At 40.3% G+C, this 72,089-nt stretch overlaps 1 protein-coding gene across 1 annotated transcript; it reads left to right on the forward strand.

The window, feature by feature from the left end:
* Nucleotides 1-7,089: 7,089 nt before the first annotated feature.
* LOC127088024 (uncharacterized) lies at nt 7,090-43,102 on the forward strand. The gene is made up of 5 exons (XM_051028940.1): nt 7,090-7,097; nt 8,827-8,894; nt 41,292-41,510; nt 41,631-42,835; nt 42,947-43,102. Exons 1-5 carry the CDS (start codon nt 7,090-7,092, stop codon nt 43,100-43,102), a joined length of 1,656 nt encoding a protein of 551 aa, XP_050884897.1.
* The last annotated feature ends 28,987 nt before the right edge of the window (nt 43,103-72,089 follow it).

Raw genomic sequence — 72,089 nt, forward strand, 5'->3', positions numbered from 1 at the left:
GATTCGCTACCGCGCTTTTATTATTTCCAAAGGAAAAGGGAAAAGTACGAACAAAACCCAAAGATAAGAAGTTTTCAAATCAAAACTAATAAAATTCCATATATTACAGGTAAGGGAGTTGGTTACACAAAGGGAAGGTGTTAGCATCCTTAGTGTCCTAGGTACTCCTAGGGATCCCTTTTTTATGTGTGCATATGTGTTTGGTATAAAAGATGTTTGAGAAAAAATAGAGTGTGGGGATGAGAAAAGAATTTATTGATTATATTTTTGTGTTTGACAAGATCTTCGAACTTGTGCCTACGTACCAACATAAAAATGAGGGATCAAAACCTCATAGTTTGTGGTAACAATTTCAAAGTTGGTGAATTGCTTTTAACAAAGTTTAAATGAAAAGGGCACAAAGGGCCAAAAATTTGAACGAAGTTGTTAGTTCTTTTTGCCTTTTGAAATTTTAAGTCAATATGATTAAGTTTCTTACAAATTTTATTTAAGAAAGAGTTTAAAAATTCATTGGTATAAGGTCCGAGTTTCTATTAAAAATAAGGTCTAAGTTTGAAATCACAAGCAAAGAATGTTTTTGAAAAGGGGGAGAGATTTTGAAATTTAAGAAGTGGGAGAATATGAAGAGGCTATCCTAAGCACAAAATTAAAAGTTAAGAGTTGAAAAGATCTGACCAATGGAATGTAATCCAACAGACAAGAGTGTCATATAGAAAACCCATTTTCCCTTTGAACTTTGAATCGATCAAAATTCAAGGAGCAATTAGCAATATCCAGACATTAAGAAGATCAAGGCATCAAACAAAGATAGCCATATCCAAGCAAGCAATTCCCATAGCTAGCAGTCTTCTTAGTCTTCTTATGTATCAGATGAAATATCCCTTGATCAACTAAGAATAGAGCATCAGACACAAGATCAAAATAACAATTACCACCATGACAAAGTAGCAGATGAATTCAAATAGAGTCCAAGGCTTGCATCAAATGAAGGATTAGTCCACAGTAGCTTGGTTTCAAAATGTTGGCATTGGCCAAGTCCTTTTTGCACAGGGAATGTTGCCTAATCCTAAGTCCAAAAGCTCAGATCAAGATCAACAGTCCACCAAATGTTTTTTAGGGTTTTTCTTGTTATTAGGTGTTTTAAGGTCCTAAGACCACAAACAAAATCAAAACATACAAACAATATATACAATCACAAGATGTGGCTCAAATGCGAAAAGTGAAAATGACATAAACGTAAACAAGTTAAATGGAATGTAAATGGCAGTGAATGATAAATGACTGAAATTTAAAATTGTATAAAGTAAATGACTTGAAAGTAAAGAAATATTAACAAGAGTTAGTCAAATGTTAGTGAATGGTTAGTCAAGTGATAGTGGTTTTTTCTTAATTGATTAAGTCATTCTTTGGAGAACACTCAACCATCCATTCACAAGTATGAATCCTTAAACCAAGACATCTTTCATGAGAAGGGCTCCAACTTGGATAATTCAACAAGTATGCCACTAGCTCTCATGAAAGGAAAAAAGGTCAAGTTTCCACACAATACCATGAAGAATGAGAGACTTATAATCTCACTTACTAGAATGCTATGCCATTAGGGTCAAATTTAGCGCTATGTTAAGCAATCGTAATTGGACTTATGTAGAAGTCACAACTATCTGAGGCCGAGCAATAAAAATTTAGGTGTTAATGCATGTTAGAGATTTGGTATAATGAACCAAACTCCTAAAACATACCATACACTAAAAGAAAAGATCAAGAGGGTTAGACCTATCTCAATCATACTTGTATTGGTTCATCTGACACAAGGTCATTGATGAACCAATTAGCCTTAAGACATTAGAGATTTCATTGGTCAAATGAAGTGATGGGAAAGAATAGGGATGAAGATGAAGAGAGAGGGGAAGATAGAAACACAAATTGGTCATGGGAGGAGTTTTATCAAATTAAAACCATTCATTCATTTTGGGAGATGAAATGTACATTTTATCAATCCACTAAATCCAATGGTTTTAATCCAACAAAAGTGAAATCAACCTTGACCAAGGCCCAAACAAATAGTCAAACATCACAAGACCATAAAAATGACTCAACATAATTTTTACACATTTAATCAATTAAAAATCAATTTAAAATGAATTAAAATACCATTTAATTTGGTCAAAACTTAAAATCTCTTCAAAATACTAAATAAATGGCCAAGAGATTTATCCTAGGTCAAACAAGGTCAAATGACCTTAGACAAAAAAATTCACAATTTTTGAAAAGTCAGAAGTATTTTGAAACAATTGAAAATATGAACAAAAACATTTAATTCATGAAAAATATCAAAATATATCCAAAAAATAATTTTAATTCGGAATATGAAAGAGAAAAATATTTAAAGATTTTTGGTGAAAGTCCCATATTTTTTGGATTAAAAATGAAATTATTATGAATTAAACAAAATAAAAGGATTAAACATAACATCAGAAATTAAAATAAAAATAGAAAAAACAAGGGCCATTAGATCTCCCTCATTAATTGAGGTGGAAGATCTGATGGCCTCACGCGCGTGTTACATGGTGGACCTTGGTCAATGTAATATACGCGTGGTAATCAGAAGCAATGGTCCATATTAGAACCTCTAAACATGATCAGATGGTCAGGAAATGTGACAACACACCACCGGAGCTAGGGCTCCGGTCATCTTCTCCGGCGACCTCCACCGGTCTGGTCCAACTTCATCTCAATGAAGAATTAAAAACAAGGACACTATTTCAAAGAGAAAATGCTCAGGATCACGAATCTGGCCTCAATTTTCTCCAATTCCAAGTATATAAAAAGATACAGGGGTTTGAATTTTGTGGATCATGAAATAAGTTGCTTCGATTTGACCTCAAAACAACTCAATCTTGTTGCCTACATTGGTAGGAATTCAGCCAACCAAAAATCAAAAAGAATAGTGAAGAATTGAGAGAGAATCGAAGAGATGAAAATTCTGGAAAATGACCTTCGAGTGAGCTTGAAACTTGCTTGAACTTGCTTCCAATTGACCTTGGCTTGACTTCAAAAGCTTATAGGAGTTGAACTGGATAAAGGAAAAGCTTGGACTCTTGGAGTTTCCAGCTCAAAACAGAAGGAGATTTGAAACTCGATTTTCAAAATAAAACCTTCAAGATTATCCTCTAATGGTGAGGGTTTCGATTGCAGGTTCATAGCTTGGGTTAGGTGTCCTTAATTCTGAGCCATGAGGGTCTTATTTATAGGCTATGCATTTGATTTTCACACACTTCCAAAATTGGCCAAAAATATCAATTCTCTTGCATGCTTTCATGGGCATCTGATAGGCCCATTAAATGATGCTATCAGGTCCAAAATTACTCATGTGTAATGCTGAAATCATGTCATTTGCCCATGCAATGGATATTGAAATGTGAATGTGAAATTCATCCAAATGAACCCTTGAAAAGAACCCATGCGCAAGTCCTCTAATTATTTTCCAAATGAGATGATCTTGGACTTTTTGGAAAGGTGATATCAAGGGGAACAACTTTCATGTTTAAAACTTTTCCATTTGAAGCTTGGATCATGATGAATTTTGAGGTGGAAGTTTGGAAAATCAAACATATTTGAAAATTTTCTAAGTACCAAGTCAAATGTTCACTTCTTCCACCTTGAATAAATTTTGCTATGGGCTTCAAATAGGAAAAGTTACTTCATCAAAGTTGTATCTCTTTCAAACCTCTTTAATTTGGTCACAAATTTGAGCATATTTGGATTTGGCATGGAGGAGTTATGCATTTTAGAAATTGAGGAAAATCACTTGTTCAATGGCATTTGCAAGTTGAATTTGAACTTCTTCCACGAATCAAAGTTGGAGAGGACATATTGAATTTGATCTTGAAACTTTAATGGATTTCATATCATAAAATTTGAGCAAGTTATGGTCCTTGGAAGTTGACCTCCTAACTAGGGTTCAGACAAAATGACCTATAATCTTTCACCATAAAAGATGACTTTCTAAGAAAACGTAGCTCTTAACTTCAACATGAAAGTTGTTTGGAATGTCATAAGGAGTAACTTTCATCTTGGAATCATTTTCATATGACAGAAATTGTAGGAGATAGGGTCTAGGGAACCCTAGTTTTGACCAATTGACTTTCTCTAGTCAACCACCATGAACCAACTTGGAAACTGGAAATTCTCTTGATATTTGGAACTCATGGAGGATCATATATGTGTAAGATGGTGTAATATGAAGTATACCTTGAAATATTTGATCAAATGATGAGGAAACTTACTGAGGAAGTCACACAAGATACCCCATGAATTAGGGCTTCCAAGGCAAACAAACTTCAAACTCTTGATGAATTATTGATCAAAATGATATGTGAAGATAATAGGGACCCATATATGATGTCTAGAGTCATTGTGAACCATCTCTTTATTAGTCTCCTTGCATTGAGGGTCTCAAACCCTAGATATGAGCTTGATGGAGCATGGTGAACACACACGCTACCTACAAAAGCAACAAACTATACAATGACATATTTTTGGCATTTTGGTTAGTAAATGAAATTCTGGTATCAGATATGAGATGTCGAAGGTAATGTCATGACACTAATATTTGAACAATATAAACAGGATAAAGGATAAAGAACAATAGTACAAGTGACACAAGCAAAATTTTAACCCAGTTCGGTGCAAACTCACCTACGTCTGGGGGCTATCAAGCCAGGAAGGAAATCCACTAAACAAAATTAGTTCAAGACTCTCAGTAAACAACTTCAAGTTACAGTATTTTCACCTAATCTCTACCCGTGTGACTTCTATCTAAGAACTCTTAGATAAGAGACCCTACTCACTCCCCCCCCCCAATCATAGCAGTGATGTAAAAATAAATATTACAAAGAAAGAAGACACTCTTCAAGAACACATACTTGATCTTGCTTAAAAGCTTCAACCAAGTAAACACACACTCATGCTTCAAAGCTTAGAGTGGACAAATTACAACACAAAAGTCAGTCCAATTCAATCATCAATAGGATGAATGAATGGCTCACAATACACAAGCACACACAAGACTAAAACCCTTATTCTCTCTCACTATTTCATTCGTTTTTCTTGTGTGTTAAAACCAGGTTTTCCATGCCCTTTAAATAGAAGCTTTTGAATGGGCTTGGACATCATAAAACCCTAAATCTATTTTCCTTTCGTATCTTCTTAACAGCTGATCATATCTTATTAGAAAATAAATCAATCTGGTTTTAATTACTGCTTGAATGACGCGTTCAATCTCCATATCAGTCACACATAGATTTGCATGAAAAGCGCAATCCCAACAAATTGCATATTTGCATACATCCCATGCATCATCCCATGCATGGAATTCCCACCTAAAATGGGACATCATACAAAAATCAAATATAAAATATCAGGATCCAAGGTCATTCATGTCTATCTTGGACATTTCTCATTTCCAAATGAAGTTATTACCCTGCATATGCTCGTGAAATTATTTCTCAGCAAATCCCTTTTCAACTTTATGATTAAAAAATAATATTCCCAACATTTTTCTTTACAATCATTGTTTCCCAAGCAGAGGTTACCCTAAAAAGTCTCTTATGAGCTTTTCCCCCTACAGAGCATTTCTAGTAAATCTCCCGCAAAAGGGGTCCTTTCTTAAAAAAAATCCTCCAACAGATGACCATTTGAGATACTGCTTCATTTATCCAAAGAATCTCATTTATTTGTTTGAGATACTGCTTTATTTATCTGAAGAATCGCATTTATTTGCTTGAGACACTGCTCTAATATCCTCGGAAAGTCTTAGATTTAAGTAAGGTATTTTTCCTTGCTGGAATATCTTAATTCTATCATATAAGATGTTGTTTTGACTCGATACAGAGAATCTCATTTTTAATGTTTGAGATGTTGATTCATCAATATGAAGAGTCTCATTTCAGATTTTTTAGAGATACTGCTCTAATATCCTCAGAGAGTCTTAGATTCAATTAAGGTATTTTTCCTTGCTGGAATATCTTAATTCTATCATATAAGATGTTGTTTCGACTCGATACAGAGAATCTCATTTTTACTGTTTGAGATGCTGCTTCATCAATATGAAGAGTCTCATTTCAATTTTTTTTAGAGATACTGCTCTAATATCCTCGGAGAGTCTTAGATTCAATTAAGGTATTTTTCCCTTGCTGGAATATCTTAATTCTAACATATAAGATACTGTTTCGACTCGATACAGAGAATCTCATTTTTACTGTTTGAGATATTGCTTCATCAATATGAAGAGTCTCATTTCAGATTTTTTTAGAGATACTGCTCTAATATCCTCGGAGAGTCTTAGATTCAATTGAGGTATCTTTCCCTTGCTGGAATATCTTAATTCTATCATATAAGATGTTGTTTCGACCCAATATAGAGAATCTCATTTTTACTGTTTGAGATGCTGCTTCATCAATATGAAGAGTCTCATTTCAGATTCTTTTTAGAGATACAGTTCTAATATCCTCGGAGAGTCTTAGATTCAATTAAGGTATTTTTCCCTTTGCTGGAATATCTTAATTTTATCATATAAGTTGCTGTTTTGACTCGATATAGAGAATCTCACTTTTACTATTTGAGATGCTGCTTCATAAAAATGAAGAGTCTCATGCCAGATTTTCTTTATACTATTCTAGCATCCTGGAAAGTCTTGAGATTTAGCTAGGGATGCCATACCATTACTAATATATCTCGACTATGATGTCCAAGATATTGTTCTGACGACTCCCAGAAAGTCTTGACTGTTCCATTTTACTGTAGGATAATGTCTTTTACCATTTCTCACTGCATTTTCTTCCAGTATTTTCTTCCTTGCATTTCCTAGGACAAAATTTGGGTCTTTTTGTATTTAATTATCTCCCACCGCGAATGCACGAAGACTGTTGTCATTCTTACTTTCCGGTTCAAGGTAATTAAATAGGGGCAGCTGTCATACCCCAATTTTGTCCGGCCCCTGGTGACATCAAGTCTTCAATGATATTTTCATCTGTTGAGATCCTTAAGAAGACATCTGCTGCATTTGTCTCTTACTGCTATTACTGAAGCATGGGATGGTATGTGCATTTTTGGTTAACAAGGCCCATTTTGGTTTATCCATGAGAACTCTTGGTTTTTAAGAATGTCCATTCACATAAACATGTCCATGATTAATATTGCAAAGTGTGGTTCAAATCTTTTTACATCACTGATCCAAAGTACATTTGATTATCAGTAAGTATTAAGAGACATGATTATATTAAGCTCATTTTCATATCCCAAATATATGTGCCAAGTTTCTAAACCATTCATAAATCCTTAAACTAAAATTTCATTTTTTTTAAGTATGCGTATGTTGGTTTAGATCAAGTTACCACATGTATGTGTATTTGTTGGTTTTTATGATCAAAATTTGAAATTGCAATATTTTTGTGGCATGTTTTATTTTAGACCTTTTGTCACATTTTATTTTGGCTAATATTAATGTGCTAAAGTTGACCAAGTTTGAAAATCCAATTAAATTACATTTTGGCCCAATCCATTTTTCAGTTTGAGATATAGTTTAGGATTTCTTTTGATTAACACAATTAATATGTTAAGGTAAGGTTTAAAATGTTAAAAATGATTAATTGCATAATTAGATGCATAGTCCTAGAAATTCCAAGTAATCCAAAATTCCAAATAGTCCAAGAAATTCATAATAATCCAAAAGTTACATAATTAATTCCAAATTCCAAATAATCCAAAATAGTTACATAATTATCCAAAAAGAAGTTTCAAATTAAAATTGTACAAGTTACATAATGAATCCCAAATATTAGTACAATAAGTCCCAAGTTCTGAGTTCATCTAAATAAAGTTGAAAAAAATTGAATAAGCTGTAAACCCAGCAGGTTGAACAACAAAACTTCAAAGACATTTCCAAAGCCAATGGTTTGAAATTCATAGCGCCCCAATTCTAGCCTCCAAAGCTAGCGCGGAAACTTCCTCTCAAATCAAACATCACTTCACTTTTGCAAACCTACAAAACCAATTCAGAAGATTAAGAAGAGCTTATCAAATAAGCACTTATAAAAAACTGAAAAACAATTGATAAAATAAACAGATTAATTTTTTGCACGATGAACCAAGGTGAACGCTCAAGAACACGTTCCAATATCCAATCCAAACAGCTCTAAATCCACAGAGGAAACATCACACAAAATCTGGTAAAAGGATAACTTAACAAGTTATCTCAGGACCTCAGCATTCATCATATATATAACCACAACAAATTAACAGTAACAGGGACACGTTTTTTGGAGAGAAATCAAAAGAGAAGTTATCAAAAATATTTTTTAACATCAAACCCTAACATTCAAACCAAGCAACAACAACATTCAAAACAAAATAAAGGAAGACGAAAAATAGAAGAAGATGAAGCGACTTATCTGAAGCACGGTGGGGAGCGTCGCCGGCGTTTGACTTCAAACAAGTAAATCTTCCATTCCCGTTCAATTTTTTTGCACCATCACCTTCGCCTCTCCTTGCCAAGCGAAACCCCTCTGTTAATTTCTTCAAAGCGCGACCGTAGAGGTTTAAATATCAGAGTTTAGGGTTAGGGTTTTGACGGATAATGATTGGTATTCAGGATAGGATGAACTAGGGTTTGTTGGCCGCGTGAGAGAGAGAGTTTAGGGTTAGGTTTTTATTTTTTTCTTTTGGTACTCATCCGGCCATTTGAGAGAGAATTTGAAAAAAGGGAGGTCGGATTTGGATAGAGGAGCAAAAAATAGGTAGGATTTGTGTTTGTTTTTTTTGGTTTAGGGTTGACGTCGCCGGAGAAGAAGGCGGCACCGCCGCGGTTGGCCGACCACCACCGTCTTCTCCGGCAGGTTTAACCGGGGTTGGTGACGGAAGTGGGAAGAGAGAGTTGCACAACAACTCTGCTCTTTAGATGAAGAGAGAGAACGAGAGGAGCAAAATGGCTCTCTCTCTCAAATGTTCAGTTTTATATGGTGGGCTGAGGGTGGCTGCATGGGCGCAATGTGGCCTCTCCATGAGGCACCATGTTTTGTTGACTTCTGAGTCAACCAGGGGATCCTGTGTGGATCCCCCCACCATATGATGGTGCACCCTCACAAGCCTCCCTTTGGATTTGTTGACCAGGTCATAGTCCACTGATCCAACGGCCCAGACACCTCCATAGGAGGTCAATGTTGACCAGGCCTTGCTGACTCGTTTTGGGCCAACCCAGGTTGGGCCCAAAGATCCTTTTTGCCAAACCTACCCCCTATTCTGTTCAGTAGCGCCCGAATTAATGGGCTTTTCATTTTAAGCCCATTTATTCTCTTTTTTTTTGTTTTTCTTTCATTTTCTGTCCTTAAACATTATATACATATTATTAATATTATTATTAATACCTAATTAATTATTTGTATTAATTATTATTATTTAATTACTTATATCATTTAATCAAATAATCCACTAATTATTTAATTAATTAATTATATTATTATTATTATTATTATTATCACTTATAATTGTTTCTCTTTCATTTTCTATCTTTAAAAATCATATATATATATATATATATATATATATATATATATATATATATATATATATATATATAGTTAATATTATTATTAATACCTAATTAATTATTTGTTTATATTATTATTGTTTAATTACTTATACCATTTAATCAAATAATCCATTAACTATTCAATCAATTAATTATATTTGTTACCATCACTTATGATTTAGATAATTGTTTATTTTTGTGGAGTGTATGTGCATGATTATTTTGTATTTACTTATTTATACCAAGTCTGAAATACATGCGGATGGCGTGTTATAATTGTGAGAAGGTTATGTCGTTTTCACCGATTTAAAATCAATCGAACCAATTTCAAAAATAAATCACATATTTCTCGATTCAAAGTCGAGCCCATTTTCAAAACACCTTTGTAAGTCGATTACTTGTAAAAGTATCGCCATCAACCTCACATGGCTTACTCTTGGGCCTTCTTACAATGAGACCTATTCGGTTTTAATTAATCTATTAGATGAACTATTCACTAAATAAATTCAATTCATTCACAAAATACAAATTTAAAACCTCGATCCAACATCGAGTATTCTTTGTTAAAAATTAAAATACTTGGTCACGATTAGATGTTATTTTACTTAGGGATAAAGGAGGAAATGGTTTTTAGTTTTCAACTCCTCTCCTCGATTATTTAAGCACGAGCTCTTGTACTCGATTAATCGAAAAATCGTCATTTCTCGTCCACATAAGCAGTAACAAATCAAATTCTTTAACAATAAGAAATAAAAAGGGAGACAACTTTGAGTCTTAAATTTTTCTCCTCGACTATTTGAGTACAAGTTCTCTTACTTGGTTAGTCAATTAGTTGTCGTCCCTCTACAAACCTCCAAATCCCAATTAAATCAAAGTACTTTCACAGTAAGCTAAATGAGAATGGAGTTGACTTTGAGTTTTCAACTTCACTCCTCAATTGGTCGAATACGAGTTCTCTTACTCGGTCATTCGAACAGTTGTCATTTTCCGCAAACATACAACTTAATTAAATCATTTTCTTAACAAACTATACGAAAAAGGAGATGGTTTTGAGTTTTCAATTCCTCTTCTCAAATGCTTGGATATGAGTTGTCTTACTCATTCATTCAAGTACTTGTCGTTCATCCTAAAATACGTCAAACGTACACAACCTTATTTTCATAAATATTCAGATGAAACAGAAAGCGGTCTAGAGTCTTCTATTCCTTTTCCAATTATTAGGATACGAGTTATCTTACTCGATTATCCGAGTATTCGTCATCCGTCCAAAACACCTTAACTATTATCAAATCTTTCCTATAATTAAGGATGAAAAGGAAAGTGGTTTAGAGTCTTCTATTCCCTTTCCCAACTGTTAGGATACGATTTGTCTTACTCGACTATCTGAGTAATCGTCATCCAACCAAAAAACATCTCAACCAATCAAAACATTCAAACATATTAATCCAACTTGTCACCCTCGTGTGACCAAAATACTCTTTAAAAAGAATGCTATTTAATCCTTTCTAATGCGCACAACAAACTAGTGCTTAAGCCTCCGCCGAGAGTAGACAAGCCAACGTTTAGCCTTTAGGATGCGATCTAAACAGTTGTTCATTAAAAAAACACCAACCAACCGTAGTTCCCCGAACTACGAATGCTCTGATTCCCTTATTGCACCATAAGGATACGTAGGCAGGAGATTGTTGTATCTTCGTGAGCACACTAATAAAAAACCTCCCTTTTCCCCTTTCTGAGGTTCCCATCACATTATATTTTCAATATATTTATAACCCAAAGATAACAAACAAACATAAATTAACACTCGAAACGCACATTAGAACTAAAAGGTTCCCGTTGAGTACAACGGACGTAAGGGGTGCTAATACCTTCCCCTTACGTAATCCACTCCCGAACCCGAATATGGTTGCGACGACCATTATTCCATTTCCTAAAGGTTTTATCGATATTTCCCTATCCCTTTATTGGGATAACTAAAGTTCTATGGCGACTTTGTTCGAACACAACATTTTTCCGCGACCATCGCGAGGAATCGTATTTTTCGAGATGCGACATCGGGCAATAGAATTTTGGTGTTAATGCATGTTAGAGACATAGTATTATGGACTATGCTCATGAAACATACCAAACATAAAAAGAATATGCAAAAGGTGTGGCCTAATCTCATCCATACTCATGTTAATTTTTCAATCAACTAGCTTTAGGACTTTGAGATATCATAGGCCAAATGAGATGAATGCATAAAGAAGGGGGATGAGATGAAGTGGGAGGGTAATAGATGAAAACTCAAATTGATCAAAGGAGGATTTTTACCAAATTAATATCATCCATTCATTTTGGGAGATGGAATATACATTCTATCAATCCCCTAATCCAATGATATTAACTTGACAAAGTCAAATCAACCTTGACTAAGGCCCAACAAGAAGAGTCAAACACAAACAAGTCATCACAATTGGTCAACAAAATTATTTGGCATTTATTCAAAATAAAAATACTTAAATAATGCATTTAAATTAAATATGTTCTGTCAAATTCCTAAAACCTCATCTAAACACCAAATAAATGGCCATGAGATTTATCATAGGTCAAACAAGGTCAAAGGGACCATGAGATTCATCTAAATGGACCATGAGATTCATCTAAATTTCAGAATTTTTAAAGACTTAAAAGTATTTTTAAAAAATTAAAAACAAATGCAAAGTCAATTAAATCATGAAAAATATTAATAATGATTCAAAAAATAATTTTAATTCAGAATATGAAAGAGGAAATCATTTGAAATTTTTTGGTGAAACTCATGTTTTTTGGATAAATATTAAAATCAATATGAATTAATGAAAATCAAAGGAATAAAAATTAAAATCAAAAAATCAAAAAAACATGGACCACTTGATCTGCCTCATTAATTAAGGTGGCAGATCAAGTGGTTGAGCGCGCGCGTTCCATGATGCGCCCGAGTCAAACACCCACACACTTGGTAATCAATATGTACGCTCATGATTGAAACATTTTGAATTCATCTAATGGCTCTGGACCGTTCCACATCATTGCCGGAGCAAAGCGTCGGTTGTTTTCTCAAGCGACCTTTGGCCGGGTTGGTCCATTCATCACCACATCACAAATGAAAAAAGAGGACATGATCTGAAAGAAAAAATGGCGTAGAGCACGAATCTGGCCTCAATTTTAACTAACTCCTCACATATGGAAAGATATGAGGAGTTTAATTTTTAGGTATGTCAACTGAGTTGCTTCGATTTAACCTCTATGCAACTCAATCTTCTTGCCTACATTGGTAGGACTTCAGACAACCAAAGAATCATAAGAATTGAGCAATATTGAGAGAGAATCGAAGAGATAAAATTTTCTGGAAAATACCTTCAATGTAGGTCTGGATTCAACTGTTCTTACCTTGGCTTGTGCTTGATCTCACTCAAAATGCTTGCAGAAGTAAAATGAAATGCACAAAAGGTCTTGGATACCTGGAGTTTTGAATCTCAAAACAGTGAGATTCAAACTAAATTTCAAGATAAAATTCTCAGGATTATCCTCTCAAATTGAAGGGTTAGGGGTCTAGGATCAAAGCCGGCGCGAATGTGTGTTCGATTCTGAGCATATGGAGCTCCATTTATAGCTAGATCAAGTGATAATTGCACCTTCCAAATCACTTTCTAAAATTGGCAATGGGTGATGCATGGGTGCATGGTGTCGCATTACGTGAAAAACCGGCGGGAAAACGAAACAACAGAGCCGCCACCGTGCGTTATTTATCCCAAAAGAGGGAAAGGAAACGCTCGAAGTAAACCTGGAAAAGACATGGTCTCGCGACCAAAGAGAATGGGATCGGGAGTCAGTTATGCGAAGGGAAGGTATTAGCACCCCTACGCATCCGTCGTACTCGACGGGATCCACGCACAAAAGGAAGGAAAATGGTTGCTAAAACACTGCTCACAAACAAACACACTGGCTGAAAGAGACACAAGAAAACAAACGAAACTAACTCGGCAGGATGTCGCATCCTGGGCCTACGTAGTCTATCAGGCATAGACATCAGAGTCGACGTAGTTCGGACAGGGGAAAACGTGTTCGCTAGGATGTCGCATCCTATGCATACATATCTTCTCGGACTAGAGAAGAATCAGAGCACTCGTAGCTCGGCTAACGCACGCCAAACAAAACCACACAGGAAATCGACTGCCAATCGCTGGACTTACGTCAAACTCCACACAAAACAGGCAAACATGGAAACCGAATGCCAATCGCTGGACTTACATCAGACTCCGAACCAAACACACCCACACTGGAAACCAAATGCCAATCGCTGGACTTACATCGGACTCCAAGCGCACAACAATAGGATACGGAATGCCAATCGCTGGGCTTACATCCATCTCCTAACACACACAAGACAAAAGCAAAAAGGGCGCCCGGAGAGATCAGCTCATCTCCTGCCTACGTACCTCATCTGGTATGAGGATCAGGGCGACGTAGTTCCCCTACGCAGGGAAAAAGGACTAGCCTAACCAGAGACTGGGAAATGACATACTAGAAGGGAGACTAACTCGAGCCTAATAGTTATCATGCAAATTCACCATGGTCCTAGGTCAAGGTTTCTAGCTAACTTGCACAGGGAGCAAGCTAAACCTAAGCAGCACAAGCAAAGCAATCAATCACACAAATAGCACACACTATATACAAACAAAGTAGGCTCACACAAGGGTTAGGCTGTGAAACACAAGCCAACTGGCATCGGGTGATGTTAGCTCTTAACCCTAACATTGAGAGTTAGGGTGAAGCAGATGAAATGGGAAGTGAGGGTAAGACCTCACAGCACTTATCCCTGGCCTGGGAGAGCTTGACTCAAATAGAAGGTGTGGGAGTTCAGAAAGCAGGAACTCTTCTATCCACATGACTGACTCAACAAGGATCTTGGGTTAATATCCACAATGCATCAACATGTAATGTGAGCAAAGGGATGACACACTGAATAGCAGGAGATGGACTACACATCTCTTTTATCTGCCAATTGCCTTATCAAAGGTCTTTTCCTGCTTGGCACAAAAATAAACAAACACAAGCATTGCCTCTTAAGGAGGACTTCAGACAGGTGCCTGCCCAAGTAACAGGACAGGTCTTCCAGACTACATGAAGTCAGTGAAATTATACCTCAGTGCTTATGCAACCAAGCAAAGCAAAAGCAAGTTCACAAAGGAACTATAGCAACTAAGGTACCTGAAAACAATCCAACACAATCAGTATACAATCCAAAAGCCAAACAGTTAATGATCAACAGTCAACAGACAACTCAGACAAACAAGCAAAGCAATGCATCAAGCACCAATGTGCAAGCCATAAACTCAATTCAAATGAGCTAAAAGCAACCTACAAAACAAGTCATGGTTAGTCAAGATAAACCAAATAGTCAACTCAAGCAATGTGAATCAATTCCTCAAGGCCATATGCTTCTTAACCTGCAAACCAAGCTCAAACATGAGAAGCAAACCACTAGGACAAGGCCTAGGGTCAAAGAGGGAGAAATAATTCAAAACAGAACATGAAAATTGACATGAATCAAATTAAACCAATCATTAACACAATCCAAATGGTCCCATATCCATATCATACACCAATTTCATTTCATAAAGCAAACATGGCAAGGCATGCAATTTGAAAGCTCATAGAAGCAAACAGAATGAACCAATCCACATCAACTCCAAAATGGCTCAATAAATCTCAAGCAAAATCATGGCTAAACATCACACCCAACATGATCTACACACCAAAAGTCAAGGCATTTGGACAAGTGTAAGTATGGCAAACAAATTCCATAAGGCAAGGTATGCACAAACAAGCTCAAACAAGGTACAAATTGATGCATCAAGTTCACACAAGCCTAAAACATAATCCATACATGATAAATGTCTCAAACCAAAGCCATGGCAAACTTCAAAGTGTCTAGAATACAGGTGCAAAATTTCAGGTTCATATGATAAACATCCATCATTTCACAAATCATCTAAGTTCATGACTATCCAAAAGTCCAAACATGACCAATCAGCAAAGAAAATCTCAAACAAATTGGAAATGCATTCAAAAATTCTACAAAAATTCATGATCAAACCTAACATCCAGAAGTAGCATCATGCGAAAAATCTCATCCATTGGCATTTAAATGGCATGGCAAATAAAATCCACAATTCAAGCAATCAAAGGTGTGACACACATTGTCACACCTACATTAATCATATCATATCTCAACATCCAGAAATGCTAAAAATACAAACTCTATACCAAAATGTCCATTAGGATGCCTATTTTAAGCACACAAAATTTCAAGAGTGTTGGATAAAATCTCATCATTTCACAATCAAAATGGCAAGGCATGTCAAGAAAACACATGTATACACAATCCCTAGCCAAACTAAATATCCATGCGTGCACAATTTCTGGAAAAATTATCAAAAAATACTAGACATCATGAAGATCATCATGCAAAAACTCCCAGCTCAATTGGATTAATATTCATGGACTTATGATTTTTTGAATGAAGGAAAAAATTAAAAATCACATGAGATGGCATACATGAACATGGAAGCATAAAGTGAAAAAATGCCAAAGGCCAAATGTGAAATTGCTGGAGCCAAGAATCGATCTGAGGGAACATTTAAATTTAGCGCTACTTAAGTGAAACGCTGCGTTTCACTTAAGTCTACATGGAACTGTGAAACGCGCTGCACCAATCATTCTGCCACGTTGTGTACAAGTGGACCAATACATGGCTAAAAACAAGAAAACACATGCAGCACGCGTAAAAGAAGATCAAACTCAATTCTGGAGATGAAAACCCTAGACCTTCATCGTGTTCTTCATCATTTTTCCAGGTTATGAACATTTGTTCCAGAAATCAACAATGAATACATCATCATACTCGTCTTTCCAAGAACATCACTAATCTAAGCTCATTTTAACCTAATTCTCACTATCATGCACGGATCGATCAGAATAAGTTTCACTCATCAATCTTAAAATCACAATAACTTTCTTATTTCTCCATGAAATTCAATGCTACAAAGCTCAGTATACTCTACAATCAAAGATCTACCAAAAGCATATGATAATTGCATGAATTGTGAGATTCGATTCCTGACCTGAATTGAAGTGCAGAAGTGGATTCGTGACATTCAAGCCTTGCAAGGTAGAAACAGATGTTCTTCAACTCTTGGATGAATGAATGGATGAAGATTTGAGTGTTGAACATGCACGATCTAGCTGGAATTTTCAATTGCCATTGATGAACACATGCTTCAAGAGTCCTCAATTTGCACGACAGCTCATGGATCTTGCTTCCAAAGTCTTCAGTTACACTTGTGGATGATGAATCAATGAAGAACAATGCAAGGTTTGTGCAAAGTTTTGCAGAAAAATTGAGAGAGAAAGTTTGTGAGATTTTGCAATTGGATCTAGATCTGAACCAAATGAAATGTTAAGCACGAATTCTGTTTTGATTATCCTTATATATGATGGATTAATGAAGTTACTAATCACAATTAACCAAATGCAATAGTAATTAGGGAAATGAAGGTGTAATGGCCAATTTGCAATTCACCTTGCATGCATGAAAATGAGTGCTACAGTACACGAGTTTGTGCTTAATTCACCTCAAAAATCCATTTGGAACCAAATGCCAATGATACCATGTGTGGAAAATGCTTAATTTTTGAATTGGACTTTTCCCTCCAAAATTCAAATGAAATTCAAGTGAAAATGCCAATATTTTTGTGATGAGAATTTATGAAATGTAATGCATGATTTGGATAGAGCATATCAAAACAAGAATGTTGCAAAAAATCCCACTTCATTTGGCCTTGTGGTGTGAAAGTTATCCCCTTTTGAACTTCAAATTTTCTTGGCAAAGATTGATCCATAACTTTTCAACCACACATGAGAAATTCATGTTCTTGGACTTTTTGAAAATGGGAGAACAAGATATTCAACTTTCATGTTGGAAAAAATTTCATTTGAAGCTTTCTTGATGATGTAAACTTGAGGAGAAAACCTTTCCATTTTTGGCAATTTGAAATTACAGGTCACTTACTATTTTTGGAAACTTTTCATCTGACCTCAAATTCTTCATTGTTGATGTTTGAAATGTCAAATGAGACTTGTATGGACATGAATGAGGCCTCTCTAACCATCTCTCACCTTCAAATCCATGATTGAATGCACAATTGACTTTGGTTGACTTTCTAGGGTTTCAGATGAATTGTGCCTTGACTGTTGAGCTTTGATCATCCAATCTTTGGTCAAACCACTTCAAAATGATCCCTAGGTCATATTAACTCAATGAACCAACCCTAGGGCTTTGCCTCAATAGGAATTGCACTTGCTTGCTTGCACAACTGGATCTCCTGACCAGTCTTGACTGATGACTTGCACTTGGGCAATGGACAATGCAATGCTATGCAGTGGACAATGTAATGTTAATGACTTAACCATGAAAATGAATGTACAAAATGGGAGGTGCAAATTTGAGGTGCTACAGCTGCCCCTATTCAATCAACTGGGAACCTGAATGGATGAGAGCAATGACTGTCAGATTTTCAGGGTAAACAAGGATTGAATACCAAGAACCGTAGAAATTTGCACAATACGGGGATCCAACAGTAACTTCAACTGGGGAACTGCTATTTATTACTGGGGGATTTTGATTTTTTCTCAAAGGTACTACCACATTCAGACATCGAAGGACAATGCATGGGAAGAGAACTCACAACTAGATGCCAACGGACAACTAGGAAAAACTCGACGTTTATCGAAACCAACGGAGAGGTAACAGACATCAACGGATGACTGCGGGGAAAATACATCTAGATGTCAACGGGCAACTAGGAAAAACTCGACGTTTACCAAAACCAACGGAGAGGTAACTCTACTGGGGACGACCAGGAAAAACTCGACGTTTACCAAAACCAACGGAGAGGTAACTCTACTGGGGATGACCAGGAAAAACTCGACGTTTACCAAAACCAACGGAGAGGTAACTCTACTGGGGACGACCAGGAAAAACTCGACGTTTACCAAAACCAACGGAGAGGTAACAAGACATCAACGGATGAATGGGAAGACTCGACCAGACGTCAACGGACAAAAGGGAGAAGCTCGACGTTTATCGAAACCAACGGAGAGGTAACCAGACATCAACGGATGAATGGGAAGACTCGACCAGACGTCAACAGACGAACGGGAGAAGCTCGACGTTTATCGACACCAACGGAGAAAGGTGACCAGACAGGACGTTTACCGACGATTCTACTGGGGAACTCTGACTGGGGATAGACCAGACATTAATGAATGACTGGGGAATAGGATATACAATCAGACGTCAACGGATGAATGAGAAAAACTCGACGTTTATCGAAACCAACGGAGAGTTAACTCTGAGGGGAAGGGTACAACTATACGTCGACGGACGCATAAGAAAAACTCGACGTTTATCGAAACCAACGGAGAGGTAACTCTTATGCGGATAAAAAATATAACTCAACCAAACGTCAACGGACGATTGGGAAAAACTCGACGTTTATCGACACCAACGGAGAGGAGGACTGCTCTGCTTGGGGAAAGGTGAACACAACCAATCATCAACGGACGATTGGGAAAAACTCATCGTTTATCAAAACCAACGGAGAGGTAACCCTGTGGGGATCAACAGCCATTAACAAATGATCTGTGGGGAACAAGCAACTATACGTCAACGGACGCATAGGAAAAACTCGACGTTTATCGAAACCAACGGAGAGGTGACTCTTATGGGGATAATTAAACTAGACGTCCACAGACGAATAGAAAAAACTCAACATTTATCGACACCAACGGAGAAAGGTGACCTCTGGGGAGGGTATCACGAACATCGAAAGATGATGTTTACCGACATCAAAAGGAGACCAGACATCTACGAATGACTGGGGTAGGACTCGATGTTTACCGACACCGAAAGATGGTGTTTACCGACACCAAAGAAATAACACACGCGGGTGCTGACATGACACTGACCGGTATCACAAGATGACATCTACATATGTCGAGACAAGGTTAAACGCTTGCTGGGGATCTCACTGGGGAGAATCAGGCTTTTCTTTCACACACGGGTGAGGAAATAAACCTTTCTGGGGGGTACCAATCCCGAACGCCGTCAGGAGCAACTGTAGCAAACGTGCTGTACAAATGTTGAACAAAGATCCGCCTCTGCCGGGGATATGGTCTGATTGGTTAACACATGAATGAATATGTTTGAATTTTTATATGGCGTAATGCTCCATATTGAATGGAAATGCTACGCGTTTTGAGGATGCAATGATCTACATGCCAAATGCAAAATGATGAAAACTCCGCCGGGGAGCCAAAAGATCGGATACTCCAACTCTGTGGGGAGACTCTGCTTGAGGAATACTCTGCGGGGAGAGCACCGACTTCTCACTCGTGCTGGAGAAAGTACTGTTGCTGGGGAAAGGATAGACTCCGCTGGGGACATCCTTCATAGGACCCAATCCACTCGGGGAAATAAACAATGCGACTTTGCTGAGGACTAACAAAACAACTCACTGGGGAATAAACCGGGCGACTTGGGGAGCAAACCAGGCGACTTCACTGGGGAAACTCATTCAATCCACAGGTGGGATAACTGCTGGAGATAATCTTCACCGGACCTGATCCACTCGGGGACTCGCTGGGGAAAACCATCAACACGAACCTCTGCTCGGGAGGTCTGCTAGGGAAAGCAACTCTGTTGGAGATAACACACCACTCTGCTGAGAAAGAGCATAGCTCTGGTGGGAAAGTGATACCAGGCCCTGCTGGGGACAGACATCCACAACCCTGCTGGGGAAAAACGCTCACGACCACGCTAGGGATAACAGTACTTCAAGCCCGACTGCTGGGGAATAGCATCATTCCAACTGACACCTCCGCTGGGGATACAACATCCTTCCAACTCAGTGGGGATCTCAACTGGGGAAATATTCGCTGGGGAACAAACCCACTTCCAGGCCTGTTGGGGATAGGCAATTCCTAGATCTGCTGGGGATAGGAGGCACTATCCAAAGGCGTCTCTACAGGGGAGAATAGCTCTGAAAGCTCTCATACTTGCTTGGGAACTATCTGCTGCGGAATCGTCTTCAAAGATGACGACCTGCAAAACATCACAACAAAACATGCCCCTAGGGGTTCGCATGGACAAGATACGCTCAAGTGTCCTCAACATTCAAAATGATTTTCAAATGTTTTATCTTTCAGCACGTTATTGTTTAGCCTTCATGTTTTTATATGCAATGTTTATCAAAGATTCAGACGTTTTTGCAAACAAAATAGTAAAATAAAAACAAGAGAGCTATTTATCTGAATAACGACTTTTATTTATTGAAAATGTGCCTGAAAAGGCGAATACATTGGGAAGCAATTCCTAGAAAGAGGTAATTGCGCACAACAGGAAAAAAATCTATCCTAATGGCAATGTGAACACGGAATCCACTATTTCCCAATTTTGTTATAACTCACAGATCATCAGTTGTTCTCCCAAATCCCTTGCTTTCTGAGAAGAATGACTGGACCGATCACATCTTTCGAGATGGCAGACAATAAAGCGCGATGAAGTACAGATAACTCAGACTGTAGTCTTCGCTTTAATCCCTCTTTTGGCTGGATCGCCCTTTCGGGTTTTCAATCCACCGGGATACCCATTTTTGCCTAAGCCGCCCTTGCAGGTTTTCAACTTATCGGGTGTACAAATTCTTTTCATTTTTATCCCTAATTTTTGTCCGAACCTTTTCTTTCTGTTTTTTTGGTTCGCCGGGATGCCCTTTTTTTGCCTGGACTCTTTTATTCTTTTTGTCCAGCGGGTCAATTTATGCGAAGTATTTTTTGACTACATCTGAGCTAACAGGGGACGGAAAATCTTCACCATCCATAGTTGTAAGCATCAAGGCTCCACCGGAGAAAACCTTCTTAACAACATATGGACCTTCATAATTAGGAGTCCACTTGCCCCTATCATCTGTACCGGGTGGAAGGATCCTCTTCAAAACTAAATCACCAGCTTGATAGCTCCGAGGACGCACTTTCTGATCAAAGGCTCGCTTCATCCTTCTCTGATACAACTGCCCATGGCACACAGCTGCAAGCCGTCTCTCTTCGATAAGGCTCAACTCGTTAAACCTTGTTCGAATCCACTCGGCTTCGTCCAGCTTGACATCTAACAAGACCCTCAGAAAAGGGATCTCCACTTCAACAGGTAGGACCGCTTCCATACCATACACAAGGGAGTACGGGGTTGCCCCGGTCGACGTACGTACTGAGGTACGGTACCCATGCAAAGCGAAAGGCAGCATCTCATGCCAATCCTTGTACGTCACGACCATATTCTGCACAATCTTCTTGATATTCTTGTTTGCCGCCTCTACAGCACCATTCATCTTTGGTCTGTAAGGAGAAGAATTGTGATGTTCAATCTTGAAATCTTTACAAAGCTCCTTCATCATCTTGTTATTGAGATTCGAACCATTATCAGTGATGATTCTCTCAGGAACCCCATAACGACAGATGATTTCTTTCTTGATGAACCGGGCAACCACTTGCTTAGTAACGTTTGCATAGGAAGCTGCTTCCACCCATTTGGTGAAGTAATCAATCGCAACCAGGATGAAGCGATGTCCATTCGAAGCAGTAGGCTCAATCTTCCCAATCATATCAATGCCCCACATGGCAAACGGCCAAGGCGAGTTCATGACATTCAGAGGGCTTGGTGGTACATGCACCTTATCAGCATAGATCTGGCATTTATGGCACTTCCGAGCGTACTTGAAACAATCGGATTCCATAGTCATCCAGTAGTAACCGGCTCTCAACAATTTCTTAGACATTGCATGACCACCAGCATGGGTACCAAACGAACCTTCATGCACTTCCTGCATCAACATGTCTGCTTCGTGTCTATCCACGCATCTGAGCAGAACCATGTCGAAGTTCCTCTTGTACAGCACATCATCCTGATTCAAATAAAAGCTTCCAGCTAGCCTTCTCAGGGTTTTCTTGTCATTCTTTGACGCACCTTCAGGATACTCCTGACTCTTGAGGAAGTTCTTGATATCATAATACCACGGCTTCTCATTAACAACAGACTCGGCTGCAAACACATACGCAGGCCTCTCGAGTCGATTCACCGCAACATGTGGCACATGATTCCACCAATGAACTTTGATCATAGAAGACAAAGTAGCCAAGGCATCAGCCATCTGATTCTCATCCCGGGGGACATGATACAATTTCACCTTCTTGAAGAACGTCAGTATTCTTCTGGTGTAATCTCTATACGGAATCAAATGCGGCTGGTTAGTATTCCAATCTCCATTGACCTGATTGATCACTAGAGCAGAATCTCCATAGATATCAAGCGTTTTAATCCTCAGATCAATGGCTTCTTCTATCCCCATGATACAAGCCTCATACTCAGCTTCATTGTTGGTGACATCAAACGTCAACCTGGCAGAAAAAGGTATATGAGCACCTTTCGGATTGATAAGCACTGCACCAACACCGTTACCATTCACATTCACAGCCCCATCAAACATCAATGTCCACTTGTCATCAGGATCCGGTCCTTCCTCGACAAGAGGCTCTTCATAATCTTTCATCTTAAGATACATGATGTCTTCATCAGGGAATTCAAACATCATAGGCTGATAGTCATCAATCGGTTGCTCGGCAAGATAGTCTGACAGGATACTACCTTTGATGGCCTTCTACGACGTGTACTGGATATCATACTCTGTTAGAATCATCTGCCAACGGGCAACACGTCCGGTGAGAGTCGGCTTCTCAAAGAAGTATTTCACTGGATCCATCTTAGAAATCAACAAGGTAGTATGATTCAACATATACTGCCTCAGTCGGCGAGCATCCCAGGCCAAAGCACAGCAAGTTTTCTCAAGCTGTGAATATTTGATTTCACAGTCGGTAAACTTTTTGCTAAGGTAGTATATGGCATGCTCTTTTCGACCAGACTCGTCATGCTGTCCCAATACACACCCCATCGAGTTCTCGGTCACTGACAGGTACATTATCAGCGGTCTCCCAGGAACTGGAGGGACCAGGATTGGAGGTTTCTGTAAATACTCTTTTATTTTGTCAAAAGCTTTCTGACAGTCATCATTCCACCTGATTGCTTGATTCTTTCTTAGCAATTTAAATATCGGTTCACACGTGGCAGTTAGGTGAGATACAAACCTTGCAATGTAGTTCAATCTCCCTAAAAACCCACGAACCTGCTTTTCTATTTTCGGTTCAGGCATCTCTTGAATAGCTTTGAGTTTTGCTGGATCAACCTCAATCCCTTTCTCACTGACAATGAAGCCTAACAGCTTCCCAGATCTCACTCCAAACGTACACTTGTTTGGATTCAGCCTCAGCTTGAACTTTCTCAGCCGGTCAAACAACTTCTGCAAATTAACCAGGTGCTCCTCTTCTGTCTGCGACTTCGCAATCATATCATCCACGTACACTTCAATCTCTTTGTGCATCATGTCATGAAAGAGAGTCGTCATAGCCCTCTGATAGGTAGCACCGGCATTCTTCAGCCCAAATGGCATCACCTTATAGCAAAACGTGCCCCAAGGGGTAATGAATGTCGTTTTTTCCATGTCCTCTGGCGCCATCTTGATCTGATTATAACCAGAAAAACCGTCCATGAAAGAGAATACCGAAGATTGAGTCGTATTATCCACCAATACATCAATGTGAGGTAATGGGAAATCATCTTTCGGACTCGCTCTGTTCAAATCCCGGTAATCGACACACATTCTGACTTTGCCATCCTTCTTCGGCACAGGAACGATGTTGGCCACCCACGGTGGATAAGTTGTCACTGACAAGAAACCAGCATCAAACTGCTTCTAAACCTCTTCCTTGATCTTCACAGCCATATCAGGACTAGTTCTGCGAAGCTTCTGCTTGACCGAAGGACAATCTTCTCTGAGAGGTAGTCAATGCACCACAATATCAGTATCCAGCCCAGGCATATCTTGATAAGACCAGGCGAATATCTCCACATACTCTCTCAGCATCTCAATCAACCTGCTCTTGACCTCTCTGTCTTCAAAGCGGCCCCGATCTTAATATCCCTTCTGGCGTCCTCAGTACCAAGATTAACAATTTCCAACTCCTCCTGATGAGGTTGGATGACCCTTTCCTCTTGCTTCAGCAATCTAACCAATTCTTTCGGGAGTTCACAGTCTTCCTCACTCTCCTCTTCAGCTTGGTAGATGGGATTATTGAAATCATACTGAGCCATAACAGAACTGTTCATAGTGGATGCCATAAGATCAATTCTGCATGTTTAATGCTTTATTTTAGAAAAAAGAGTTCAATAAAGTCACAAAAACAAAAACATTGCCATTTTTATTTTTTTTGAAAAATGAAAACAAAAATAGAAAGACAGGGATCACAAAATTGTTTGCAAAACGTCCTTTATTAATGATAATCATTGAAAACATGCTGAGGCCCTACAATGAACCACTACGTCTTGGGCAGAACGTAGGGTTTTGTGCAGAATGAAAAAACAAAAGAAAATTACTCTGTTTGAAGAGTAACTTGGACCACATCTTCGACTGTCCAATTGTTGATCATCTCCCCTGGCGCACACGGGCGAACCCAGTTGTCGAGATCACAATCACTGTCGCCATCTTCACTACCGACCGCAAAGACGTCACCGTGATTCATCAGCCTAGCGCTGGTAAAGGTACTCGGACCTGCTTGTACACCCTGCTCCGCTTGCAAAGGTTGATAGCCAATCCCGAACTTATCCTCTTTGATGGGCAAATCCACCATCTTGCCCCAGCCTTCAGCCTTGCCAGAGTCAACAACCTCCTTGGCCTGCTTGTACGAAGCAATCGAAGCACCTGGCTTTCTCTGATCAGCAAACGCCACCCTCTCGAGAGCAACAGTCTCGAATGCCTGGCATAAAGTTTCGTGGATCTCGCCATCCACCTCTACATATTTTAACGAGGACAGGTGACTCACCAAGATATCTTCTTCACCGCACACGGTCACAATCTGACCGTTCCAGACATACTTGAGCTTCTGGTGGAGAGTTGACGAAACTGCCCCTGCTGCATGAATCCACAGACGCCCCAACAAACAACTGTAAGCAGGCTGAATGTCCATAACATAGAAGATGATATCAAAAACCTCTGGACCTATCTTCACCGGCAAGGTAACTTCACCAAACACAGACCGTTTGGATCCGTCGAATGCACGAACAATCAGGTCACTAGGAGTAAGCACAACCCCTTCAACAGATATCTTCTTCAGAATTTGCTTAGGCAGCACATTCAGCGACGAGCCGGTGTCTACCAACACGTGAGACAAAACGGCACCCTTGCATTCCATGGTGATATGCAAGGCTTTGTTATGATTACGACCCTCAGGCGTCAAGTCTAGGTTTGTGAACCCTAAACCATGTCTGGTGCTCACGTTGGCAATTACACCCTCCAGTTGGTTGACAGAAATCTCTTGAGGTACGTAAGCCATGTTCAGCATCTTCAATAAGGCATTACAATGTGCCTCAGAGCACAGCAGCAAAGAGAGAATTGAAATCTTGGACGGAGTCTGATTAAGCTGATCTACAATCTTGTAGTCACTCTTCTTGATAATTTTCATAAACTCCTCCACGTCCTTTTCAAATGAACCCTCAGGCACCTCCTTCTGAGCCGGTTCTTCGTCAACCACAGCCTGTTTGCCCTTAGCCTTGGCAAGAGCCTCGGCATTGTTATCTCTTAGAGGTTGCGGAGCAAACAGACGTCCACTGCGAGTAAAACCTCCTGGTCCACCAACATTGTCCACAACTGGACTAACAACCACAGGAGTTCTAGATGGCATACCAATAGTTACTGGAGCTTGATTAACCGGCCTAACCTGATTCTCAGCCCTTCTGTTGCTGCGATAAGTGTTGTCATATCTCCACGGAACAACCCGGCTATCAACAACCCTTCTGACTGGCACAACAAACGTATTTGGACTACTGGCAGTTAAAGGTGCAGAGATGGTAATAGGGGTACCACTAACTGTAGGCGCACTAACAACCCTTTGTCCATGTCCTTCAGACGGTTTGAAGAAGATAGTGACCGTTGACACTGAACCGCGATCTCTAACAGCCCTACTGAATTGCAGACAACCCTCATCCATCAAACCCTGGATACCGCCCCTTAACCGTTCACAACCATTCTCAGATTCATCACAACCAATACAGCCCTCATCACAGCCCGGGTAGACACCCCTATTCAGCAAACGGCCCTTTACCACTGACAGAGAAGTCTGAACATCATCAACACTAACAACCAAGTCTTCAGCTTCTTCCCCTTCGATATTATTCACTCGTTGAGCACCATGCGGCGGCATAGGGTTATTTACAACATTCGGTACAGGAGCGAAATTGATAGTTTTGGCATCAATCAGGTCCTGGACTTTATGATGAAAAGCCCTGCAATTCTCTATGTGGTGTCCCGGAGCACCAGAGTGAAAGTCACAACGCATGTTGGCATCATACCCCGGTGGTATTTTTGTCAACGGCGCCATGGTCCTCAGTTCAACAAACCCTAATCTGAGCAACTCAGGTAGCAGCTCAGCATAGGTCATTGGCAGTGGGTCAAAACGTCGATCAGGCATCCTCTGCCTCGGCTGATACGGACGTTGTTGCTGTTGTTGTTGCGGCATTTGTTGTTGAACCCTCTGTTGTTGCGGTTGTTGACGTTGTTGAGGTGCAGGAATCGTCACTGCAGCAACCTGACGGTACTGATTTCTGTTCGGATTTCGGCGGTGTTGAATAGCATTAGTTTCACCCTCTCTCCGACGAGGTGCCCCAGCAAACGGTTTCTTGGACGACGAGGACCCAGCATCTTGAATCTTACCAGCCTTGATCAAGCTCTATGTCCTCTCTCCACAGATAACCACATCCGAAAAACTACCGAATGGGCAACTCCCCATCCGGTCCATGAACACACCCTGAAGAGTACCGATGAACATGTCAGTAAGCTCCCTCTCCAGCATAGGGGGTTGAACTCTAGCAGCCAGTTCACGCCACCTCTGGTCGTACTCCTTGAAGCTCTCTCCGGATTTTTAACACAGACTCTACAACTGAGTCCGGCTCGGCGCCATGTCCATATTGTGCTTATATTGCCTCAAGAAGGCCTCACCCAGATCCCTCCAACAGTGGATAGAATCTCTCTTCAGTTCCATGTACCAATCCAAGGAAGCCCCAGATAAGCTGTCCTGGAAAAAATACATCCATATCTTTTCGTCATCAGTGTAAGCAGATATTTTCCGATAATAAGCCTGCACATGGGTGCGAGGGCAAGAAGTACCATTATACTTGTTAAAAGAAGGTGCTTTGATTTATAGGGGATCCTTAACCCTTCCACCAGCCCCATGTTGGTCACATCGAAGCCCAAGGAATTCTGACATTCCATGGCTCTTATCTTCTCAGCAAGGGCATCAACTTTACGATCCCTATCCTCAACTCTTCCAGCAACTTCATCATCTTCACTCAGCAGCGTGAACATGTCCTCTTGTCTATCAACAATCGGAGCAGGATGACGAACTGGAGCTCGGGTAGCTCTGGCATTGGCAGTCTTTGCAGCAAGAGGTTGTCCGTTGATTCTAATCCCCCTTAACTCATCACCCACAACGTAGTCATTGGCGGGAGCAGCAACATTAATATTCTCATGAATTGGGATGCCCACCGGCGACGCGCGGTTGGACTGCGGAATCACGGTCTCTTGTCTCTGAACCAGGGCTCGAAGTTCTTCTTGACCTTGCGCAACCCCTTACATCATCGTCATAAACTGGGCCAAGTTTGCCCTCATCTCAGCCAACTCCGTCTGAACTTGATCCATACTTCTCTGTTGATTGAGTCTGGTTGAATAACAATGTGGTCTCTGATCAGCTATTCTGCCTGACACAGGAACTAGAGTGAGAAGTCGCGAACAAGAGCACCTGTTATGCAAAATGATATGAGTATGATGCTAATGCATATGATGCACATGATATGTTCATTTCTCAGGCATTCAAAGAGCCTGATTCATCTTCAAAAGATGGCAACCTGCAGCAAAAACAACACAGGAAGCACAGAAACTACATACACAAGAGCAATGAGTACAGAGTGAAACCAACAACTTCATCTATAAATGAGCAACATGGATCATACAACAATGATTCAAAAATCCGAGTAAATCGAAGTACAACAATGAATCCCACCCAACAAGCCTGGGGGTGATTCTCAACATAAACATCAGGAATACAAGCTAAGACAAACGACTTCCAGGAATGAGCGTCTTCAAGTAGTGACACTGGTCTATCAACAGTTCACACTATGAACATTCTGGCAAGGGAGTAATCTTCTCCTTCAACTGTCTTCTAAGCTCCACAACTTCTACTCCAAGTTGGTTCTCTGATGCAAGTCTCAAGTCGACTTCTTTCTTCAACTGGATATCTTTGTCTCTGAGTTGCTTCTCCAAGTCTCTTATCTTCTTCAGATAACTGGCCTCAGCTCTCTGCAGTCTCAAACACTCTCGGTGCTCTGCATTCAGCAAGTTCTCCATCTCTTCATAAGATCTCTTCTTGCTTCTTGCTTCTTGCTCCACCAACATCTACACTCTGGATGTCTCTGAGTTGATGAGTCAGGTTCAACCTATCAGCTTTGGCTTGATACAACTCCATCTGGGCATCTTGCTCTTTCTCCTTCAACCTACGATTCTCCATCAGGGCTTGTTTGTACTGCTCAGCAGGTACACTCTCAGCAAGGATCAAAGGTGGTTGCACTTGCAAAGGATTCATCCTATCATAGGGCAACAACAAAGTTTCCACTCTCTTCTTAACCCAATCAGTGTAATCAGGCATAGTAATGGCAAACTTCTTCCCTAAGACAGCTCCATCTTGGACACCAATAGAATTCCAAGCTTTTCTCACTCGCTCCAAGCTAACAGGGTCACTTCTCTTCTCAAAACACAGACTCTCAGCTATCTCAGCATCAAGTGGTCTTCCATTCATCACGAACCCCAACTGGCGAAGAGAAAGAACCGGGTTGTAATTGATGCAACCCTTAGTCCCTACAAGTGGCACGTTCCGGAATTCTCCACAACTCATAATAACATCACGCACGTCCATCCGGTAAGACTGCCATCTGATATCATATGAAGTAAGAGACATAACCCTCTGAGTCCACCTATGAGTGCTCTGAGCATCCACAAAAGGTCCACTGACTGGCAGGAGAGCCAAGAACCATCTGAGCAAAAGTGGCAGGCAACATCTGATAGCTCCCCCCTTACCATGCCTACGGTGGATAGCATAGTAAGTGTCAGCTAACAGAGTAGGAACTGGATTTCCTCCAATGAAGATAGTGACTGCAGCATAGTCCACAAAGTTGGGCATACTTGGGAACAATACAATCCCATAGATCATAACAGCTAACTGAGCATGAAAAGCTTCCCAATTCCCCTTCTCTGCTTCTTTTTTGGCAATCCTCAACAGAAACTTCAAAGGCAGACCCACGACATCCCCACTGGACCTCCAATCATCACTGACTTCCTTGATACCCAAATGAAGAGCTCTGGCAACAATTCTGAAATCAACCTCCTTAGACACGTCTAAGAAAGGAACCTGATACCGGATCAGAACATTCAACAGAATGGAGTACTCCTCAAGCGTAGGCGCCAACTGGTAATCCTGAAAGGTGAAGCAACGAAGCTCTGAGTCGTAGAACTGTAGAAGAGTCTGCAACGGTACTGGGTCAACTACCATCTTCAACAATGTCAGAATATCCCCATACTGATCAACGAACCCCTTCTGATTACCACTGGTCACAAGGTTACTCAACTCTATCAGAGACGTCAAAGGCTCACGGTGAAAGCTATAGGAACAAGTCTTCCGCTTCGGCTCTGGGACTGTTGCCATCTCTATCAGTGAACAGACTCTGGAATGTACCTGAGAAATGATATGCATGCGGAGATTAGCTTTTTCTTTTTTCTTTTTTCAATTTTTTTAATTGTGTTTCTTTTGAAAATAAACATGCTATGATGCAAATGATGCAGACAAGACTGGCAGGCTGTGCATCTCGGAACACAGGATCGAAGCTTCGGCCTGAACTCGGAACCACAATTCATCTGAAACCCAAAGTCATCTGATAAACTGTCATCTGAACCCAATCTGAGGAACCAAGTCACCAACAGGATCACAAGTCACCAACAAGTCACCGACAAGTCACCAACTGTACCTGTAATAATGATCATTCCCTCCCCACTCACGGGTGTCATCTAGGCCAGGGTAAGGTCGAGAGAAACGCAGCATAAATAACCTTTCACAGAATATCATCATATACACACCCGAAGTATGTAACAATAATATCCCATCAGGGTCTGAACTGCTTGTGATATCAATGTTCCGCTAAGTGGCCCATACCACCCGCTTCCCATGAATCACTTTATTCCTAGGTTTCCTAGATTTCACTCATAGCCTGGGTATTGGGCCTTTTACCTCGAGTAACTCCCACCCCAAACAGAGAAACACAGCACAGCCAGCACAGATGAATATGAATGAATGCAAACATTAATGCACACATAAATGCAAACAATAAATGAATGAATGCAATAAATAAAGTAGCAAACAGCAACCAAAACCCTAACCTAGAGAGCGCTAGGAGAGACTCGCTTAGGGAAGATGGACCAGCAAGAGGTCAACTTCTATCCCCAGCAGAGTCGCCAGCTGTCGCATTACGCGAAAAACCGGCGGGAAAACGAAACAACAGAGCCGCCACCGTGCGTTATTTATCCCAAAAGAGGGAAAGGAAACGCTCGAAGTAAACCTGGAAAAGACATGGTCTCGCGACCAAAGAGAATGGGATCGGGAGTCGGTTATGCGAAGGGAAGGTATTAGCACTCCTACGCATCCGTCGTACTCGACGGGATCCACGCACAAAAGGAAGGAAAATGGTTGCTAAAACACTGCTCACAAACAAACACACTGGCTGAAAGAGACACAAGAAAACAAACGAAACTAACTCGGCAGGATGTCGCATCCTGGGCCTACGTAGTCTATCAGGCATAGACATCAGAGTCGACGTAGTTCGGACAGGGGAAAACATGCTCGCTAGGATGTCGCATCCTATGCATACGTATCTTCTAGGACTAGAGAAGAATCAGAGCACTCGTAGCTCGGCTAACGCACGCCAAACAAAACCACACAGGAAATCGACTGCCAATCGCTGGACTTACGTCAAACTCCATACAAAACAGGCAAACATGGAAACCGAATGCCAATCGCTGGACTTACATCAGACTCCGAACCAAACACACCCACACTGGAAACCAAATGCCAATCGCTGGACTTACATCGGACTCCAAGCGCACAACAATAGGATACGGAATGCAAATCGCTGGGCTTACATCCATCTCCTAACACACACAAGACAAAAGCAAAAAGGGTGCCCGGAGAGATCAGCTCATCTCCTGCCTACGTACCTCATCTGGTATGAGGATCAGGGTGACGTAGTTTCCCTTCGCAGGGAAAAAGGACTAGCCTAACCAGAGACTGGGAAATGACATACTAGAAGGGAGACTAACTCGAGCCTAATAATTATCATGCAAATTCACCATGGTCCTAGGTCAAGGTTTCTAGCTAACTTGCACAGGGAGCAAGCTAAACCTAAGCAGCACAAGCAAAGCAATCAATCAAACAAATAGCACACACTATATACAAACAAAGTAGGCTCACACAAGGGTTAGGCTGTGAAACACAAGTCAACTGGCATCGGGTGATGTTAGCTCTTAACCCTAACATTGAGAGTTAGGGTGAAGCAGATGAAATGGGAAGTGAGGGTAAGACCTCACAGCTCTTATCCCTAGCCTGGGAGAGCTTGACTCAAATAGAAGGTGTGGGAGTTAAGAAAGCAGGAACTCTTCTATCCACATGACTGACTCAACAAGGATCTTGGGTTAATATCCACAATGCATCAACATGTAATGTGAGCAAAGGGATGACACACTGAATAGCAGGAGATGGACTACACATCTCTTTTATCTGCAAATTGCCTTATCAAAGGTCTTTTCCTGCTTGGCACAAAAATAAACAAACACAAGCATTGCCTCTTAAGGAGGACTTCAGACAGGTGCCTGCCCAAGTAACAGGACAGGTCTTCCAGAATACATGAAGTCAGTGAAATTATACCTCAGTGCTTATGCAACCAAGCAAAGCAAAAGCAAGTTCACAAAGGAACTATAGCAACTAAGCTACCTGAAAACAATCCAACACAATCAGTATACAATCCAAAAGCCAAACAGTTAATGATCAACAGTCAACAGACAACTCAGACAAACAAGCAAAGCAATGCATCAAGCACCAATGTGCAAGCCACAAACTCAATTCAAATGAGCTAAAAGCAACCTACAAAACAAGTCATGGTTAGTCAAGATAAACCAAATAGTCAACTCAAGCAATGTGAATCAATTCCTCAAGGCCATATGCTTCTTAACCTGCAAACCAAACTCAAACATGAGAAGCAAACCACTAGGACAAGGCCTAGGGTCAAAGAGGGAGAAATAATTCAAAACAGAACATGAAAATTGACAGGAATCAAATTAAACCAATCATGAACACAATCCAAATGGTCCCATATCCATATCATACACCAATTTCATTTCATAAAGCAAACATGGCAAGGCATGCAATTTGAAAGCTCATAGAAGCAAACAGAATGAACCAATCCACATCAACTCCAAAATGGCTCAATAAATCTCAAGAAAAATCATGGCTAAACAGCACACCAAACATGATCTACAAACCAAAATTCAAGGCATTTGAACAAGTGGAAGTATGGCAAACAAATTCCATAAGGCAAGGTATGCACAAACAAGCTCAAACAAGGTACAAATTGATGCATCAAGTTCACACAAGCCTAAAACAGAATCCATACATGATAAATGTCTCAAACCAAACCCATGACAAACTTCAAAGTGTCTAGAATACAGGTGCAAAATTTCAGGTTCATATGATAAACATCCATCATTTCACAAATCATCTAAGTTCATGACTATCCAAAAGTCCAAACATGACCAATCAGCAAAGAAAATCTCAAACAAATTGGAAATGCATTCAAAAATTCTACAAAAATTCATGATCAAACCTAACATCCAGAAGTAGCATCATGCAAAAAATCTCATCCATTGGCATTTAAATGGCATGGCAAATAAAATCCACAAGTCAAGCAATCAAAGGTGTGACACACATTGTCACACCTACCTTAATCATATCATATCTCAACATCCAGAAATGCTAAAAATACAAACTCTATACCAAAATGTCCATTAGGATGTCTATTTTAAGCACACAAAATTTCAAGAGTGTTGGATAAAATCTCATCATTTCACAATCAAAATGGCAAGGCATGTCAAGAAAACACATGTATACACAATCCATAGCCAAAATAAAATTCCATGCGTGCACAATTTCCGGAAAAATCATCAAACAATACTAGACATCATGAAGATCATCATGCAAAAAATACCAGCTCAATTGGATTAATATTCATGGACTTATGATTTTTTGAATGAAGGAAAAAATTAAAAATCACATGAGATGGCATACATGAACATGGAAGCATAAAGTGAAAAAATGCCAAAGGCCAAATGTGAAATTGTTGGAGCCAAGAATCGATCTGAGGGAACATTTGAATTTAGCGCTACTTAAGTGAAACGCTGCGTTTCACTTAAGTCTACATGGCACTGTGAAACGCGCTGCACCAATCATTCTGCCACGTTGTGTACAAGTGGACCAATACATGGCTAAAAACAAGAAAACACATGCAGCACGCGTAAAAGGAGACCAAACTCAATTCTGGAGATGAAAACCCTAGACCTTCATCGTGTTCTTCATCATTTTTCCAGGTTATGAACATTTGTTCCAGAAATCAACAATGAATACATCATCATACTCGTCTTTCCAAGCACATCACTAATCTAAGCTCATTTTAACCTAATTCTCACTATCATGCACGGATCGATCAGAATAAGTTTCACTCATCAATCTTAAAATCACAATAACTTTCTTATTTCTCCATGAAATTCAATGCTACAAAGCTCAGTATACTCTACAATCAAAGATCTACCAAAAGCATATGATAATTGCATGAATTGTGAGATTCGATTCCTGACCTGAATTGAAGTGCAGAAGTGGATTCGTGACTTTCAAGCCTTGCAAGGTAGAAACAGATGTTCTTCAACTCTTGGATGAATGAATGGATGAAGATTTGAGTGTTGAACATGCACGATCTAGCTGGAATTTTCAATTGCCATTGATGAACACATGCTTCAACAGTCCTCAATTTGCACGACAGCTCATGGATCTTGCTTCCAAAGTCTTCAATTACACTTGTGGATGATGAATCAATGAAGAACAATGCAAGGTTTGTGCAAAGTTTTGCAAAAAAATTGAGAGAGAAAGTTTGTGAGATTTTGCAATTGGATCTAGATCTGAACCAAATGAAATGTTAAGCACGAATTCTGTTTTGATTATCCTTATATATGATGGATTAATGAAGTTACTAATCACAATTAACCAAATGCAATAGTAATTAAGGAAATGAAGGTGTAATGGCCAATTTGCAATTCACCTTGCATGCATGAAAATGAGTGCTACAGTACACGAGTTTGTGCTTAATTCACCTCAAAAATCCATTTGGAACCAAATGCCAATGATACCATGTGTGGAAAATGCTTAATTTTTGAATTGGACTTTTCCCTCCAAAATTCAAATGAAATTCAAGTGAAAATGCCAATATTTTTGTGATGAGAATTGATGAAATGTAATGCATGATTTGGATAGAGCATATCAAAACAAGAATGTTGCAAAAAATCCCACTTCATTTGGCCTTGTGGTGTGAAAGTTATCCCCTTTTGAACTTCAAATTTTCTTGGCAAAGATTGATCCATAACTTTTCAACCACACATGAGAAATTCATGTTCTTGGACTCTTTGAAAATGGGAGAACAAGATCTTCAACTTTCATGTTGGACAAAATTTCATTTGAAGCTTTCTTGATGATGTAACCTTGAGGAGAAAACCTTTCCATTTTTGGCAATTTGAAATTACAGGTCACTTACTATTTTTGGAAACTTTTCATCTGACCTCAAATTCTTCATTGTTGATGTTTGAAATGTCAAATGAGACTTGTATGGACATGAATGAGGCCTCTCTAACCATCTCCCACCTTCAAATCCATGATTGAATGCACAGTTGACTTTGGTTGACTTTCTAGGGTTTCAGATGAGTTGTGCCTTGACTGTTGAGCTTTGATCATCCAATCTTTGGTCAAACCACTTCAAAATGATCCCTAGGTCATATGAACTCAATGAACCAACCCTAGGGCTTTGCCTCAATAGGAATTGCACTTGCTTGCTTGCACAACTGGATCTCCTAACCAGTCTTGACTGATGACTTGCACTTGGGCAATGGACAATGCAATGCTATGCAGTGGACAATGTAATGTTAATGACTTAACCATGAAAATGAATGTACAAAATGGGAGGTGCAAATTTGAGGTGCTACACATGGGCGTGTACAGGCCCATGAGATCATTGCTTTAGGTTCACAAATGAGTGTGAGAGAGTTTGAAATCAACTTTGATTGCAAGGCAAGTGTACATGGAAACTTGAAGTTTGATCTTTGCCAAATGATAATACCATGTTCAAGCCATGCGCAACCCTATCAAATCTTGTTCAAATTGGATGAACTTGGACTTTTTGAAAAGGTGAGATCAAGAGGAACAACTTTCATGTTCAACACTTTTCCATTTGAAGCTTGTATCATGATGAATTTTGAGGTTGAAGTTTGGAAATTTCGACATGTTGAAAATTTTCTAAGTGTCAAGCCATATATCTCAATATTCCACCTTGCTTAACTTTTTATGTGAGCTTCAAATGAGAAAAGTGTCTTCATAAAAGTTGTATCTATTTAAAAGACCTTAAAAATGGTCACCAATTTAATGTCATTTATGAAATTCTGGTATCAGATATGAGATGTCGAAGGTAATGTCACGACACGAATATCTGAATAAAACACACAGGATAAAGATAAAGAATAGTAATGCAAGAGACATAAGCAATTGTTAACCCAGTTCAGTGCAACTCACCTACGTCTGGGGGCTACCAAGCAAGGAAGGAAATCCACTAAATAGAATCAGTTCAAAGACTCTCAGTACACTCCACAAGTTACAGTCTTTTTCACCTAATCTCTACCCGTATGATTTCTACCTAAGAGCTCTTAGATATGAGAACTCACTCACTCCCCCTCAATCACACCTGTGATTATAAACAACAATTACTTATGAAAAGAAGACACTCTTCAAAGACACACACTTGATCTTCAATCAAGTAGACACACGCTTGATCTTACTTAACAGCTTCAATCAAGTAGACACACACTTGATCTTACTTAACAGCTTCAATCAAGTAGACACACACTCATGCTTAAAAGCTTTGAGTGACAAATTACAACTCGCAAATCAGACCAATTCAATCATATATGGATGAATTGAATGGCTTACAAGTCACACGACCAAACAAGACACAAACCCTTATTCTCTCTCAATATTCCGCTCAGTATTGGTTGTGTATCAAATCAGGTTTTTCCATGTCCTATTTATAGAAGCATTCAGCTGGGCTTGGACATCTTGAAAACACTAAAACTATTTTCCAATTAAATCTTCTCATGACAACTGATTAGATCTCTTGGGAAAATAGGTAAATCTGGTTGTAATTAATGATTGAATGCGTTTGTAAATCAGATCTTCAATCATACATAGATTGCTATTAAATGCACAATCACATAACACATAACATTCACCCTGAATGTTCTGTGTACAGATGTCATGACATCGGGTCTGACATCCTGGAACAATCCTGTATAATTCCATTTTAAATATCCAACAGGTACATAATATCAGATGCCATGACATCGTGTATGACATCCTGAAACAATCCTGCATAATTATATTTTTAAACTCTAGCAGGTACATAGATATCTTATGTTAAGACATCACATGCAACATCTTGTGAACACTCTTTGTTTTACCAAAATTGCTGCCAACACTTAGAACCAACAAACTCCCCCTTTGGCAAATTTTGGCTAAAACATATATCTGTCCATTTTGTTCACAAGAAAACATCAGCAGTTAAACAGCATAACAGCGTTTAAGCAGCAGCAGAACCAAACAGAATTACTAGTTATAATAGCAACTAGTAAAACACACAAATTCACATGGGTACTTCTTCTCCCCCTAAGTTTGTACAACATAGACATCTCCTTTAACAATAACAACACCTGTAATAACAGCACCTGTAACAATCAGAGTCACCCTCTGACATCTCCTTCAACATCACCTGTGCAACACATCAGATATTTCCTCCAACATTTGTAAACAGAACAGCATTCTGTCTTACATCAACCACATCTCCTTTAACAATAGTTGTTCATCTGTTCAGCTACACCAGCACATACATCTCCATGTAGCTCCACATATTTAACTGCTCCACATAATCACTTCTCCCCCTTTTTAGTCAAAATAGACCAAAGGTGACAAATTAGACAAAATAAATGTCAATCAACCTAGCAGAGAATGTCACAAGAGATGCTATAACATATAAAATGTTAAAACATAAATGTTAGGAGATACAAACCATAATTATGCACAGCTGCAATAGCTGAGATAATTGGAAATCCATGGAACTCATAAAGAGCCCAAATATTACATCAAGGCATCAGTAAGGACTGCCACAAATTACAAACATTTGAAAACAACAGAAAACATCCAAGCTTTCAAAACATAACATCATCCAGAACAGCATTCAGAACAGGGGGACCAGTCTTCAGCACACAGCACACACAGTCTTCATAACAGGGGGAACCATTACCACTCAGTCTGAGGAAGTAGCATCATCTTCACCTTCAGAATCAGAACTGCCACTGGATTGAGCATTGGACCTCTCACTTGAGGTATTGGCATCTGAATCCTTGGTCTCACCAGCCTTTTCCATCTCTTCCTTCTCTAAGCTACTAATAAGAACCTCCAAAGCCTCTTTCCTTGCCTTGGCAACCCTAATACCAGTATCCAGCTCCTTACAAGTTTCCTTCAATTGATCAATCAAGCTACCTTGAGAGGCAGGCTCCTTTCTTGCAGATATCATGACAACATCATTGACATGGCTTCCTTCAAACAACTTGTAGTGAATGGACAGTGGAGGCTTCCTTCTGCTGGGAATATCACTTGTGTTAAGAATGCCTGGTTCCTGGCTTAAGATAATTCCACAAATGATGGATGGAAAGGCAATAAGCAACTTTACTGCATTAGTGGAGGCATGTCTAACAATTTGATCAAACATAAACCTTCCAAAATCAAAGTTTATCCTGGTTCCAATAGCATAGATGATTCTTCCAAGACCATTAGAGATGGTTGAGATATGGTTAGTTGGCACCCAGTTGGCTAAACCAATCTTGTGCAAGATGGCATATTTAACAGTTAACTTGCCAGCTGATAGATGCTTCTTACTAGGCCATTCCTTGACTTGGCCAGCAGTAATAATCCTACAGACTTCATTATCCGTAGCCTCTAAATCCACACCTCCTTCAGTTCCTCTCCCTAGGAACTTGTTGATTATGGTTGGGGAGAACCTCACACATCTACCTCTTACAAAGACCTTGCAGAATTCCTTGCTACTCTTTTCAGAAATATCCTCTGGGATATTCACAACAAACTCTTTCACTAACCCTTCAAAACATTGGGGAAAAGCAACAACAGTTTTCATCAGACCAACATCTTGATCGATTCCATCACTTCCTTCACTTCTACAGCCTCCTTTCCCAGCTCCCTTTCAACAGTAACCCTCCTTTGAATGACAAACTTCCACTTGGCAGCACCATCTTCTAGATGGAAAGAGATGTTATCTAAGTGCACAGCTGCCACTTTGGCTGGGGACTTTTTAACAGCCTGCCTTTTAGCAGGAGAGATGTCTGGGACATCGTCTTCGACATCCTCTTCAGAGTCAGAACTCTCTCTGACCTTCCTCTTCTTAACCTCAACTTTACTCCATGATTTGGAGGGTCCTACACCAGCAGTCTTCTTCCTAGTTCTGGCTATCAACATCTCAGCCACGGTCTTCCCTTTTCTGGTCTTCAATTTCCTAGCAACACTTGGTTTTACATGATGAACCAAGGTGTCCTCTTCTTCTTCTGAACTCTCTTCCTCGAGATTAATAACATTCTCAGCAGTCTCATGAGAAACATCTGCTGGTTTCTTACTAGGCAAGGTTTTACCTAGAGAGCATAATCCCTCAGCAGCCACTTCTTTCTCTGATCTAGATGAATCATCATCTTTCTCAGTTTGGGGTTCCACCTCAGGTGAGGGGTCCCTTCTAGACAGAGGGGTAGAAACACCCTTGACTGCATGCCCTTCGTTTAGAATCCTAGTTACTAGGTTCCTAATGGTACGATCACTAAAGTGCATGTCATCCTTATGAGGAGGTTTATCAGGAATGTTACCTTGATTACTTCCAACCATGGAAGAAGGGCCAGGGACGTCGCCTGGAATAACAGAGAGGGGAATAACCTCCAGAATATCTTCATCCAAAAACTCCATGGAGGGAGTCCTTCCTTTGTGAGTGGGTTTTGATCCTGAGGATGAGGGATGTTGTGACATTTTGTTGGACTTTTGAAAAAAATCTCTTTGCCCTAGCATAGGTTTTCTAAGAAGTTGGATGAAGATGGAAATGGTTGTGTTGAGGTAGCGTGTGGAAATGGCATAAATACTAGTTCCAATACTAGGTAATGATTTATCATTAATGTGGCTCTTTCTTTTAAGTGGACAGACAATATTTTTATTACCTTTTCCACTCCACTTTAATTGCTATAACTTCACAAGAATCAAAATCCCCAATTTCCCTCTTAAACATTCAAACTGATTATCATCCAAAACCCTTGCAAATTTGTCAGCTAATTGCATTTCATGCTTTAGAGCTATGATTTTGTTTTCCACAAATTCTCTAATGGAGTGATGATAAAAATCAATGTGCTTGGTCCAACTGTGCTGAATAGGATTTTTGGACATAGCTATAGCACTCAGGTTGTCATAGTACAATGTCATGACATCATGTGTGACATTATACTCAGTCAACATTAGTTTCAATCAACCCTATTGAGAACAGCTACTTCCAACTGCTATATATTCAGCTTGATATATAGCACAAACACCATTTTCATCTTTCAAAGGAGCAGGTGTCCTTTCACTCTCCGTCCCAATCTGCTTAACATTGTTCTTGGCACATTTTCTTTGAGATAGACACATAGACCCATCTATCTGCTTGACTTGTAGCTCAAGTCCAACAAAGTTCTTTCCAACTTCAGACTGCATATGACTAGCAACATGTTCAACCATCTGATCTAACCTCCTATCTATTTGAGCCACCAGGAGCTTTTCTCCTTTGGAAGTGATGTCAAGTCTGAGTTTCTGGTGTGACATCCTTGTCTGACATTTCCCACAGACTTGTCTTTCATCAATCTTGGGAGTTTCTCTAGCAAATATAATCATCTTCATCCCTTTTTCTTTGACTAAGGTACACTTTGAGGTATAACCAATTTGGATGTTGCTCGTCTCTCTGTTATTCCCGCCGCGGACATTGATTTGAGCCAACCCATCTCCATTGATGTCTCCGCTTCTGCATGTTCTAATCAAGGTAATCCCTCTAGTATTTCGTCTGGTTCAACTCCTGTCACTAAGTATAAGGAAGGAACACAATATACTGATCGTGTTATAAGAGACATAGTTACTAGAATTATTAATGAAGGTCACTCTGTGAAGGGGGTTTCTACTTCCCTTTCTCAAATGTATCCCCCTCCTGAGGTTGAATAACCTAGTGGTAAGGGTGATGATTCCTCCAGTTCTGAAAAGGTCTTGGCTGCTGAAGGGTTGCGCTCTCTAGGGAAAACCGTGTCTGACAAAGGGAAATTTGTGGCCTTCAACACGACTAATGCTTCCCACTCTGAGAAGTATGATGATGCAAATGTTGTGATTGATCTAGAGGATGGTAGCTCTGATGATCAAGAGGAAAGCTTGATTCATCACATAAAGCCAAGTGTGGCTAAACGCATGAAGACTCGCAAAGGAAAATTTGTGGCTGAACTTATGTCAGCTAGAGAAGCCAAGAAGACTACTGTCATTGGTCCCTCCAAACCATGGAGCAAGGTTGAAATAAAGAAGAGGAAGGTCAGAGATGATTCTAAGCCTGAAGAGGATGTTGAGGAAGATGTCCTTGACATCTCGCATGCGAAGAAAACTACTGTTAGGAAGTCTCCTGTTAAAGTACATGTTGTTCATTTGGATAACATCTCCTTCCATCTTGAGGATGGAGCTGCTAAGTGGAAATTTGTGATTCAGAGAAGGGTAGCTGTGGAAAGGGAATTGGGAAAAGATGTTGTTGATGTCAAGGAGGTCATGGAACTGATACAAGCTGTTGGGCTTTTGAAGACTGTTGTTGGGTTCTCTCAATGCTACGAAGGTTTAGTCAAGGAATTTATTGTTAATATTCCTGAGGATATTTCTGATAAGAACAGCAAGGAGTTCTACAAGGTGTATGTGAGGGGTAAGTGTATAACATTATCTCCTACTGTTATTAATAACTTTCTAGGCAGAAATAATGAGGGTGCAGGAGAATTAGAGGTTACAGACAATCAGGTCTGTAGGGAGATTACTGCTAAGCAGGTGAAAGTTTGGCCTTTTAAAAAGCATCTTCCTGCTGGGAAGTTGACTATCAAGTATGTTATCCTGCATCAAATAGGAGCTGCTAATTGGATCCCTACCAATCATATCTCCACCATTGCTAATACTCTTGGGAGGTTTATTTTTGCTGTTGGGACAAAAGTGAAATTTGACTATGGTAGATATATGTTTGATCAAATCATCAAGCATGCAACTACTAATGCAGTTAAGCTGCCAATTGCTTTTCCCTATATGATATATGGAATTATCTTGAATCAACATCCTGATATTCTGTGCTCAAATGATTTACCTAGTATGAGAAAACCATCTCTTTCTATGCACTACAAACTCTTTAAAGGCAGTCATGTCGAGGATATTGTCATGACATCTGCCATGAGGAGGCCAATCTCAAAAGTTTGAGCAATTGCTAAGCTTAAGGAGACATGCAAAGAGCTAGGTGAAGGGATTAGGGTAGCCATAGCTAGAAAACAATCTTTGGAAGCCTTGATTGAAAGCTTGGAGCAGGCTGAGGGTGAAAATGTTGAACATGCTAATGTCAGCCATGAAGAAGAAGCTGAAGCCCACACGTTTAGTGAGAGATCTGCTAACAATGATGATGCGAGTGACAATTCTGCTTCTGGTCCTGCTGAAGAGGCTGCAAACTCAAGCTCTACTGAGTAGCTCTATTGGCTTTGGTCCCTCTTGTTTTGATGGTTTTCTTGTTTTTTTTGGTGGATTTCTTTGTGTTTTGTTTCTCAGAATTCTTACAGCTGTGATATAACTCTTTAACTTCTTGTATTTATGTTAATGACTAGATAGACATTTATTTTGTCTCTTTGGTCTCTTTTGGCTAAAAAGGGGGAGAAGTAGTTGTAGATGTAGCTGAGTATCTTAGCTTAGCTTTGTAGTGTTGTTGTTGCTCTGCTTGTCTGATACAGGGGGAGAATTCTGGTGTTTTCTGGTGTTTATTTGTTTGGTACAGGGGGAGAATTCTCTGTGTTTTATTTGTGTGAAGCAGTGTGGTTGTTGCTTGTTGTGGACTGGCTTAAGGGGGAGCTGTTGTGTTCTGGGAAGTTGCATGGACTTGAGGGAGAGTACAAGCACTTGTGTGTCCTGATGTTTGCTAGTTGGTTCTTGCTAGTGTTGTATGTGCAAGTGCTTGTGTGTTTACTAGTTGTTATTTTTGCTAGTGATGTGTGTATATTTACTTCTGCTGCTGAATTGATGCTCTGATTGATTTCTTGTGAATGTGTGATCTGTTGTTTGTTTTAGCCAAAATTTGCCAAAGGGGGAGTTTGTTGGTTCTATGAATTGGCATCAATTTTGGTAAAACTTAGTGTTATCACAAGATGTCACGCTTGTAGTCTTGACACGTGATATCATCTTTCTGCAGGTTGTTTGATATGGTTGTGCAGGATTTATTCAAGATGTCAGACCCGATGTTATGACATGTGCATACAGAACATTCAGTCTCAATGTTATGTATTTTGTTGTTGTGCTTTTCATGCAATTCTTTGTGTGCTTATGTGGAGATTGCATGCATTATTCAAGGAGTAATTCTATTTAAAGCCAGAATATTTTGTTTCCCGAAAAGGAATGATTCGCTGCTATTTCTTAGGGAATACACAATAAATAGAATTAGGGTTTCATGCTGCCCGTGCCCATTTAGAAAGCTTCTATTTAAAGACTATGTAAACCCTGTTTTAAAAACAGAAAACACGGTGAAGTGAGTGAGCATTAGGGTTTTAGTCTTGTGTGCGTTTGTGAATTGTGAGCCATTCATCCATCTTGTTGATGTGTGAATTGGACTGAGTTTTTGAGTTGTAATTTGTTCACTCTAAGCTTTGAAGTACGAGTGTATTTGTTTACTTGATTGAAGCTTTTAAGCAAGATCAAGTGTGTGTCCTTGAAGTGTGTCTTCTTTCTTTTTGGTATTTGTTCTAGTATCACTGCTGTGATTAAGGGGGAGTGAGTAGGGTCTCATGTCTAAGAGTTCTTAGATAGAAATCACACGGGTAGAGATTAGGTGAAAAGACTGCAACTTGAAGTTGTTTTCTAAGAGTCTTTGAACTAATTCTGTTTAGTGGATTTCATTCCTGGCTTGGTAGCCCCCAGACGTAGGTGTGTTTGCACCGAACTGGGTTAATAATTTCTTGTGTCGTTTTTCAATTGTTTCCTGGTTTTTATTCAATTCATATTTCACTTGTTGTTCAGATATTAGTGTCGTGACATTACCTTTGACATCTCATATCTGATACCATAATTTTAGAACAAATCACACAAATATTGCTAAATGATTTGCAATAAATATGATTGAGATTCAATCAAACAAATTGCACCAAACAACGTCTATCATGGCTCGCTGGCCAGTGCCATATGTTGCATTGCACACATGCTGGAACATCGTGTTCCACATGTTACACCAGTACATCCAAATTAACTTTTCTTCATGAAATGTAGATCTTATTTGTAGAGTGAATCTTGGATAGAATAATTATAAACCAAAAATGAAATACCATATATATGTTGTTAGAGACCAGATGTTGCAACACATATGTTGGAACATCGTGTTCCACACGTGTCCCTTCTGCACTAGAAACAACTTGAACAAGCTCCATGTGTGTTTTTCATAATGTAGATAATCCCAAAAGGACCAACATATACACTCAAAGAAACATGTTAGATTATTTGCACATGTTGGTAAATGTTTCATGAGGTTTTGCATTGATTTGGAAAGACAATGTTTGATGATACAATGCATTTTGCAATTCTGGATGTTCAAATTTTTTAAAGTTCCAAACCATGTAACCAGTTACCACATTCAAAGTTCTAGACCATTGTCTTTGCCATTGTTTTGAATAAAGCACTTGCACCCAAGGACATGAATATGTCAAATATTTTTTTTCTTCCTCTGTAAAGCTCATATGGTATCTTCTTTAAAATAGATCTGATAATAACATGATTACTTGCATAGCAAGCCATGCCTACTGCGTCTGCAATTTCTCTAGAAGTGTATTCACCACCACCAGTTCTCAGTTTCTTTAACTTGCATCCACTTTTTTTCGTGACATGCAATTTAATCTTCTTGAACTGTGTGAATACCTCACTCTTCATTTCGATAGGGTAAATCCACATATATCTATTGAATTCATCTATGAAAGTTAGGAAATAGCAATTATCTCCATTCGAACTTACTTCAAAAGGTCCACACACGTCAGAGTGAACAAGCTTCAGCTTTTTTCTCGACTTCATGGAAAAGTCATGTTTAAGTCTTCCTATACTGCTTTGATTTTCAAACTTTCTCACATACTTGAATTGGTTCTTTCACTTGGGGTAAGACATACAATAACTTCTTTTGGTTGAGCATACCTAGACCTCTGAAGTTTAGGTGTCCATACCTGTGATGCCATAGCCAGTTCTTGTGTTTGACATCAGTTAAAGCAAGACACTGATGATCAACCATGTTGATCTCAATCTTGAAGGTTTTGTTATCTCCCAATGGTGTCTTCAAGATCATCCTTCCTTCAAAATTATACACCTTCATCATATTTTCTTCCAACTTCATGTTATATCCTTTGTCAAGTAATTGACATATGCTTATCAAGTTACTTATCATTGAAGGTACATACAATACGTCAGTAATTCTAGCTCTTCGTCCATTCCTTCTCATCACAACTATGTTTCCTCTTCCCTCTGATGTAATGTGTTTGCCATATGCAAAATGGATCACTTTCTTAACTGATTCATCTAACTTGGTAAATCAGTTTTTATTACCAATCACGTGGTTATTGCATCCTGAATCCAGATACCTCATGTTGGTTTATTCATTTTTCAACTATCTGCCATGAGCAGCATGTCATCAGAGTCTCTTTCTCCAACATGTGTATCTTGTACTCCTTCGTCATCTTTTTCTCTAGATTCCTTTATCCTTCGACAATCTCTAGCATTATGCCAAATCCTTGACTCTTGTAACACTGCACCTCCTATATGTCAACTTTTTTCCCCGAATACTTGTTTCCTGTGACTTTCTTGATTAAATTGGACTGATTCCTTGAGTTCTTTCTTGACTTCTCATCATTAGACATATTCTTTCTCTTCTTCGCCTTTTCTTTCCCAAAATTTTAGGTGAATCTTGCTTGCATTGTTTGTTCAACCACTCTCTCTCTCTCTCTCTCTCTCTCTCTCTCTCTCTCTCTCTCTCTCACGCACACACACACACACACTCACGCACACATACATACTTTCTCTCTCACACACACACATACATACTCTCTCTCTCCTTCCCCCTCTCTCTCTCTCTTTCCACACAAACACATACACTCTTTCACACACTCTCTCTCTGTCTCTCTCTCTCTCACACCCACTCTCTGAGTTCCTCTACTACAGTCTCATCTCATGAACCTCCAATGAAGCTTGAAGTTCTTCCACCTTCATCTCAGTTAGGTTCTTGGACTTTTCAATGGACACGATAATGTAATTAAAGTTTGCAATCAGAGATCTCAATACTTTCTCAATCTTCTTCAAATTAGTGATTGATTCACCATTCACCTTCATCTAGTTTGTTAGTGATACCACACATGTAATGAATTATGAAACTTACTCATCTTCTTTCATTTGAGTCATCTAAAACTAATTTCTAAGTGTTTGCAACTTCACCCTCTTCAACTTTTTATCTCTGTCGTACAATTTCTTTAACTTATCCCACACTCCTTTTTTTGTTCCTTCTTCAATGATCTCCCTAAACACGTTAGGATCCACATATTGATGGATCAACAACAAAGCTTTTCCATCTTTATTTCTTTGTTCCTTGTGTGCAGCTTTCTGAACATCGTTCGCATTCTCTTCTAATGTAAGTACTCCATCGTTCACAATTTCAACCACATCTTGAAATGTGAATATGACCTTCATCCGTGCAACCCACCTCTCGTAGTTCTCCTATTTGAAAAAAGGTAGATTCGCTGAAAATTACTTTGATTTTGTGTTTCCGTTTTCCATTGCAGATTTTCTCTGAATCACAACTAAACTCTTTGATACCAATTTGTTAGAACTAATTAAACGATTAGGGTTTCAAAAAGAAGAAGAGAGAAAGGAGAAAAATATTATTGAGTAAAACTAAAGTGATTACATAATGAAGTTGTTTTTGAAAACTACAAAGGTATGCCTATATATAGGTAACCAAAACTCAAGCCCAAAACATACAAAGTTATATTTTGACTTCGACACAACAACTATATGATTTATTCGACTGAATACAACTTACTAATACTACTTTGACACAGTCGAATACTAATTTTCTACAAAATAATAAATTCCAACTTCTAATAAAATCAATCATTTTACATATTTTTTTAATTTTAAAACGTGTGTCTCTATTTAGGACAAATTTTTAACATTTTAAACAAATTCAATCATACATATGCTAAAATTTAAATTTGTTTATCATGTGTCCTTTTTTTTTCTTTAAAATTAATTTTTATTATTTTTATTCATTTTAAAACATGACAAAATGTAATTTATTAACTTCATTTCGTTTGTTTCTCACTTTATCTTTTTAATATTATTTTTTTATAAATAAGTCACTAAAAATTCTTATACACCATATAATCCATACACAAAATAAAAGTTTATTTGTTATTAATTAGTTAATTATAGAGTTTTGATAAACATATTTATAATAAAGATAAGAATAATTCCAATATACTAATTTTAGTTTATAAAATATAAAAGCAATGCATAAAATAAATATTTATGACTACACATTACTTAAAATTTGTGTTTTTTTAAATATATTTAATACTAATTTGAGCCTAACATAAACTTAAGAAAAAATTTGTCAGATAATTCACGACAAAATCTTTTTATTTACTTTACTTTTAAATTGTGATATCTAACTATTGCCATAAATATTTTTGACATTTTGATATATTGATATATTTTAGCTCTCAATACTTTACAGAAAATGATGTTCCATTTTTTATTAGGTCCAGAACACTCATTATTCAAGTTGAATATTATAACATGCAGGCATACCTAAAAAAGTTAGATTCATCAAAATAAAAATAAAAAATAAATAACAAATATTTATTATTGGAAAAAAATTATAAGATAAATATTTGTAACTAATAATTATTAAAATAAACACAAGAATGATATTTGTCAATGATACATATAAAATAAAGCACAAGACAAATATCTATCATCAATTAATATAAAAAATATCAAAAGACATAGTTGTCACGATATGAGAAATATATAAATCTATCATTGTATATAAAAAAAATACATGACAAATATTTGTCAATAAATAATGTAATAAACATGGGAGGAAAAAGATTGACTATCGTCGATAATAAACACCGGATAGCCTATCCATCAACATATAAAAATATGAAATAATTAATGAACTAATATTTCTCTTTGACGAGTATAAAAAATATGATACAAAAGTTTGAAGATAAAATCATATCTAGAAATTTTTACAAAAATAACCTACTTTTTCAATGAAAATTCTAAAATATTCCTGGTTTCAAAAAAAATTCCAAACTACCCCACTTTGAGGAAGAGTCGCCAATTGAATTAGAGACCCCTCTTAAAAATTGAATGGAGGCGCCAATTGGATTGGCTGGGGCAGGTGCCCTAACCAATTGGATTGGCGCCCCTATGTAGGACTTAAGAGGAGGCGTCAATTCAATTGGAGCCTAAGTGTAAAATGCAATTTTTGTGTTATAAATAGATGTGTTGTTTGAGTCATTGTTCCACATCTCAATTAATCATTTGGCAATCATGTTTGGTGTTCGTCGCCGATACGGAAAGGTGAATTATACGAGAGACAAACCTCAGATGCTGATGCTGTTCTGGAACATCACTACGTTCGACCAACTGAAGAGGGAGCTGGTTCGTTGGTTAGATGGGAAAATACCAGAAGGGGAAATATTAGAAGTATTGAGAGACTTGACAATATCTTTGGTTGGGTGCGAATGAAGACTGATAAGGATGCTAGGGAAATGATGTTCGGTCGAGATGACATCAATTTGATCGTTGTAATCAGTTAGAAATATTTCTGTTTTCATATAGCTTATTTTGTATTGATGTTTGTTGTGAACCTCGTTGTAACAAAAACTTAATGATATATAATGATTGAAGGTTACAGAAATACAATGTTACAAAAAGCTTAAGACCCAGATGATGCTCCTCGATTGGAACAGTTGTTCTTGTTGTATCCTGGTTGACGACAAATACTACATAATCTTATCATTTTATCTGTGGAATCCATCTCTGTCCTGATACGTATGCTGTTTGGCCTTCCTTTTTTTCTTTCTACGCATCTCGTCGTTGTGCCAAACTATATCACCTTCATATGGAGACCAATATTCCTCCATTGGTAGTACCGAGAAGCTTTGATTATATACATTCATGACGTTGACGGTCTTGTGTACATCAGATAAATGGTTATAAGCGTCTTGACGAGTATAAGCGCATGCCGCAATGACATGGGAGCAAGGAATGCGGAAGGTCTGAAATTTTCCACAATCGCACCAACTTCTGTTTAGGCTAACAGCATAGGCTAAATTTGGTCTCCCCTCGTTATGATCCATTATTTCCTGGACGCTGAAATTTTGCCTATGACGGTCAAAGACTGTTATAGCGTGTGTGCTAGCTTTGATGCTCTCCTCTTACCTTCATGCAACACTCACTGAATACTTGCCCGGACATTAACATCGCACTCCAGCTTTCACCTCTAGTTACGAACGTAGAAGTCAACCTATAATAGGTCAATCTTACCAGGGCGGTTATCGGCAGATTTCGAATTCCTTTGAATACCCCGTTCATGCATTCCACAAGGTTTGTTGTCATGTGGCCCCTGTCGCATCCGCGAAAAACAACCGGCGGGCTAGAACAAAACAAACAGAGCCGCCACCGTGCGTTATTTATCCCAAAGAGGGAAAGGAAACGCTCGAAGTAAACCTGGAAAGGAAATGGTCTTACGACCGAAGATTACAGGGTAAGGGAGTCGGTTACGCAAGGGGAAGGTATTAGCACCCCTCACGTCCGTCGTACTCGACGGGATCCACGCTCAAAAGAATAGAAGAAAGGTTGCTAAAACACTGCTCAAAAGAATGCACACACACACTGGAATAAGACACAGGTAGGAAAAGAGGGGAATGGGCTCGCTAGGATATCGCATCCTATGCCTACGTATCTCATCTGGAATGAGAATCAGAGCTACCGTAGTTCGGCTCACGCACGCCGAAACAAAACACACGCACAGACGCTGAGACGTCAAAACAAACACACAAACAGGCAAACATGGAAACCGAATGCCAATCGCTGGACTTACATCAGACTCCGAACCAAACAAACCCACACTGGAAACCAAATGCCAATTGCTGGACTTATATCGGACTCCAAGCACACAACAATAGGATACGGAATGCCAATCGCTGGTCTTACATCCATCTCCTACACACAAGAAGGATAACAAACAACAAGTTAATAGGGAGTCTGGAACTCGAGCCTAATAACTGTCAAGCAAACACACACAAAAAGAAAAAGGGTGCCCGGAGAGACCTCGTACGATCTCCTGCCTACGTACCTCATCTGGTATGAGGATCAGGGCAACGTAGTTCCCCTTAACAGGGGAGAAACTTTCTCCTAACCAGAGACTGGGAAATGACAAACTAGAAGGGAGACTGACTTGAGCCTAATAGTTATCATGTAATCCACCATGGTCCTAGGTTGAGGTTTCTATCTAACTTGCACAGGCAGCAAGCTATCCTAAACAGGCAAAGCAAAGCAAACATACACACAATTAGCACACACTATATACAAACAAAGTGGGCTCACACAAGGTTAGGCTGTGAAACACAAGCCAACTTTATCAGGGTGATGTTAGCTCTTAACCCTAACATTGAGAGTTAGGGTGAAGCAGATGAAATGGGAAGTGAGGGGCGTGCCTCACAGCTCTTATCCCTGGCCTGGGAGATCTTGACTCAAATAGAAGGTGTGGGAGTTCAGAAAGTAGGAACTCTTCTATCCACATGACTGACTCAACAAGGATCTTGGGTTAATATCCACAATGCATCAACATGTAATGTGAGCAAAGGGATGACACACTGAATAGCAGGAGATGGACTACACATCTCTTTTATCTGCCAATTGCCTTATCAAAGGTCTTTTCCTGCTTGGCACAAAAATAAACAAACACAAGCATTGCCTCTTAAGGAGGACTTCAGACAGGTGCCTGCCCAAGTAACAGGACAGGTCTTCCAGACTACATGAAGTCAGTGAATTATACCCCAATTGGTTAAGCAACCAAGCAACAGCAAAAGCAAGTTCAAAAGAACTTAAGCAACTAATGTACCTGAAAACAATCTAACTCAGTCATTATACAACTCAAAAAGTCAAACAGACAATCCAATAGTCAACAGTTAACTGTACAAAGTCAAACAAGCAAGGCAACAATGTGCAAAGCACAAGCTCAACTCAAATGAGCTACAAGCCACCTACAAAACAAATCAATTTTAATCAACATCAATCCAATAGGCAACTCAAACCAATGAATCAATTCCTCAAGGCCATGTGCTTCTTGTCCTGAAAACAAAGCTCAACCATAAGTACAAACCACTAGGACAAGGCCTAGGGTCAAAGTGGGAGAAATAATCCAAAACAGAACATGAAAATTGGCATGACTCAAGCTTAATCAATTAGGAACAATATCCAAGTGGTCTCATATCAATAACATTAACCAAGTTCATTTCACAAAGCACATAAGGCAAAGCATGCAAGTTGAAAGCTCATTGAAGCAAACAGAATGAACCAATCCACATCAACTTAAAAATGATTCAATAAATCTCAAGAAAAATCATGGCTAAATAGAACACATCTCATGATCACCACACCAAAATTCAAAACATTTGGACAAGTTTAGGCAAGGCAAACAAATTCATCAAGTCAAGGTATGCACAAACAAGCTCAATTGAGACACATTTTGATACATCAAGTTATCACAAGCCTAAAACAGAATTGGTACATGATAAATGTCTCAAACCAAAGCCACAATAAACTTCAAAGTGTCTAGAAATAATGTACAAAGTTTCAAGTTCATATGATAAACATCAAGCGTTTCACAAATCATCTAAGTTCATGACTATCCAAAAGTCCAAACATGGCTAACCAGCAAAGAAAATCCCAAACAAATCAAAAATGCATCCAAAAATTCTACAAAATATCATGAGCAATCCTAACATCCAGAAGAAGCATCATGCAAAAAATCAGATTATTTGGCCTTGAATTGGCATGGCAAAGAAAATCAGCAAGTCAAGCAAGCAAAGGTGTGACACACATTGTCACACCTACACTAATCAGATCATAACTCATCAACCAGAAATGCTAAAAATACAAACTCAACTCCAAAATTTCAATCAAAGTGTCTAGTTTAAGCATGCAAAGTTTCAAAATCATTGGATCAAAACTCATCATTTCATGAAGCTTTTGGCAAGGTAGGTCAAGAAAGCACATACATACACAATCCCTAAGCCAAAACAAAATTCATGCGTGCACAATTTCTGGAAAAAATCTCATAAAATACTAGACATGATAAGGAACAAAGTTCAAAAATTCCCAGTTCAATTGGATCATCCATCAATGAGTTATGAATTTTTAAAGTGGATGAAAAAATTAAAAACACATGAACAAGGCATAGCATGAATGGATAGAATAATGGAATAAAATGCAAATGCACATTTGGAAATGTCCTAAGCTTGGAGTCGAACCGAAGAGGAATTTGAATTAAGGCGCTTCACAACGAAACGCGTTGTTTCATTAATCTGAGGTGGCACTGTGAAGCGCTCTGGTCCAATCGCTTTGCCACGCAGGACTCGGTACAACCAATGCATGGCCAGAAACAAAAAATCACATGCAAAACGCGTTGAACACGATCAAACACGTTTCTGGGAAATAAAACCCTAAGTTCTTCATGCATTCATACGTGTTCATATGCTCAAGAACACATGTGCTCAGAAATTCACAAAAACTACACCATTGGATAGATCTTTCAACAAGCAACACGAATCTAAGTTCAATTTAACCTAACTCCACATGCATCAAGAGATTCGAGCCAAAGAACATTCATCCATCAAACTTATAATCAACATAACTAAGTCATTACTCCATGAAAATCAATGATCTAAATTGCAGTGCACTCAGTGATGGAAGATCTACCATAAGCATACATCAATTTCAAGAATCATGACATTCGATTTCTGACCTTAATTGAAGTGCAGAACTGGAACAGAGTGATTCAGGCCTTTAGAAGTCCAAACAGTTGCTCCTCAGCTCTTGAATGATGATTTGGATGAATGCTTGAGTGTTAATCGCGCTTGATATTGCTGGAAAATACAACTGCCATTGATGGAGGTAACTTGCAACAGTCTTCAAATCAGCTCGAAAATGGACGGATCTTGCTTCCAAAGTATCCAATTATGCTTATGGATGAAGGATTAATCAAGAACAATGCAAGGTTTATGGAGAAATTTGATGAAAAAGTGAGAGCACCAAGTGAAGAGAATTGTGAAACTAGATCTAGATCTGAGAAAAATGAAATGTTAATGAAGTTTTCTGTTATGATTATGTTTATATATGGTTTCCTAATGATGTTGCTAATCACAATTAAGCAAATGCAAGTGAATTAAGTAAAAACCAAGTGTTATGCCAAATTGTCCAATTCACCTCTATGCATGGAATGGATGGAACAGTGCACGATTTATGTGTTAATTCACTTGCAAAGCCTGTTTTGAGCCAAATGCACATGATTGGAAGTGAAAGCAATGCACCATTTTTGAATTTGGATTTTCCCTCCAAAATTCAAATGAAAAATGCCAAAATTTTTGTAAGGGAAATGCATGATATGTGATGCATGTTTTGGATAGCTCATGACAAGAGAGGAATGTTGCAAAAAGAACCACTTCAATTGGCCTTTTGGTTCAAAAGTTATGCACTTGTGAAGTTCAAATTTGCTTGGCCATGATTGATCCATAACTTCTCAACCATACATGAGAAATTCATGTTCTTTGACTTTTTGGAAATGGGAGAACAAGATCTACAGCTTTCATGTTGGACAAAATTTCATTTGAAGCATTTTTGATGATGTAATCTTGAGGAGAAAACCTTTCCATTTTTGGCAATTTTGAATTACAAGTCACTTTCTATTTTTGGAAAGTTTTGTCCTGACTTTATTTTCTTCCATGATGATGTTTGAAATGTCAAATGAGACTTGTTTGAACATGAATGAAGTATTTCTAACCATCTCCCACCTCCAAATCCATCAGTTGACTTTTGGTTGACTTTTTCCAGTTGATAGATGACTTGACTATGCACAGATGAATTTGAGCCTCAATCTCCTGATGAAATGGCTCCAAAATGAAACCCTACCTTACACCAGCTCAATAAAACCATATGATGATCCCCATCTCAATAAAGACCTCATCTCCTTGAAAAACCCTGATTGGTATAATTCAACTGATTAGGAATAATGAACCTCTTGGTGATGATAAGACCATGATGATGGTGATATACCATTGCAACCAAGATAATGATCAATCTCCTTGAGGAACCAAGAAACCCTAAATGAAGCACAAACCCTCAGATGGCTAGTGATCAATTCAACAAGACCATCAGGCTTGAATCTTTTAACCTCTTTATCTTCTGAGAAAGACCTAGGAGGATGACTTGCTTATTGCTTCCACATGATATGCAAAGATGTAATGCCTAATGTCCTAAAAATGAAATGCAATATGCTAAGCTAGTCCCAAGAGAGGAGGGAAAATTTTGAGGTGTTACAGCTGCCCCTATTCAATCCACTGTGAACCTGTCGATATGAATAGCCTCGGCTTTCAGATGATGAGGGTGAAGAGTGATTGAATACCAAGAACAGACGAACAATTTGCACTCTGATGGGAAAATAATTAACAATGCCTGCCAGAATCGGTAAAGAAGCAATCTCGAAAGAAACGTCCGTCCGGTACGAAGAAAAGTCGGCCTGAATACCAAAACAGTCATATGTCTGGATACCAAAATAAATGGTAACACAAGAACCACCATGGCCTGAACCCCGAAACTTTTTGATGATTTCCTCTTTTTCGTTTTTCTTGAACCCCGAACAAATATTTTCTCTCGTATGATCCCGGATCACCGCAGTTGAACCCCGACAACTTCATAGTAGCCTTATTTGCCAAATAATGAACCCCGGTCTCCATTTGAACCCCAGTCGCCTGACGATAACTTGTGATCGCCATTGTGAACCCCGTTCTCCAGAAAACACCCCGTGTCTCCCTTTCTCCATTTGGACCCCGTTCTCCAGAAAATGCCTCAACACTTCCTGTCGTAACCTGAAAAATACAGTGCGCGAAAAAACAACCGACGAAAGAAAAAGACAGAAGAGTCGCCACCGTGCGTTATTCATCCCAAAGGAGGGAAAGGAAACGCTCGAAGTAAACCTGAAAAAGGAAAGGACAAGACGGGGTCTCGCAACCAAATCTTGGGTTCGGGAGTCGGTTATGCGAAGGGAAGGTATTAGCACCCCTACGCATCTGTAGTACTCTACGGGATCCACTTTTGTAGTTTTCGTCTAAAGGGTGTGAGTTTATCTTGTGCTATTTACCAAAAAAAAAGGGTTAAATGAAAATGACTCGCGCGGATGTCGCATCCACTGCATACGTATCTCATCTGAATATGAGAATCAGAGTCTTCGTAGCTCGGCTGACCTATGGGTTGGGGGATGTGTGCTCGCTAAGACATCGCGTCTTATGCCTACGTATCTCATCTGGAATGAGAATCAGAGCAAGCCGTAGTTCGGCTAACTACGGGGTTGTGGATTGGGTTTTGGACGAACGACGTCACTACGCAATCTACCGGATGCTCGACCTTTGGAGACTTACTCGCCTGTAGTAGAAGGAGTAAACGTGTGTTATGGAGAAGAAAAATCAATGAAGGGTTTGTCTGCATTGTAGGAACGCGCATGCAAAAGGGTAATGAGGATAAGACCTCATAGCTCTTAACCCTGGACAAAGGAACCTGCATAAAGTAAACACAAAAACATTGCCTCCTATCGAGGTCTTCCAGCTAGGAAAGCAGTAAAATGCGGGAAAAATGTAAAAGTACCACGCGGATAAAGATCCGAAGTAACAGCAATTAGAGGAATGGGAAACCCTGAGATCCTTCCAAGCTAACATCATCAAAGAAAGTGGGTCAGTACAGGTAATCGGAATGAACCTCCAGGGGTTATCCCACAAATAAAGTGGGAAACCACGCAAGTTATCCCTGCAAAAGTCATGTGAGCCCTCACAAAAACTCAACAAAAGGGTTAGTGAAACACCATAAGCATTTTTTTCATGGATAACAGTATGGTTTCAGAAACCTCAAACCCTGTGGCATACACTTCAGAAATCATGTGATTAAACATTCAAGGCATAGGTTTCACCCATTCATAATACATCACACATTTAGAACATTCAAATTGAAGGCGTAAAATAATGGGAATAGGGCAAACCTGATTAGAGAGCTTGATTGAAATTGAGTTGCACCCGTGAGGCCCTTCAGGGTTTGGAGGCTGCTCTGAGTTCTCTGTCAGGTTTCTCTTCAGGTTTTGTCCAGGGTTTTGTTCCAAGGAAACCTCAGAGTATTTTGCTTCTCTTCCTTTTTCTCAAGTGAAGCCTTGGTATTTATAGACTGAATTTCATGGTTTTGTGGGCTCAAATGAGAGAGACCCAAGTCCAAAATTTTTATTATATTTTATTTATTTTATTATTATTTTTTTTATTTATTTATTTTTTTGTAAATTTTTTTTTTCCGGATCTAATTCTGATTGACATGATGAAATGCAATATGAAATGCTAAATGAATGCATGAATGAGGAGGGAAAATTTTGGGGTGTTACAGCTGCCCCTATTCAATCATCAGCTAAACCGAGTAGGATGAAAGCGAACAGCTTATCAGACAAACGGGGTGAGCTGTGATTGAATACCAAAGACAGACCGAAAATTTGCGCTCCGAGAACACCACAAAAACGCGGAAATACACCGTGCTGTTTATTTTTCTTCCGATCCTCTGGCTTAATCTGGAGTTTCGATCCTCTGGCTGAACCTATACTCAATTTAGTCCTCTGGTTGGATATTAATTTTGATCCTCGGGCTGGATACGATTTTGATCTTCTGGCTAGATCTTCTTCAATTTTCTGGCTAGATCTCCTCTGTTTCGATTCTCTGGCTGAATCTATTTCCTTTGATTCTCTGGCTGAATCTACTTCGATCTTCTGGCTAGATCTGAATTGTTGCGATTTTCGATCTTCTGGCTAGATCTTCTTTGTTTCGATTCTCTGGCTGAATCTACTTCGATCTTCTGGCTAGATCTGGATTGTTTTGATGATAAATTCCCGTCATTAGGATCCCGCATCTGAGGCATGCGCTGGTTGACCCTCTTTTGAAATCTACACCCAACCTTCATATTAGATATGCAGCTTCGAGCATATTCCACTTTTGGGCTTCGTACATATTCTTCGGGCTAGAACATGTTGTAACGACTCCTCAATTAGACTTGGGCTTGCTGGGGAAATAAAGCTTGTAGGCGACTTCACTGGGAATCTTCAAATTGAGCCTTAGGCTGGCTTACTGGAACACGATTCTCAGGCTGAATCTTCGAAATGACCCTCAGGCTGGATCACTGGAACACGATTCTCAGGCTGAATCTTTGAAATGACCCTCAGGCTGGATCACTGGAACACGATTCTCAGGCTGAATCTTCAAAATGACCCTCAGGCTGGATCACTGGAAAACGATTCTCAGGCTGAATCTTCAAAACGACCCTCAGGCTGGATCACTCACGCTTGATCCTCTGGCTGGATCTCGTGACCTTGGTTGTAAAGTAATTCTTCAGTCTGCTTGGAAGAACCTGTTTATCAGCTTATGTGTATGCTTGATATGATATGCATGCAAATGCAAATGTTATGCATGGTGTAAAAAGAAATCTGCTTGGGGAAGCAAACTCCGGTAGGGAACAGATCGCTGTATCAATCCTTGAATGCTCTATGGGGAATGATCCGTCTGCCGGGACCAATGAGCCACCAAAAATAAATTGGCTGCTTGAAAAGTTGACCTTGCGGGGGGAGTATCAACTATGGAAACTTTTCTCGGCGAGGCTCTGTGAGGAGAGTCTGTGGGGAAAACACTTCTTGGGGAAATGTCGTAGGAAACGACCTTTGCTGGGGATATGAACTTGCTAATCGTCCTCAAGCTGGGGATTAGAACAAATTTGTTAGAAATAATCTGTTGGGGATGAGATGAACACTGGGAACACCACCCTCTTGTCCGTTGGGTATGCAACCACTCCGCTGTGGCTAGGAAGATATTGTCTGACACTGTCAACTCCGCTGGGGATATATAGTCTGGATACTGTCAACTCTACTGGGGATAGACAATCTGGATACTGTCAACTCTGTTGGGGAACATGCTCTGCTGAGGAGAGACTTTGTCAACCGCTTGGGGATGAGGATTCATGACTTGGCATCCGGTTCCTGTGACCTGCAACCAAAAATACACGTATGCCTCGGGGGAATTACTCGGTTTGAATTCACCGTTCGGGATTAAGCACATTCAAAGCAATTTTAAATGTTTTCCTGGGCAAATCATCTGCAAAAGCCACCATTATGTTCATATGCAATATGTTTTATCAAAAATTCGGACATTTTTGCAAACAAACTGATAAATGAAAAATAAAGAGGCTCTTTAACTGAATTATTCGAATCTTAATGGGGAGAAAATTTGTGCCAGGAATAGGCGAGGGTATCAGGAAGCTGATCCTTGAAAAGAGGTGATCGCTATAAAAAGAGAACTATCCTAATGGCAACGGGGATACGGGGTCCCACTGAGTTTCGACTCTGCTATGACTCGTATGTCCTCAAGACGCTCTGCTCATCTTGCTTTCTGAAGTGGATGATTAGTCGATCTTTAACCTTCGAAGATTGCCGGATTGAATGAAACGGTGATATAACACTGATGAACTCAGATCACAGTCATTCGCTTATTCCCTAACTTTTGCCTGGATCGCCCCCTTTTCGGGTTTTCAATCCATCGGGATACCCATTTTTGCCTGAGCCGCCCTTTTGGGTTTTCGACTCACCGGGTGTACTCTTTTTTATATCCCTAATTTTTGCCCGAACCTCTTTATTCTCTTTTTTTTTGGTTCGTCGGGATGCCCTTTTTTTGCCTGGACTATTCTTTTTATCGTCCAGCGGGTCTATTTTATGCGAAGTATTTTTTTTAACTGCGTCTGAGTTAATAGGGGACGGGAATCCTTCGCCATCCATGGTTGTTAGCATCAAAGCTCCGCCATAGAAAATCCTTTTAACCACGTACGGACCCTCATAGTTCGGTGTCCATTTGCCCCTGTGATCTGTGTTGGGAGGAAGAAATCTTTTGAGTACCAATTCACCGACTCGATACTCCCGAGGGCGCACTTTCTGACCAAATGCTTTCTTCATTCGTCTCTGACCGAGATACGTCAATTCTGGGTACGTAGTTCCAGCATAGCACCTTAATCATCGAAGACAAGGTAAACAAAGCATCAGCAAATTGGTTTTCTTCAAAACAAAGTCAACAATCTTCTCGTGTAGTCTCTGTAAGGAGCCAGATGAGGCTGAGGTGTATACCGTTTCCCGTTGGTTTGATTGATGACCAAAGCTGAATCCCCGTATACATCCAGGGTTTTAATCTGTATATTGACGGCTTCCTCAAGTCTTAGGATACAAGCTTCGTATTCGGCTTCATTGTTGGTGCAGGGAAAAGTTATTCTGGCACCAAATGGCATATGAACCCCCTTCCGATGTGATCAACACTATACCAACTCCGCGACCATTGACGTGGACCGCCCCATCAAACATCATAACCCATTTGGATTCAGGGTCAGGCCCCTCCTCCGGGAGTGGTTCCTCTCAATCTTTCGATTTGAGAAACATGATGTCCTCATCAGGAAAGTCAAACCTCATAGGTTGGTAATCATCAATCGGTTGCTCTGCAAGATAGTCTGACAAGACACTTCCCTTGATGGCTTTTTGTGAAGTGTATTGGATGTCATACTCTGTCAGTATCATTTGTCACCTAGTAACCTTTCCGGTAAGTGATGGCTTTTTAAAAATATACTTGACTGGATCCATTTTTGATATCAATAGAGTCGTGTGAGTCAACATATACTGTCTTAGTCGTCGAGCAGCCCATGCCAAAGCGCGGCAAGTTTTCTCAAGCAATGAGTATCTTTGTTCACAGTCGGTAAACTTTTGCTAAGGTAGTATATTGCATGCTCTTTTCGACCTGACTCGTCATGCTGACCGAGCACACAACCCATTGACCTTTCTAACACAGTCAAGTACATGATCAACGGTCTTTCCTCTCGGCCTGTAGACTGGCCCCGATCTTGATCTCTTTCTTGTCGTCTTCGGTACCAACGTTGATGGTCTCAACCACCTCCTGATAAGGTGTAATAGCTCGGTCCTCCTGTTTCAACAATCTGGCTAACCCTTTAGGAAATTCACAATCTTCCTCAGCCCCTTCTTCGGCTTGATAGATAGGATTGTCGAAGTCATACTTGGCCATAGCAGTGTCGTTAGCAGTGAGATCCGAGTGGTCGGCTCTGCATGATGAAGGATCATGCTTTACCTTAGAATGAGAGATTTTTTTTTGGAAAGAAAGAAAAAACGAAAAAAGAAACATTGCCATTTTTTTTGTAAAAGTAGAAAAAAACTGAAAGAAAGAGAACACAAAATTGTTTGCAAAAGCCGTCCTTTATTTGATGATAAAAATAATTGCGAAATGTAACTAAATGGATGGCCCTACAAATGAGCCGTTACACCTTGGGCAAAGTGTAAGACTTTATTATGCATGTAATAAAGGAAAACAATAAAAATTAATCCTTCAGTAGAGTAAACCGGACGACTTTTTCGGACGACCAATTGTCGAGCTTTTCTCCCGGGACACACGGGCGAATCCAGCTATCTAAGTCACAGTCGCTGTCAGCCTTGTCTTCATCTGCAGCATTGACGATGTGGGGGGAAACCAAACCCCCGCTGGAGAGAGTACCGGTTTCATTCTTCTGAGATCCCGGAGCATACCCCAATCCAAACTTGTCTTCTTTGATGACTGGCTCCACAAATTTGCCTCAGCCTTGGGCATTACCAGCTTTAACCACTTCGACAGCTTGCTTGTATGAAGAGATAGAAGTCCCGACCTTCTCAAACTCAGGTGAAAAGACAGCTTCGGGCGCGACCTCATTGATGTTTGTAGTTTCGAAGCCCTGACACAGCATCTCATGCATCTCGCCATCCATCTCTACATACTTAAATGTAGACAGGTGGCTAACAAAAATATCCTCTTCACCACATACAGTGACGATCTGACCTTCTAGTTCATATTTGAGCTTCTGGTGGAGGGTAGAAGTAACAGCACCGGCAGCATGAATCCAAGGCCGACCTAGCAGACAGCTGTAGGCAAGCTGGATATCCATCACATAAAAGGTGCTCTTGAACACCTGCGGTCCAATCTTAACTGGCAACTCAACTTCGCCAAAAACAGCTCTCTTAGAGCCATCAAAAGCCCTCACAACTAAGTTACTTGGCCTCAGGATGGTGTCATCGCAATCCAACTTCGTTAAGGCTTTCTTTGGAAGAACATTCAGAGAAGAGCCTGTATCAACCAAAACATGGGAAAGCATCACCCCTTTGCACTCCATTGTGATATGCAAGGCTTTGTTGTGATTCCTGCCCTTAGGTGTCAGGTCATTATCGGTGAAACCTAGCCCCCGGCTAGCGTTTACATTGGAAACTACCGACTCCAACTGGTTAACAGTTATCTCCGGTGGAACATAGGCCATATTCAGTACTTTCAACAAGGCTGCTTTGTGCGCCTCAGAGCACAGCAATAGTGAGAGAATGGAGATCTTTGAGGGTGTCTGATTTAGCTGGTCGACTACCTTGTAGTCACTTTTCTTGATAATCCTCATAAACTCATCCACTTCCTTCTCGAATGCGGTCTTAGGAGGATCTTCCTTAGTAGTAACCTCTTCGGTGGATACCTGTTTCCCTTTAGCCTTGGCAGCTGCCTCGGCTTCAGTATTCGTGCGTAATGTTGATGGTGCAAATAGGCGTCCACTGCGAGTGAAGCCACCAACCCCTCCAACATTGTCTACAGCGGAGCTACCAATGTCAATGTCTTCTTCGTTAACTTTCTGCCCCTGGCAGTAGATATCAGCCCCATAGTGCCACGGGATAGCACTGTCTTTCTCATACGGAACGGGTCCTGGTATTGTGATGGTGATCGGACCAACCAAAGTCGGTTGAGGGCTGTCAGAGTAAATTGCGACTGGTGCTGAACTTTCGATGTTCACCGCTGCTGGTTCTGTACTTTTTGGGAAATATATTATTGTCGGAGCGAGTCTCTCGGGAACATATATTTCTTCAGGAGTGAAATAAAACGTCATCGTCGATACATCATTCTTCACCGGACGGGCCTGATCGAACTGAAGACAACCTTCATCTATCAGCTGCTGAATACCCCTTCTCAAACTGTCACATCCGTTTTCGGCAGCTTGACAATTTCTGCATTCTTCCCCACAGCCCGGGAAAATCTGTCCTTTCAGAAGTCGGTCTTTAACCACCGATAGCGAAGTCTTCACCTTAGTCACATCAGAAACCAAATTCAAAGTTTCCCCACTATCAACAGCATTAATCCTCTGCCCGCCGTGAGCCGGCATCGGGTTCTGGATAACATTAGGCACCGGAGCAAAATTGATAGCCTGGGCATCTCTCAAATCTTGTACCTTTAACTGGAGAGCCTTGCAATTATCTGTAGTATGGCCAGGTGCGTTGGAGTGAAAAGCGCATCTAGCGTTGACATCATAACCTCTAGGAAAATTATTGGGATCGATTGGTGGGGCCAAAGTTCTCAACGTAACCAGATTCATGTCAATCAGCTTGGGAAGTAATACTGAATAAGGCATTGGGATTGGCTCGATGACCCGATCCGTCTGCCTTGGACGTTGTTGATAGTGTCTCTGTTGACCCGGATTACCTCCTTGTTGTTGATTGTTGTACCTGGGTTGTTGTTGCGGATGATATTGCGGTTGAGGAACAGGTGTTGGAATAGTGACTGCGGCCACTTGATCTTGATAATAATTAGGGCGTCCTTTACTCCTGCCTCTGCCGGCATACACAACGCTTGCCTCGCCTTCTTTTCTTCGCTGACCGTTACCAGCAAACGGTCTCTTGGGACCTGATGGGTTGGAAACACTATTGTCTTGAATTCGGCCCATCTTCAACAGACTCTCGATTCTTTCTCCAGCAATTACTATCTCTGCAAAGCTGATTGACGGGCAAGTAGCCAATCCCTCAATATAATTGCCTTGAAGAGTGTTCATGAACATGTCCGCCATCTCCCTTTCAGACATAGGGGGTTGGACGGACGCAGCAATCTGTCTCCAACGCTGAGCATATTCTCTAAAGGTCTCCTTGGCAGTCTGAGACATACCTTGCAACAAGGTCCGATTTGGAGCCATGTCCAAGTTGTATTGATATTGCTTGACAAAAGCCTCTGCCAAGTCTTTCCAGCTCTTAATGGTAGTACGAGACAAATGAGAATACCATTCACGAGAAGCTCCAGTTAGACTGTCTTCAAAATAGTACATCCACAGCTTTTCATCTTCCGTGTGAGCTCCCAACCTTCCCAAATAAGATTGGAGATGAGTGTGTGGGCAAGAAGCCCCGTTGTATTTCTCAAAAGTAGGGGGTTTGAACTTGTGAGGAATCCTTACTCCCTGAACCAGACCAAGATTTGTGACATCAAAGCCTAAGGAATTTTGAGACTCCAAAGATTTGAGCTTCTCAGCAAGCTCATCCATACGACGAGTGGTCTCGGGGGCCTCGTCGTGCAAAGAAAATTGATCATACTGATAATCTTCAGTAACGGGGTGCTCGTTAATTCGAATTCCTTGATTCACATTGTACCTTCCACCAATACCATTTCCAACATTCCCTGTGTTGCCAACATTACCCGGGTTTCCATCAGCATTTGTGTTACCCGCGTTACCAGTGTTCACAGGGTTATCAGCGTTCCCAGGGTTACCAGGGTTTCCCTCAGCATTTGGTATCTCCACCTCCGGATCGGGTCTCGGTTTCTCAACCAATTCCCTCAGCTTTTCCTGGCCTTCTGCCATACCAGTCATTAATGTCATGAACTGATCCATCCTTTCACGCATATCAGCCAGCTCTTTCTGTACTTGGTCCATCGCTAGTCGTGGACGGTTTTCCTTTGTCGGGTATCTGTGAACTCGCTTGGGACCAATAACTGCCTGATACAGGGAACAAACATTAGACACTGCGGTGACACCTGCAAAACAGACAAGGGTTAATATGCATGGTATGCGATGCACTACTTGTTCAGTTTTAAGGCACCCCCGTTTTGAAAGGGAATACCCTACAAATGAATAAGCATGAGATGTTGGATGCAAATATGCAGATGATGTTATGCAATGCAAAGGCATGTCAATCAGAATTGATGGATCCGCTTGAACATCTGTCAGGTTGCACTTCCTGGAGAGAAATTCACTGAGGAATATAATACAAGACCAAAACTCTGCTCCAGAAAACCGGGTTGGTTGGAGGTTAAGGTTTCCTGAATTTAGCCCACCCCTCACTGGTAGGTTCTAAGAACAGAAGTTCGTCAGCTTCAGCCCTTCAGTCGCGAATAATACGTTTACCACTGAAGGTTTGGCATTATTACGGGATAAAAGACCTCCACTGACTCCCCTCAACAGGACATCCTAAAGCAAGTTCCCAGTCTCGGGGTCCTCGGATTGATCAGCGAGAATGCGCCCACCAGAGCTAACATAATCACGTCTCGGAGGAGAGGCCTCGACTGAGTTCTCGGGAAATGGTCACCAGAGTCGACGATTTCTAAAGGAACACCATGTCGTTACGGAACATCCGTAGGACATAATATATCCAAAAGAAACCTCGTCTGGGTGTGGTTCTTCACGAACGACTTAACGTAGCAACATGCCACGCAAGCCTCATGATCATCCACTCTAAAACCTGTGTGTACACTCAAGCCTGGGTAATGGGCTTACCTCTCATAGAACACCCCATCCCAACAAACAAACAGATCCAACAGATACAACAGATGCATGCAAGCAGGTAAGCAAATAAAGGTACAAAAGCATGAACACCCAATAAACAAGAAATCACACAAGCTAGGAGGGACTCGCTTAGGGAAGATGGACCAGCAAGAGGTCAACTTCTTAGTCCCCAGCAGAGTCGCCAGCTATCGCAACCTGAAAAATACAGTGCGCGAAAAAATAACCGGCGAAAGAAAAAGACAGAAGAGTCGCCACCGTGCGTTATTCACCCCAAAGGAGGGAAAGGAAACGCTCGAAGTAAACCTGAAAAGGGAAAGGACAAGACGGGGTCTCGCAACCAAATCTTGGGTTCGGGAGTCGGTTATGCGAAGGGAAGGTATTAGCACCCCTACGCATCCGTAGTACTCTACGGGATCCACTTTTGTAGTTTTCGTCTAAAGGGTGTGAGTTTATCTTGTGCTGTTTACCAAAAAAAAAAGGGTTAAATGAAAATGACTCGCGCGGATGTCGCATCCACTGCATACGTATCTCATCTGAATATGAGAATCAGAGTCTTCGTAGCTCGGCTGACCTATGGGTTGGGGGATGTGTGCTCGCTAAGACATCACGTCTTATGCCTACGTATCTCATCTGGAATGAGAATCAGAGCAAGCCGTAGTTCGGCTAACTACGGGGTTGTGGATTGGGTTTTGGACGAACGACGTCACTACGCAATCTACCGGATGCTCGACCTTTGGAGACTTACCCGCCTGTAGTAGAAGGAGTAAACGTGTGTTATGGAGAAGAAAAATCAATGAAGGGTTTGTCTGCATTGTAGGAACGCGCATGCAAAAGGGTAATGAGGATAAGACCTCATAGCTCTTAACCCTGGACAAAGGAACCTGCATAAAGTAAACACAAAAACATTGCCTCCTATCGAGGTCTTCCAACTAGGAAAGCAGTAAAATGCGGGAAAAATGTAAAAGTACCACGCGGATAAAGATCCAAAGTAACAGCAATTAGAGGAATGGGAAACCCTGAGATCCTTCCAAGCTAACATCATCAAAGAAAGTGGGTCAGTACAGGTAATTGAAATGAACCTCCAGGGGTTATCCCACAAATAAAGTGGGAAACCACGCAAGTTATCCCTGCAAAAGTCATGTGAGCCCTCACAAAAACTCAACAAAAGGGTTAGTGAAACACCATAAGCATTTTTTTCATGGATAACAGTATGGTTTCAGAAACCTCAAACCCTGTGGCATACACTTCAGAAATCATGTGATTAAACATTCAAGGCATAGGTTTCACCCATTCATAATACATCAAACATTTAGAACATTCAAATTGAAGGCGTAAAATAATGGGAATAGGGCAAACCTGATTGGAGAGCTTGATTGAAATTGAGTTGCACCCGTGAGGCCCTTCAGGGTTTGGAGGCTGCTCTGAGTTCTCTGTCAGGTTTCTCTTCAGGTTTTGTCCAGGATTTTGTTCCAAGGAAACCTCAGAGTATTTTGCTTCTCTTCCTTTTTCTCAAGTGAAGCCTTGGTATTTATAGACTGAATTTCATGGTTTTGTGGGCTCAAATGAGAGAGACCCAAGTCCAAAAAATTTTATTATATTTTATTTATTATTTTATTATTATTTTTATTTATTTATTTATTTTGTAAAAAATTATTTATTTATTTATTTTCGTTTTTTTTTTTTCGGATCTAATTCTGATTGACATGATGAAATGCAATATGAAATGCTAAATGAATGCATGAATGAGGAGGGCAAATTTTGGGGTGTTACACTTCCTTTTCTCCATTTGAACCCCGCTCTCCAAAAACTTGTGATAATTCCGCTGACAACGTCGGAAATAACACCAAAACACCACTCTGATGGCGACATATCAGAGGGTACACCTTCACAAAAGGAAGGTAACATGTGCATCTCTTCCTCAGAAGACACCCATAACGACCTCTATTGACCTCAGCCAAAGTCTAAGGTGACACATGAACAGAAGATAATCCTGAGGACCTCATCCCGGATATAATCTTCAACTCCAATCTCCATTTGAACCCCGCTCTCCAGAAAATGTCTCAACACTTCCTTTTCTCCAATTGAACTGTATTTTCGCGCTGATCGCGTAACGTCCTTTGATTTTATTTCCATCTCCGCCCGACGGAAAAGTTTCCTCCAGTATCGTACTACTGGGGAACATTGCTAACCCGACGTCATGATGCTAAACTCCTCAGAGTAACACCTTCAAGTTTCTATCTCACACGACAGAAATTTCCTCCAGTATCGCACTACTGGGGAATATTGTTGACCCAACACCACGATGCTAAACTCCTTAGAGTAACATCTTCACCATCCGACAAAACCAATTTTCAGACGGTAACCACAACTTGAGTAGCATCTTCACCCGCTGGCGAAACCAAATCTCAAACGGTAACCTCGGCTTGAGACTAGCTGATGCATGATGATTTTTAGCGCAATGTTCCATAATTATGGAAATGCTACGCAATTTATTATGCAATATGCTATGATCTCCTAAATGATGCATGCATAAAAAAGTATCCCCTTTAAGGGACTCTTTTGGGGAGCTCGAGGCACTCTGCTGAGGAACTCGCCAACACTCCAATCTCCACCCCGCTGGGAAACAACACTGTTGCTGGGAAATAGGCCACCCTTACCAGGAATAACCTCCTCTGCACCCGATCCGCTTGGGGACTTCGCTGGGGAAAGAACCACCAATGCACTCTGTGGGGAAAACAACAATCTCCGACTTGCTGGGAAATAACAAGCTCCTCCATGCCAGGGGAAATAGCTACCCACAGACACCCATGCTGGGAAATAGCAACCTTCAGGCCTGGCTGCTGGGGAAACATCGATCTCAAACCTGCTGGGGAGATAACCATCCTGACCCTGCTAGGGAAGACACAGACCTTGAATCTGCTGGGGAGGTAACAATCCCAACTCTGTTTGGGGAAACCAGGAAAGTCCGGTACTGAACACCCGTCGACTCGTCGAACCATGGCATTCACCGTCTAAGTCCACTGTCAGCTTCCCAATTTTGAGAACTCCCAGACTCGTTCGGACTTTTCTGATTCATCACCTTGTATTCCTGACGTCTCCGTACTCCACGGCGATCGAACTCCGTGGATTCATACAAACTTCTCAGTCCTCAGACTTTGAAGAGTCTTCTTGATTAATATCCAGGATCGTCGGACATCTTTCGCCGTCGTCTTTTCACCATTCTTCAATTCTTCCGTCCCTGATTGGACTCCATGGGGATCTTTTGTCAAAAGGCTTCCACATCACAACCTGCAAGTGAGTGAAAACATCTAACAGTACCTGCAACAGAGATCGTCAGATAAAAACGTGCCCCAGGTATGCCAAAATTTCAACACTTGGGTCACTCAACCTTCCGAATAAGATTTCAAATTTTCAATCTTATAAACATGCATTGGAAGGGACCTGTATGTCTTAAAATGCAAGATTCTTTATCAAAAATAATTGGATGTTTTTGCAATCAAAGCGGTAATGAAAACAAAAAACAAAATTATTTGACTGAATATGCATTTTATTGATTGAAAAAGTGTGGCTCAAATTGAGCAATACAAAGGAAGCAATTCCTGAAAATAGGTAATTGCGCACAAAAGAAAAAAATCTATCCTAATGGCAATGTGAAACCGTGATCTCATCGAGTTCCAACTCGGTTACACCCCATATGTCCTCAGACTCTCCGTGTTTTCTGCCTTCTGAAAAAGACGCTTCCGACTGATCCCTACCGGAGGTTACCCATGTGCCATAACCAAAGTACAAACGATCATGCCAGACGCAGTTGTTCGTTTCAATCCCTCTTTTGCCTGGACCGCCCTTTCGGGTTTTCAGTCCACCGGGATACCCTTTTTTGCCCAAGTCGCCTTTTCAGGTTTTCGACTTGCCGGGTGTACAGTTTTTTTTTTTTTTTTTTATCCCTAATTTTTGCCCGAACCTTTTTCATCATTCATTTTTTTTTCGGTTCGCCGGGATGCCCTTTTTTGCCTGGACTATTTTGTTCTTTTCGTCCAGCGGGTCTCTTTTTACGAAGTATTTTTTAACTGCGTCCGCATTCAAAGGGGATGGAAAATCTTCGCCATCCATGGTCGTTAACAACAAGGCTCCGCCAGAGAAAACCTTCTTAACCACGAATGGACCTTCATAATTGTATATCCCATTGCCCCTACGATCGTTTTGAGGAGGAAGGATCCTTTTCAGCACCAGATCTCCCACATGATATACACGAGGTCGCACCTTTCGGTCAAAAGCACGCTTCATCCGCTGCTGGTACAACTGCCCATGACAGATGGCCGCCAGCCTCTTTTCCTCAATCAGGCTCAACTCTTCATACCGGGTCCTTACCCACTCTGCCTTTTGCGATTTCACGTCCATCAGGACTCTCAAAGAGGGAATTTGAACCTCAACCGGTAGCACGGCTTCCATCCCATGCACGAGTGAGAAAGGCGTTGCCCCAATAGATATACGCACCGAAGATCGATACCCAGGATACAAGCTTCGTACTCAACCACCAGGGTTGGTGCATTCAAATGTTATCCGGGCCACAAAAGGAATGTGGGATCTTTTTGGCGTGACCAAAACGACACTAACTCATCCACATTAACCCCATCAGACATCAGAATCCGTTCGGATTCAGGGTCAGGCCCCTCCTCCGGGATCGGTTCCTCACAATCTTTCGATTTGAGGACCTCGAGATGTCCTCATCAGGGAACTCAAACTTCCTTGGTTGATAATCCTCTACGGGTTGCTGGGCGAGGTAATCAGACAATACATTCCCCTTGATTGCCTTCTGAAAGCTGCACTGAATATCGCATTCGGTCAGAATCACTTGCCATCCCGCAACCCGTCCGGTCAATGCTGGCTTCTTAATATTGGCTTCCCAAATACATACCTGATCGAATCCATCTTGGAAATCCACAAAGTGGTATGAACCAACATATACTGTCTCGGTCGGCGAGCAGCCTATACCAAAGTACAGCAAGTTTTCTCGAGTAGTGAATGTATTGTTTCACAGTCGATAAACTTTTTGCTAAGGTAAATTGCATGCTCTTTTCGACCAGACTCGTCATGCTGCCCCAGTACACACCCCATAGACCCCTCGAGGACCGTCAAGTACAGATTAACAGTCTATTTCCATAGGGGTCATCAGAATCAGAGGTTCCTGCAACTTATTCTTTTATCTTTTCAAATACCCCTTGGCAATCATTATCCACCTGACCGTTTGCTCTTTTCTCAACAACTTGAATATCGGTTCACACGTGGCTATTAGGTGAGATATGAACCGTGAAATGCAGTTCAATCTACCTAAGAAACCACGAACCTCTTTCTCCGTTCTCGGTTCAGGCATTTCTTATATTGCTTTTCTTTTAGCAGAATTAACCTCGATTCCTCTTTCACTCACAATAAGCCCCAGCAACTTACCGGACCGCACTCTGATAGTGCACTTATTCGGATTCAACCTCAGTTTGAATTGTCTCAACTGGTCCACTCAACTTGGCCAGATCTACCAGATGTCCTTCCTCTGTCTGGGACTTTGCTATCATGTCATCAACATAGCATTCGATTTCATGATGAATCATATCATGAAACAAAGTCACCATGGCTCTCTGATAAGTAACACCGGCGTTCTTGAGACCGAATGGCATCACCTCCACTCTTGACACTCGCCTCCAGGGCGGAACCAACTTTCACTTCCTCTCCGACCTCGGCGGTGCCTGGATTAACAATCCCAACTCGCTCCACGTGCGGTTGAATCGCCTTCTCCTCTTGTTTTAACAACCTGGCTAATTTCCAGCAGATCGCAATCTTCTTCGCCTTCTTCTTCGGCATGATAGATCGGGTTGTCGAAGTCATACAAAGGTGTAACCGAATTGTTATCAACGAGATCCGGAGAATTATTTTCGAAGTCGGAACGAGACAAAATCAAAAAGAGGAAAAGATGAAAACAAACATTGCCATTTTTATTTGTTTTTAAACTGTAAAAATAAATGAAAAACAGGGAACACCGCTTTTAATGTGAAAAACATTCGTTTATTAATGATGCAAAATGTTGCAAAATGAGACATGAGGTGGCCCTTACAATGGACCGTTACGTTTCGGGCAAAACGTATGGCTTTCATGCAAACAAAATTGAAAACAGGAAATATTACTCTTCAAGTAGAGTGACAATGATGATCTTGTTAGGCCCTCCAGTTCTGGATCTCCATCCCTGGTACGCACGGTTTTATCCAACCATCAAACTCGCAGTCACTGTCAGTCTCTTCACCCACTGTACAGGCGTGACCTGGATCCAACATTCCAGCACTGATGAACGGGAACGGTTGACGGCGTCTTCTATTTTGTCTAGACGACTCTTGATCTGGATGATAGCCAACCCCGAACATATCCGCCTTCACCACAAGGTCTAGGATCTTTCCCCAGCCTAGGGCTTCTCCATTCTTCACCACTTCTATGGCCTGCTTATAAGAAGAAATGG

The sequence above is a fragment of the Lathyrus oleraceus genome, chromosome 1, assembly GCF_024323335.1.
Source record: "Lathyrus oleraceus cultivar Zhongwan6 chromosome 1, CAAS_Psat_ZW6_1.0, whole genome shotgun sequence".
NCBI classification, from domain to species: Eukaryota; Viridiplantae; Streptophyta; class Magnoliopsida; order Fabales; family Fabaceae; genus Lathyrus; species Lathyrus oleraceus.

What these genes read in the sequence shown, in the direction of transcription:
- LOC127088024 (XM_051028940.1), top strand. An exon ending in ACCACCGTCTTCTCCGGCAG is followed by an intron (nt 8,895 to 41,291) that starts GTTTAACCGGGG and finishes GTACACTTTGAG; the next exon opens with GTATAACCAATTTGGATGTT. An exon ending in TACTAGAATTATTAATGAAG is followed by an intron (nt 41,511 to 41,630) that starts GTCACTCTGTGA and finishes TGGCTGCTGAAG; the next exon opens with GGTTGCGCTCTCTAGGGAAA.